Source organism: Nestor notabilis, unplaced genomic scaffold (genome assembly GCF_000696875.1).
Source record: "Nestor notabilis isolate BGI_N333 unplaced genomic scaffold, ASM69687v1 scaffold10590, whole genome shotgun sequence".
NCBI classification, from domain to species: Eukaryota; Metazoa; Chordata; class Aves; order Psittaciformes; family Psittacidae; genus Nestor; species Nestor notabilis.
In genome coordinates this window covers 9,378-76,890 of record NW_009912469.1, presented here as the reverse complement: position 1 = coordinate 76,890, position 67,513 = coordinate 9,378, and the positions used below count along the sequence as shown (strand labels likewise).

Here is a 67,513-nt window from a genome sequence, read left to right as displayed (position 1 = left end):
GTGTCCCCCTCAGGGAGGGCAGCTTGTCCGTGTCTCTGCCGGCCCCTTGCCCCGCGAAGGACCGGGCCGGGGTTGTGTCAGCCACCGGCGCCTCGGAGCACCTCAGCCGGCCTCCTGAGGCAGAACACCGGCACGCGGGCCTGGTGGCGGCTTTCCCCGTCGCCTCAGACGGGTCGTGTGCTGAAGCTTTTACGCTCTAAAAGCATCGTATAGAGATTACCCACGCCTTGATGACTGTTGCGTGTGGTGTCACGAGCGGGCCGAACACTGCTTAAATTACTAGTTTTAATCATATATTGTGTATCGGTAAAGCCTGCGGTTGCTATGAGGGCTGTACAGAAGCAGTATTATTGCTTAGGACTGACTGACAGCGATCATGCAGTTCCTGAGCACTGATTTACCTCCTCATGATTTCATAATGCCTTCAATATGTTTATGATACTTTTCGTTATAACCGTATTTTATTTGCAGAATATAACAATTGTTTTTATGATAAATCAGTCATAGTACAATTAGGTGTCGGAGTTGCTTGTCATTACTTTTTTCCTTTAAATTTACTTCTGTTTCTAGCTTCTGCGTCCTTTTACTTTTTATCTCTTGATCCCATTAAATGTATCACGTTAGAACTCTCTTCTTTCAGAATTTGAATCCAGCTCCATCATAGACCTTTTCCAGGTGCGTTTCTCTCACTTGTCTGGCTTCTTTGGCCAAAGGAGTCGTTGAGCATTATATCTTTTTGTTCTGGTTTGCTTTTTTTTGGTTTGGTTTTTTTTTTTTTTCTTTTGATGTTGGCTGCCTCTCACAGATTCGAGTACATGCTTAAAACCTGGCTTCATGGTAGCCTTTAGGCTGTCTTCTCCATTCTCCTTATTTTTGTATGCATTTTTTTCTTCATGAATCATCTTCACTGATTCATTTAAAGAGCACTTATCTCTGTTGTTGCTTCAAGGTGATCCTTTCCCTGGAAGACCCTCTCGTACCCTCTTCAATTTGCTCTTGAGTTAGATGATCCATAAATACAGTTCAAATTATCATCTTCACACTGCTCACAGTTCATAACCTGGTAGTTTACACTTGTTGTTGGGTTTTTTTTTATCTCAGCTAAAAAAAAAAAATAAATCTGTCTTTGCATCATTTCCTGTAGGTTACCTTGATTTTTCTATAACTTGAACACAAGTACAGTCAAAAGGATCTAGCTGGGGTTTTTTGTTTGTTTTTTTTTTTTTTTTTTCTCTTTAACCATTTCTCTGTAGTTAAGGAAAACTGTTCCACCATGTTTGTTCTGCAGGTCTGTCAGTGTGGATTTGTCTTTGACTGGGACTCTGTCTTGCGAAATATCACAGAGGAATTGGTTTTATAATTTCAGGAATCTGCCAAATGTCTTTTCATATTACCTTTCTGCTTGTACCATTTCTGTCTCAAAAACTTGTTGCCATCTACTGATGATGCTCTTGGTGACTGTTCTTAGAAGTGTTTTTCAACACACGTTTTTATTTGTGCTTTTGTCCACACTTGGTTTTAACTGGGGATTAAGAAAGACAATAAGTTAAAGCAGCTTTAGTATCACATGCTGAATTCTTTCTCAAAGCCTAGGTTTCCTTTTAGGTGACATTGCATTTTAAAATGGTAAACAGCTGATGTGTGGGTGATAACTGCTTATTAAGTTAGTCACAAATGTCATCACTGCTGTGTTGGTTTGTTGTTTTTTTTTTGTTTGTTTGTTTTTCTTGTTGCTTTTTTGTTGGTTTTTTTTGTCACGTTGTTATAAACTGTATGATTTCCCAGATTGTATGCTTGAGGCTGGGCTGTTTTGTTCTTGTATACATTCACAAAAATAAAAATCTCATTATATGCCAGTTTCTCTCAGCACAGCTTGTTTTAGCACTGCTGCTTAAATCTTGGCCCAGTGCTGTTGGTATCAATAAAACTGTGTATCTGTTTAAAATATGTATAAAATAAAAGGCTAACTTAGAATTAATTTGAAATTTGAAAAATTATATGGCATTTTTTTGCGCACTGAGATACACTGTTACTGCTGGGTAACAGCCATGGGTGTAGACCTTGCTTGTTTCGTCATGAAACCTACCTGATACTCTGTTTCATTTTGTCACTGGTGCTGAGTGTTACCGAAGCCTTTGTCTGTCTGCTTTCTGGTTTATATTGGAGGGCATGAGGGGATGGGGCTAGAAGGAGTGGCAAGAAGATGGGTTCTGTTCCTTCTGCCAGCAGTGATAACCATGATTCTGCTTTTGTGTGGGAGAAGTTGCTTAATCAGCTGAGCTTTTTACAGGTAGACCTAGGCTGATTTTACACAATGAATCCTAATACAGAGGGGGAGTTGGGAATCATCTGCCTCTTAAATTTTTTAGACTTCTGATACCAGATAGGAGTGTTATTGTCACGTTCCTTTTAAGAATTAAGTTAAAGCTTACATCACTGGATGTCTGTTGCTTATGGTGCTATAAAATAGGAATATCATCAGCTTCCCATGACTGCTTAATTTTCTTTAAAGTTTTTCTTCCCCCTTATACACATTAAGAGAAGCTTCAATCCTGACCTACTATGTTAAAGTTGAGACTGTAATGCAAGGGATGGTTCTCAGCTATGCTTTAATCAGCATCACTTTGATAACATTTCAGTGATGGTAATTTCTAAAGCTACTTTATGTGGCTGGATTGTGACTGATGTCTGTGCTAGTTTGCAAGAAACTCACTTGGTAGGTGTGGATTTCCATGAGATGCAGTGTTTGCATTATGAGTATGTGTACTTTGAACTGTATTTCTTAATTAGGATGTAATGTCACTGTGCTTGCATTCCCAGTACATCTTACTTGTTAGTTTTTGTTGTTGCTTTTGTGCTTTGATGACTAGAGGCAGCAAACAGCAGACTGTCGTAGAAAGTTGAAAGAATCTGAATCTTGGAGTTTCTGTCACCACTAATGCCAGGTTTTGTCCTAGCTGGTTACTTGTCTATTGGATCTTTCAGGTTGTCCTGGTTCACCTTTACAGTGTATCTCACTGATAGAGCAGGTTAGAGCAGATGAGCTTCTGAAACCTGTCCTACTTTAGGAAATGTGTCTGACCAAGGCTTAAAGCTGAAGTAGCTGCCTGAAGTATTACGTGTTAGTTACCTCACTGTTGTCTTCTGTACTGACAGCTGGAGCAATCAGTTCTTTGTTCCACCTGATGAGTTGATGTCTGGAAGGTGCATCTTGGGCCTCTACCTCAAAATTTCATGTTATTTTAGTCATCTTCCTTAGTAAGACTCCAGAGCTTTTCATTCTGATGAGTGTTCTCAATAAATATAATGTGGCTGGCTGGCTGGCTTGAAATGTACTGGTATTGGTTGAGATTAGCTTTACTTCTTTCATGACAAATTTCCAAAGATCATCTTTTTCTCCTCACCTGCATACCTTGAGTGCAAGTCCTGCATCTCACAAAAGTATATATCCATTTCTGTCCTGCATCTGGTGTTGTCTAAACATTGCTTAATCTGCTATGCATCTTTTTGTGCATTGTATTTTGTCATGACACAGAACTCAGTATGCTTTAAGTGTTATTTAACATAATCTGTTCTACAGCTATCACGAGTTTGTGTATGATACATTTTTTCATGAGCTCTTCAAGTAGTGGTGTAAACATGTTAATGGCTGTATTTTGCAATGCCTGGAGTGGCTCTACCACATCAGCTGTTAGCTTCCCAAACCCACTGAGTGTTTGTCTTTACAATTCCCTTGTATTTGAGTAGTCTACAACTTTCATAAATTAGTGATGATTCCAGCTTCAAGTTGATACTAAAAAATCTGAAGTGTTCTAGCTATTGGTCTTAAAAGCTTTGAAAATTTAAGTCTACTTCCTGGTTACCTGTTTTACCCAATTATTCCCTGTGATATCTCTGGAGTATTAGCTTTCTGGAGAGGAGTGAGAAATCATTCTCTACACCCGGAGAATTGCTTAGTAGCTAATTAAATTAGAATGGCAATTAGTTTGGCCAGTATGGCAGTGGTTTGTGATCTACAAAGGCTGTTTGGATTTGTTTTTTTATTTCATGTGCTCCCAGTACCTTTTTGCCTTTACTAATGTTTCAGGTGCAGTTCCTTGATTTCATGGAGGGCATTGAATAGTACTTGGGTCTATGTATTTTTTGCAGGTTTTCTGCTTTATGCAGAAGGCCAGAACATTCTGCAAAAAAATGCTTTCTTTATTGCCCACAGTGTGAATCTGTGGGGGGAAAAAGAAATAATTTGAAGCGCAGTTGAAACAAATTCTTTTCTATTGCAGAAGAAAATGGATTTACAGAAATGCTTAAAAATAATCAGGACTAGTTAGTAACTTTATGGAATTTATACAGCATTTACTAACTGAAAATTTTCTTTTTTCAAGAGAGAAAATAATCAGAAAATATTCCTTATTTATAGTTTACAGGTTTGTTAAAACTTAAAGAGGAAAAAAACCAGCTGAATTACAGCATATTTCTTAGAGAAGTGTTGTTTCTTAAGATCTTGCTGAGTGGAGGATGGAGGAAAGGCTGTTTCTGGTTTACAAGTTCATAGTGTGACATATTTGGAACTGCATTAGAAGTTTCACAAGATGTGGCTTTGGATGCTTTCAGATTGCTTACCTTTTTTTCATAACTGTGATCTAGTTCTGAGTTGCGTGCTGCTGGTACTTCATCAGTGACAATACTGAGGTTCGTTCTGCGCTTAAAGATGGAAAAATGGAATGCTGCTGTTCATGAGGAGCATTTCCATTTGTTTGTTTCTGTCCTTCTGTATCATCTATTGTTTCTAATGGCTTAAGCGTGTAGCTGCATAGCAAAGCAGATTGAGGAACTGATCTGAACAGATTGAGGAACTGTTCTACTTAAAACAATCTTTTCATTTGAAGTGTATATGAACCTATACCCTTCTGTTGAATCTGTCACTTTAGTTAAATGAAAGATGGGGAAAAGGCAGAAAGTGTGAGACAATTTAAGAAAGTGGCTTTAAATTGTCCTTTCAGCTGCAGTTCTTGTAAAAAAATAAAAAAAAAATTTTTTTACATATCTTTCCAGCGTGAAAGCTAAATTCAAATACTGATGTCTTAGAGTATTTCAATGAAATGAGTAAGAACTAGGTGCTGGCTGACAACCTGTTTCTGATGAGATGCCTGCTTTGGTCCATACACGAGAGGTGAGGTTCATCAGTGTTTCAGGTGGTTTTAAAAGAAAGAGAATGTGTGGAAACAAAGAGCTTGAAAAGGAACATGTGGTACTAAATGGGCCCATCGAGGTGGCATGCTTCAGCTGGAGTTGAAGCAGGACCCGCAGTGGTCAGTAGTTGGGAGTAACTGCAGAATGAATGGGAGCTGTGGTATTCCACTGGGAGACTGCTGGTCTTTGCTTTTTGTTCTAAACTGTGCTGTTGCCACAAGCAGTAAAACTCCTATGTATCTTTCTCAAGTGACTCAATGTAATGAATGCAATTTGTTTCAATACAGGATAAAAGGTGTTTCCATTTTTTGTATTGCTTGTGTAGGGAAATGGTTTGTCATATTGCGCTTAAGGTCTGAATGGCTGCTGCTGAGGTAACTTGCAACTGGATTTATAAACCGGGCTTCCTTCCATGTGTCTCCTTAATAACACTTTTTCTGTTCTGAAATAAGTTGTAGGATTTTCCTTGTTAAGCATCTAAACACACCTGATTAATGTGTGCAAATCCTATAACTTTCTACGTTTGTGTAGTATTGTCACCCATTGACTGTGCTTTGATAACCTGAATTTCCCAGTAATACACAGTGAAACTCTTATGGGGACATTTTTTCTTCCCCCCCCACCTCCGCCAGGAGCTGGGTATTTCCTGTAATTTTACATAAAATGTTTTTTCCTTTCCTGACTCTATATGGACATCTGACCATACAAATCTTCCAATCAAAGTGTGCTTAATTATAGAAACCATAACAGGAAAAAAACCCAACCCTGTGGAGGAGATTGTATACTTGGTATAAAATCAGTTCTCTGTGTTAGAACTGAACATGAAGGAAAAATTCACATGCAATTAACATTTTTAAGAAGCTTGTTCTCTACCATGCCCCGTAATAAAAATTTTGAAGTCTAAATTTAGCTAAGAGAATCTAAATTTGTCAGAAGAGCTTTTCTATTTTTCATCACTAGAAGGACATTTCATTTGAGAAGCTACCTGTTTTAGAGAAGTTTAAATTCCTTTGGAACTCATTTCCAAAAAGGACAAATTTTATTGAATGTAGTATAAGAGGTATAATAAAGGTGGAGTGGAGATACAATGTTTCTAAAATATTTAGCTTAAAATTGTAGAGAAACATAGCAGGCTTATGTGTAATCTGGTATTTTTTTTTCCAGATGCTGTACAATCATCAGCTGTTCACTTGTGGCTACTTTTCCGTTTTTGTAACCAGGTCATTTGGTTTTGTAACAAGGTCATTCTGAACTATACAACTCTCTTGACACAAGTGTCACTTATAGGTATGACTTGAATACCAGTCATTTAAAATTTGATTCTCTTTGTTGACAGTCATTTTAGAGTAAATGTTAGTGGGAGTTAAATGTAATAATGGATCCCAGTCAAGGAAGGGTAGGCTTGTAATGTCTATTTTTCTATTACTTTTTTGTGACTTTACTGCAAAAGTCAGTAAAACTGGACTGCATTGAGTGTTTCTAAGGATTGCTGTTGGTTCTATTTTGCAGTAAGGACTCAGATATCTTAACTGTTTGTTAATATTAATTCTGTTTTCCTCTTGGTCAGCCATTCAAATTGTAAAACTGTTGGTGTTTCTTCTACAGCTGAGATCTTTCTTTGAATTAACTTTACACGTTTGAAAGAAAATTATGATGTGTTTGTCTTGTGTTTTGTAACCAGTGACTTTTCTATTTGGACACAATGAAATTAATTGTGGCAAAATTGAGGTTGTCTGCCATCATTTATAGAACTGTATTTCTTAAAAAAATAATCTTTCAGTGCAGGTAGCGGCAAAATGTATGTATTATTGTCATGCTATTTAGAAGTTGTGGTTCAGTGTACCCTGTTTTCTATAATCTTTATTAAAAAACCCCAAAACTTAACAGCACTAAATTCTGCATGTCTAATTCTTCTCTTTTTCTGTGTGGCATTATTTAAAGGTAAACACTGCTCTTTTAATGTAGGTTGTGAGTGCTGCATGTGTGCTTTTCAGAGCAGTAGTGTGAGGAAGCTGGCAGTGGAATGGCAGGACGGCCTCATCCTTATGACAGTAACTCCAGTGATCCAGAGAATTGGGATCGGAAATTGCATAATAGACCTCGTAAACTTTGTAAACATTCAAGGTAGGTGCTGTGTACAAACTATTGCATCTCAAAAACTACAATAAAAGTCCATTCTAAAGGCTACTGTATCTGGTTGTGGCAAGTCCTGTCATAAATTTTGCAGTTCTTCTTAAAAGGAATGCTTCTTAATTCCTTTAAGAGATACTTTCTAACCTAAATGATGTGTCAGCTTCCGTATCTGTGCTTAGGCTTGTTTTGCTGTGAATGGGATTTTGGTCTTTAAAAAAACAAAACAAAACAAAACCAAAACCTTGTGTGCATATCAAGTCACCAGTTGAGTGACTACATATGTGATTTTTATTTACTTTTTTTGGGGGTGCTTACTAGGAGTTACTTTCTGTTCATCACTTAGTTGTCGGTGCTCTCTGTTTAGGTAGCATATTTAAAGTATGCGCAACTTGTTCAAAGTGATAACCAGTAGGTGCTTGCATGCAAGTATCACGCTCTGTAACACTTTTTTTGTAAAGCTGTGTGTCAGATCTTGCTTTTGCCTGCATCCCTCACTGTAAGAATCTTTAAATGCTGCTTGATTTGAAGACATTATGAAGCTAATTAGTGTTTTTCCAGCACACAGTGTTCTAAAATGAGCTAAGCAAAGCAGTTAGTCACCTGGCAAATGTATGCGAAGAAGCATGTTGCTGGAAATATATATATATGTGTGTGTGTGTGTGTATATATATATGCATCCAAATAAGTGTGTATCTTCCAAGTACTTTGCCCTTTTAGAAGTGCTAAATATAACTAAACCATCTCTGTCAGCAAGCTAAAATTGTTAGTGATTTAAGATTTCCTACTCACAAGATGATAGGAAAACTGCTAAGAAGCACATTCAGTAACAGCAACTTAATTTGCATTTTTATTGCATAGATTCAGATAAACTGGACTCAAGTGATGCCCAAAGTATTCTACTGACAAGTAATATTGTGGGTTATTTTCCTGTCATTAATTATTGGATAATTGTGAGGCATCCAAGAGGGCAGGAAAAAAGAATGCACCAATAATTAAAAGGTTTACAGGGAGGCCCACTTAATTATAGTCCTGTCTGATATGAGTAATGGAGCAGTTGACACAGAACTGAAGAGGATGGCTGGTGCTACTGGTCAGTATAGGCTTGTGAAATATAGCTTTGTACAGTTGATGTTTTTATCAAGGTGGTGGTGTCTGGTAAGTGGTTGATGTGTTCTTCTTACTTAGGATCCAAATCTGGCACAGTATCAGTAAATGAACAATATAGATAAAATAAGGCATTGTATGTGAGTTGAGGACTGTTCACACTGAGGTCTCAGTGTGATTGTAAATGGGTGATTCATTGCTGAGTCTAGTTCATGTAGTTCATCTCTGATCCTGTGTTACCTCCCATGACTGGTGGTCTGGAGTAAAACCTAAGACTGATATTGATGAGATGACCTATTATGAGGAGAGTTAATAAAATGGAATTTGTTAATAGCATGTGATCTCAGTAAACTGGGTGCAAATAACCATGCAGTCTTCATATGGCTAAGTGCAAAGTTAAAACATCTAGGAGCAAATGTTAAAACATCTAGTAGACCATTTCTTGTAGACTACTACAACTCTTGATCATTGGTAGTATTGACACTATAGAGGACACTGTCTCAATGGGTAGTCAGTTGAAATTAAGTCTCCACTAACATCGTACAGTCAAAGGGCTAATGCAGCTGTTGGATGTTTGGTGGAGCTATTGGAAATCTGGTATCAGCAGTTGAGGGAAAATTTTGATTAGAGGGGATTCTGAAGGCATAGAATCAGAGAATCAACTAAGTTGGAAAAGACCTTTAAGTTCATCACATCCAATCATTACCAGGACTGCTAAGTCCACCACTAAACCATATCACTAAGGTCCTTATCTACACAGTTTTGAATGCTTCCAGGGACCCACCAACACTTCCAGGATTCATAGAATCGTAGAATGGTTTGGGTTGGAAAGGACCTTAAGATCATCTAGTCCCAACCCCCTGCTGTGGGCAGGGACACCTCACCCTAGACTATGTTGCCCAAGGCTCTGTCCAGCCTGACCTTGAATACTGCCAGGGATGGAGCATTTATCACTTCTTTGGGCAACTTGTTCCAGTGCCTCACTACCCTCACAGTGAAGAACTTCTTCCTTATATCTAACCTGAACTTCCCCTGTTTAAGTTTAAACCCATTCCCCCTTGTCCTATTGCTACAGTCCCTGATGGAGAGTTCCTCTCCAATGTTCTTCTGGGCCCTCCTTAGATATTGGAAGGCTGCTGTGAAGTCTCCATGCTGAACAGCCCCAACTTTCTCAGTCTGTCTTTGTATGGGAGGTGCTCCAGCCCCTTTATCATCCTTGTGGCCCTTGGACTTGTTCCAACAGTTCCATATCCTCATGTTGAGGACACCAGAACTGCACATGGTACTCTAAGTGAGGTCTCATGAGAGCAGAGGGGCAGGTTCACTGCCTTTGCCCTGCTGGTTGATTCCACCACTTCCTGTTAGGCCTGTTCCAGTGTCTAACTAACCTTTTGGTGAAGAATTTTTTATCCAGTCTAAACCTCCCCTGGTGCAACTTGAGGCTGTTACCTCTTGTCCTACCACTTGTTACCCGGGAGAAGAGACCAGCCACCTTATCTATATGTCTTCCTTTCAGGTAGCTGTAGAGAGTGATGAGGTCCCCCCTGAGCCTTCTCTTCTCCAGACTAAACACCTCCAGTTCCCTCAGCCGTTCCTCATCAGACCTGTGCTCCAGACCCTTCACCTGCTTCGTTGCCCTTCTCTGGACCCGCTCCAGCACCTCAATGTCTCTCCTGTAGTGAGGGGCCCAGAACTGAACACGGGACTCGAGGTGCAGCCTCACCAGTGCCAGCACAGGGAGATGATCACTGCCCTGGCCCTGCTGGCCACACTATTGCTGATACAGGCCAGGATGCTGTTGGCCGCCTTGGCTGCCTGGGCACAAGCTGGCTCACGTTCAGCTCCGTCAATCAGCACCCCCAGGTCCTTTTCCATGAGCAGCTTTCCAGCCACTCTTCCCCAGGCCTGCGGCATTGCAAGGGGTTGTTGTGGACCAAGAGCAGGACCTGGCACTGAGACTTGTTGAACCTCATACCACTGGCCGCAGCCCACTGATCCAGCCTGTCCAGATCCTTCTATAGAGCCTTCCTACCTTCTAGCAGATCAACACTGCCGCCTAACTTGGTGTATTTAGAAGTCACTAAGTATGCTTTGAGACAGGAAAAACTCAAAGATTAAATAATGACATCTTGATTATCTAAAGAACATTGCAGAAACAGCATTATGATGATGAGCTTTAGTCAGTAGGGAAATTTGTAATAAAGTGTAGTAGTGGGAAGCTGAAGCTAAGTAAATCCAATGCAGAGAAACAGTGCACATGTCTTACCGTGTGTGGTCTGTTGTGGATTATCTGCTTGAGGGAAATGTTTATATAAAAAGCTATGCAGCTTTCTGAAAAGATTATTTGATGCAGATAGGAGTTAACTCTAAGTCTGTGGCCTATACCTTTCAGAAAGGCTACTGTTGATCATTTTGTAGGATTTGAAGTCCAGGTTTGCACATCAGAAGGTATGCAATCTGTGCCTCTAAAATACTTGCAGTTAAGTTGGATATCTTTCTGGCAAAATACAACTTGTGTTTCCAGTAAAATGCTGAACAGCCAGTGTTTTACTGGAAGCCTTTAATGGGCATGGTAGGTATACAGTATTCAAGCTTAATTCTGACTTTTTTTTCCAAATAATGTAGACCCATTTTTGGAAATCTTTGCAAATGAGACTCCAACTAGTAATTTGAGGTCATAATAGAATAAGGAATAAATTAAGGAGAAATATTTTGTTACTTTGTTCCTTTGAGATACGTGATTACTTCAGATAATCTAATTATTGGAAATTAGTATACTCTATTCAAAAACCTAAATAAAATAATTGGATTTTGGGTGGCTGAGTATAGACATATTACTACCATTTCTGACTTGACACTTTTTCTCCAGACAAATGAAAATCTGTGTGAAAAATTCAGTGTGAGGTAGAGAAAATGCTTTTGGAGACTCAAGTTTTCATGATACAACTTGAAGAGAAGTCTTCTGTTAAAAGGTTTGAGTGCTACAGTTTTATTAGTCTTGTACATTCAAAACATGCCTTGTTTTCATAAGGAAAAAAAATATTCAGGTTTGAGAAGTGTAATGGTGAAATAGGAGCTTTTGTTATAAATCTCAACAAGAGAGTAATATTTAAGATAGATGCTTAGCTTGTCACTCCTTGGTGCTTTGAAGTGTTTAATCCTCCAGCCTTAACATTCTTAAAATAGTTTAAATAATTTTCTAGACTCATGGAAAACATAATCTAGGACCGTGAGCCATCCTTCTGTGTTTAAGGCTTATGTGGCAGCAAGGAAAGCCACAGGACTCGGCTCCCTTCACTGTGCTGTCTGGTTGAGGCAAAGGACGTGTAGCAAAACTCTAAGGGGTGTATGTATTAAGCAGTTACACAGGTTAGCGTTTTATCTTTTTAGTTTGGCAAGTGTCCAATTTTGTTAAACCTCTGGCAAGTTGTGCCATTGTTTTCTCTCCTCATTTTTCTTATCTGTTCTGACATGGGCTGTGTAATGAAAAACTCAAAAAGGAGAGATTCAGGAAATAAGGATGAAAAATACAACACAAATGATCCCTCATATGAATTTAAAGAGCTTGACAGAATGGAATTTTATGGTGTTAAAGCTGACTGTAGATAACAATACAAAGGGTTTTGTTTGTCCAAGCTATTTCAAAAAATCTTTGAGATGCTTTGACTTACCCAAATAAGATGGAAGAAAACTTTTAGGAACCATATGTTGACTAAACAGTGACTAAGGTTCAAGTAAATGGTCTCTGAATTCGTATTTTCATTATTAGGTATTTCTGGTTTGTATTTTCTTTTTAATTTTTCATTGGTTATTATCTTCCCACATGTAATTTCTCTTTAGTGCTGTGGTTTTTGTCATTTTTGGGAGACTTTAATTCTAATTCTGCTGTACTAGTGCTTTCTCTGGAGTTGTGTTGAAAAATCTGTGGCTTAAATTTTAGTCTTCCTGAATATTTGTCCTGGATTTTATTTTCCAAATCTGCTTCTGTTTTAGTCCCATTTGATAGTTTCTTCTTTGTTCATTCTATTTAGGTAGTATTAGATTCAAAGCCCTGCCTGCCCTACTACGTAAATGAACAAAGCATGGCTGTACTATGATTCTGTTGTCATGACTCCTGAACCTCTTGAATCTTGGAAAATCTTCCTCTTTGAAAAATTTTCCATAGATGATAAGTTATTGTGGAGATGCTGAATGCTGAGATTTTTTTTTCCCCTAATATTTTAGCATGCTGGGAGGACACATTCATGCCAGGGGGCTAGGAACCAGGTGATCTTAAGGTCCTTTCCAACCCTAACTATTCTATGATTCATGGGTTGTGAATGGAAGTGCCACTTGCCTCAACATTTTGTATGTTCATGAAGCATCCCCAGAAGGGTCCTTTTCTCGTCTATGGAATGATATCAGACTGTATAATCTGTTCTCCACTTCAGGATGGGTATTATTTCTCTTCACATAACATGGATTTCTGCAGTTGAACATTTTATAGCATAGGGCAGGCCTACACAATGTACAATATGAAAACAATCAGGTCTACTTTCACCATGGGCTCAGGTCACAGTCTGTGAATTACTGTGCATTGTATGCTTTAACTGTAAACATGCCTGCTCTTAATTGCAATCTGGTGTTGGCAGATCAAGATCTTTTCATCTAGATTTTATTGACATCAGGATGTAAAGCCCTCGGAAGAAACTGAGATGGTCTGGGAAGTAGTGTTCTTGGAATCTAGAAAAATGGGCTGCGCTCAGTGATGTCTTTCAAAAGTATCAGTCTGCCAATCTCTTATGGGGTATCTGTGGTATAGTGAGTGATCTTAAACAGTTGTGGGTTTTGTGGTATAGTTTGTTTTGTTTCCCCCTTCCCCTCCCCCCCTTCCTTTTTGACATCCTTTATTTCTGAAATGGCAGCTCGCGAATGCTTCTGAGAAAGAAAACTTAGTGACTTTCTGTGCAAAAGCACACTAAATCCCCTTGAACTTCTCTAGCACATAAATGACCTTTTCCAAATATCACTGGATATTATTTGTGGTGGACTTGGGCATCATGCAAAACTTGATCAGACCCGACTTTAAGACACAAAGCACTTTAGAGGTGAAACAATTATGCTCAGAACTATTATGCCCTAGAATTTTTATGGACAACTTTCTTCTGAATTGCTGTCTGCTTGTTTCTGCTCTGGGAGTAGAAAGTCCGATGGCTAGATACAGGTTCAGTAAGCGTTTGGGCCCAATTCTTTTGAATTAGAACTTCTGAAGCTGGTTTTTAATAGATCGGAGGTATTTTCCAGTTTAAAGGAGGAGAATATGCTTCCAAGTTTCTTAAATTTTTACCTAACACCCTGTTTTGAAAATGGAATAGGAATTTGTATATAAAGAAAAGACAACCAGTATTCTTTTATGGAGGGACATGTATTTGGGTAGCTTCACAAAAGTCATAAGGTGTGAATGTATACCTACCTAGAAGTTAATTCCTTGCTGCTTGATCACTTTGGCAACTGAATGCTCATGGGCTTTTTGTTTTTTGTCATTATTGTTTCTTTCCTGAAATGGAACTGAATTACTTAGAAATATATTACTTGTGCTACAGAGTGCCCACTGAAGACCAGAATTGTGAATATTTAAGATTCTGGAGCAGGAAAATGTTCACAGAGTTGCTGTATTGACCTGAGGAAAGATCTGTAGCGCTCCCCAAATAAAGCAGAGAATTCTTTCTGAGGGCTTTCTTGCTGGAGATGGAGCCCAAGTTAAGCATGACTGCTGGACTGTGGTTCTACAAGATTTTGGTGGATGCATGTCCTGGCCTGAGGGTAGTTTTGTGAGAACTGGGAGCTAGTCCACCCATGGCATGTTATTTGTACCTGAAATAGGAGTAAAGGAGAACAAAACATTCTTATTCTGCTATGGAGAAAAGACCCCGTATAGGGAACCAGTGCTGAAAAAACCTAGGTACACTTCCACTTTTTCTTGTTGCTGGGGGATTGGTCTATTGGAGGCAAAAACAAAACAAAACAAAAAGCTGGAGAAAAATGGCTTTTCCAGATGCTTTCTGTATATAGCTTATCATAGCCATGTCTTCCGTAGCTTATTTTGAAGGGAAAAAAGGCTTTCAAGACTGCAAATGGTTATTCTGTCCCAGGGCATGGGGTGGGTGGCTGTGTGAACCCTCACAAGACCCTAAAAATAGGAGAAAATGCATTGGCTCAGGTAGTTGAAATTGTGTGAGCAGAAATTTTCTTTCCACATCTGAAGAGCTGACTTCAGTCTTAGAATGCCACTGTTCTCCTGCCTTTCTAATCACAAGTCTCTTATTGACTTCCTCTTTACAACAGCAGTCTTTTGCTGAACAATCGCCCTTATTCCTTCAGATTTCATCATATTTTAATTTCCACTCTACCACTTACGACATCTCGATTTTTATTTATTGTAAGAGTTGCTTCTAAGCTATTTCTCCAGTGTATAGTGGCTCCTTAAAACAGCCTACAGACATTCTAAAAAGAATAATTTTAAAAAAGCTGTAGCATAATGCTTACTTACCCTCCCCCAAAGAAAAAAACCTAAAGAAAAATTCATCCTGACACATGCGTTGTGCTCCGTGGGCTTTACTTGTCAAGCATTTGATGACCTATTGATGTGAACATGTGCTACATCAGGACTCGGTGAACTGATTTCTGGTGGTTTTTGTTACAAAGCATAGTAGATTTTTTCCTGGCTTAGACTTGCTGGAAAAGGGATGTCTGTAGTTAAAATAAATGGAGGCTGTGCTGCCTTGTTCTCAAAAGGCTATTGCTGTACCTGCTTATGAACTCAGTGCAAGGCGAATTAATTTCAAATAGTAACCCAGGCAGACTTTACAGGAACAAATTAACTGTCCCCTGAAACTTGCATGGATTTGTCTATCTTGAATGATCATGAATACAAACGAGATGTGACAAGAGAAAGTTGGCAATAACCTTTTCAGATGTGGTGTTTGTGTGCTGAAACCCAACAAGCTGGCAGGACTAGAAATAGCTTCGCAGATGGTACTTGGCACGGTAGCGAGCAGCTCTGCTCTCGCACACTCCCCACCCTGCCTGTCAATTGTGGTACCCAATGGCTGCTTAGAGATGGGGAAACGGCAAGTATGAATTCAGCTCACAGGAGGCTGCGAGGTCAGACGTCAGTATTGCACTACGCATGGCTGAGTCAGTGACTGTGAGGAATTGAATTGAATTAATATCTAGAGGGGGTTTGCGTCTTTGAACACTTAATGGACCATATAGCTACAATCTCTTATCCTTGAGGGGAAGATGATGGAGGAAAAAGTAAGGCTCGCTGATGGTGCAGTGAACTACTGAAGAAATGATGGGAATATCAAATATGCTGAACTTAAGTAATGCCAAAGGATGCTGATCTGGCTTTCAAAGCTGCCTTTTTGGAAGGAACAGAATTCCTTTGTGCTCTGATTTCAAAATTATTTCCATGCTTTTGTATTTCCTCCCTGATAGATACAAGAGGAAGGTGCGTATCTGTTAACAGGAATAATCTGTGGGCATTATTCAGGAGAAGAATGAGGAAAAGGAAAAGTGCTGTCCTTTGTGTGCACTGGTCAATTGAAATGTCTGCTGACAAAGAACAGACTTCAGGGGGAGGAAGAGGGGCATGAGCGTTGTCATTGTGTAAGTCCTAGCAATATGAGCAGAACAGATTTTTTTTTCTTCTAAAGCCTTATAGCATTGTATCTGTAACTTAGTGTATAGATAAAGCTCTATATCCCTATTCTACAAAGTGTTGATTATGTGAATCACCATAGGAAAGGATTTTGATGCAAGTTTATATTTTAAGAGGAGTTAGTTAATATAAGTTGTAGAAGATAAATGGAGAAAAAAATGAGTAAAATCTTGGTTAATATTCCACCGCTGCGTCCTTTTAATTTAGATCAGGCTTTAGGGTGGTTTTGGGAGGTAATTAGTATGTTGGTTTAGCACAATAATTCTGTGTAAACATGAGCTAGTTTTATAAAACCAGTATGCTTATTCAGTAGGATGCATGTGAAGTTTTTGTATTGGAATACATGCTAATTGTTTTGGCAGTAGAATAATTATTTTAATCATTAGTAATCTATTCAGAGCAATATGTTATGTATAAAGACAAACTGAAGCTCTCCTTCCACAGATGACTCCAAAGCGTCATTAAACTGAAGAACATTTACTTTTTCTTCTTTTTCTTCTATAATTTTTTTTTTTTTTGAAGGAACAGCTCTTCCATTATGGCAAAAATAGGAAGCATACCAGTATGACAAGTGTGCCATTTTGAATGGTAGTCTTTTTCCTCCTTTACATAGTATTGAATAGGTTTGCTGAAATAAAGCCTTGAGCGTACTTGGTTTCCTTTGTAGGCAGCTTCTTTTAAAGAAAATGCCTCTTCCCTTTACAAAGACAGAGCTTTCTTGATCCTGATGGGGGGGGGGGGAATAAATTCTGTCACTGACTTAAAGCTCTTGAATGGGTGCAGTGCTAGTGTCCTAATGTTCCTTTGCAGCCAGAAAAAACTGCATATTGAATTTATGAAGATAGTCTAACTATACCAGTATTCATAGGGTCTTATTTTGGTTTGTCTTTGTCTTTCCCTCCTGAAGGAAAGTGATTGATAAAGCAAGACTATTACCTTTCCTTTATAAACTTTTGGGTATTAGATGGTCTGCGTATGTGGGGTTTTTTCCAGCTTTAGTAAATGAGGAAATGAGGCTGTAGGTTTAAAATATTGGGTTTGTTTTTTCTTTCTTAGAGTTTTAAATTAAATGCAGTGTGTTATTAAGCATGCAGGAGAAAATGTTGCTTGTTGTGCCCCAGTCAGTGCCCATGACTTCCACAGCACAGTGTGCAGCTGGCAGTCATCAGCTGGGAAATTAATTGAAAGTTGACATTGCAGATACTTCTTTTCAGAGTGAGATAGAGATCTGAAACTATAATGACTTTCTTGGAGGCTTGTGGTAATGCACTGTGCAGAGCACCACTGACTGTTGTAGGCTGAAATTACAGATGAATATAGTGTGGGAGCCAGGTGCTGCAGGAGACGAGCGGCTTCCGGGCACTTTTCATTATCAGCAGTTCTCTGCTGTTTGAGAAGTACTGGCATTTTATCTGGTCTGTATAATGCTTCTGGGAACCACAGTATCCTCTAACAGTTTGCCTGTCTTTGCAAATGGGGCAGCTCTGCTTTTGTCAGTCACCTTTCCATCAGAGTAGGTAGGTAGATGCATCAACACAACTAGGGAACTCCCTAGTGAATGCCAGTTTGGCTTGTCTGCATCGCTGGGGACAGGTTTGTAATTCCACACATTGCGGTTACGGAGTGAAGGTTTTTGTATTTCCCTGCAGAAACAACAGTCTGTCCCCAGTGGCTTTGTTAGAGGGGAAAAAATACTATTAACAAGTTCTCAGGTAAAAAAGCAAAAATATTTAGTAGTTCTCATGGGATTTTTCGTGGTGTTTTGTTTGGTTTGTTTTTTTTTTTGTCATTTGCAACTTCTTCTAGAGCATCTGTATAGGAAAAAGTAAGCCACTAGTCATTTTTCATATGTATTGGCCACAGATACAGTTCTTTTTTCAGCCTAACTGGTAAGAGTAGCTCAGTGACAGAGTTCTACTAGTCAAGTATTGCAGGGTAAAAAGCCAGTGACTATCTTTTCTGACATGCTAGATTCTACCTCTTTATCTTCTCTTTGTTCAGATTTAAACTCGTTTTAGTTGTCTTGTTTATTACAGAGCAAAGCTGTATTTCAGTGGAGTTATTTGTCTGAGTACATGTGCTGCTGAACGAATGGAACTTTGGATTTTGTCAGGTATATATCCATATAATTGAAGAAACTTTTTTTTTTTTTTTTTTTTTTGGTACACTGTGACTCAAGAGTGATAAGATTTAAGATTGACATTTTAGATTACTGTTATTAAGATGAGTGAAGATTTATGATTCAGATGGTGCTGTCTCAAGCCAAACTGCTCGAATTGTCAGAAATCTTGCCATTTTGGCTTTCATCTTGCATCTTCTGGCTAAAAGATAATGTGCTAGTCTCACAGTTAGCATTAATCTGTACATCAAAGGGAGGAAAGTACAAAAAGCAAGCAAATGAGTGGTGTGACCAGCTGCAATCTGAACAGCTCCTTGAAATTATTTACCGATCTCTCTGCTTCAGAAACGATTGATTTAATATGTCAGGATCCGGTCCTCCTCCAGCTGGCATCCTCAGCCTTTCTTATAGCATGATGTGCTGAATTGATGGCTCTTGTGTCAGTGCTCTGAAGGACAGACATGGTTGGCAGTGAGAGGCACACTGCCCCTGTCCTCCCCGGCATGTTGACTGTGTGTACCAGGGCAGAAGTAGCCCCAGTTCTGATCCTGGGAAGGTATAGGTGAAAGAGTCGTGCCTGGCGTATTTAGTCCTTTATTCAGACACGATTAAAGAGGAAGTATGATGCCAGCCGAGTCAGTTTTACTTCCTGTAGCACCTGTTTTTCTCAACTCCTGTAAAGATATTGTTAACTAGTGTTTGCCCTACTTCAGTGTGAACTCTGAATCACTGTTTAAAGGGTAATGTGGCTTCTGATGTTTTTTTTGGATTAAGAATCACATTTTAATTGCCTTCTCTGATAAAATGTAATTCATGTCTGCTCCGCAAAATGCGTGATCAGCCTGCATATCCTTACAAAGGTTCACTTTCATTTTCTAGTGTGTTTCCCTTATTTAAAGCGAGTGCTTTAGCTATTGAGTAATAGTGAGTCATGCATTTCGATTCTACAAAATGTGGCACCTGCAGAACTCTGGTTTCTCACAGCATGGTTAGAAGTATTATCAGGGCTGGGATCACAGTGCTGCTTTAACAAAGGCCACATCACATGGGGCTTTATTAGGATTTGCTGAGATACATAGCAGTCCTGTGACAAAGTATGCGAGTACTCCACACACATCCACACACACTCACCCACCCACCTACCCTCTGTAGGATAGTTGGTTATACCATAATGCACAAATATAAATGCACGGATGAGATACAGAGGGGGTTTTATTTTGTTTTTTCTTTAAGTTTAACCATTTCTTGGGAAGTTTGGCTATAGCAGTAATGAATATCATAATATATAAACAGTGCCAGACTTTGGCTTCAAGTTAGATTTTAATTATAGGCTGTAATCCACATTTCCTCTTTACATTTCTGATAATTTGTGGGCATATTTTGTACCTATAAAAAAACGTTATGGTTTTTATGCATATATATGGAAGAAAAGGTGAAGAAGTTTTCCTACATGTTGATGTTCTTGAAAGGGAGGTTTGCAGGTCTTACTCTTGCTAACTTTTGCATATTTCACTTTGATAATATTGAAATTACCTTTTTTTTAATAGAGAAGTAAAACAAGTAAGGAGATGCGTGAGCTATGCTGAAATGCTGTATATCTCAACACATTCACAACTGCATTGCAAGGCCTGAGGAAAATTCTGTTTCCTTTTGCTGAAAGTGGTTGGATCATCTTTATTCTTGGACTCTGAGCATTTCCAGCCATTAGCAAGGCTTGCAGTTCTTATACTTTATTCCATAGAACTTTGGCTGACTTCACATCCTAAAGATGCATGTCTTATTGCAGTATATTTTAAGCTTGGCAGGAAACAGTATTGCAGTAGATTCTCTCTGCACCAAACTTCTGCTTTATAGGATACGCTATCCTTCCCTCATTCAAATGGGGTGGGGGGAAGCTTGTTCTCCTTAGCTAAGAGGTATATTTCTTATTCTTTGCATTGTGCTAATGCTTACTTTGTGCCAGTGTAAACTGCACAAGAGCTGTCATAGCCTTTTTGTTCTGATTTAAGCTCCTCTTCTCATCAGTTCCAGAAACCTGAAGCTGAAACCTATCATGTGTGCTTGGTGTTCACTTTTATGAATAGTCTCCATTTATTTTTTTGTTACTTCTAAGCAACTCAAAAAGAGGATATTCTGCTCAGCTTGCTTGTACAGGTTTTAAAAATTTCTTGTGCTTTTCTTAGGTCATTATTCTTACCTCTTTGCGTTCTCGAATCCTAAGGCATCCCTAGCAGTCGTATTTAAGGTCTCTTGGTATAAACTGTGGGATTTGCAAGCTGCAAGCAAGTAGGGCATTGAGGCTCCTGTGGGAAATTATGCCCTCTCTTTTGTCTGTCAGACCTTGTAGCTGTGCAGGCGTCTGTATCAGTATCTAGTACCTGAGGCTTTTGGAAAGTTCTTCGGCTAAACCCATAAATACGGAGTGTTGTCATGTCCACCCTTGAAAGGCAAATAGCAAAGGAACTGATTTAGCAATTCCAGTGGGGGTGCAAGGACACAGATATGCCTGTGCTGTCCTGAATCAAAATTTCCTTTTTTAAAGAGTAAAAATAAAAGGCGTAACTACTTATTTTTGGCAAAATTCAACAGTAGCTATTGCAAGTTGATATTTAATTTTTACATAGGTTGAGAGCACTGGATCTGCCTGGTTACATTGGTAGGTTTAATAATTAATTGCAAAATATAATCAGTAGCTTGATTTAAGCAATGTAACATAACACAGTCTAAAAAAAAAGCATCTGAAACTGTTACATTAAAATTTGCCAGTTCAGAACAAATGTCCTACTTGTTACTGAGTGCTGACTTTAGTATTATAGTTCATATGCTTGCTGTCTGGGTTGTGGTGCTTTACTGTTGTTCCTCTTAAGAGTGACTGAAAATGTAAAAGAGAATGTGCAGAAATAAACCCTTGGCTGTTGTGTCTTGATGTATCAACTAGTTCAAGGCTGACCACCTCTGTAAAGGGCAAGTTGCAAAATAAGGTGAGTCAGTACTAAAAGCCTGTCCTCCAAGAAGGGTTTTCCAAAAGGAGTTTCATTGGGAAAAAAAAGACCCCTAACTTTTAATTTCATGGTTTGATTAGAAACTCTAATTTAACAGAATCAAAATAAAATGCGCAGTGGTATTTGATTTGCCGGTTCTGGAAGCGATTCCTGTGGATACAGGTTCACAGGCAGGCTCGGCAGATCAGGCAGTGTCTCTGTAGATCACACAGTTATAAACTGGTAATTCTTGCTACTTAGTGTTCCAAATCATTGTTCATGTTTGTAAATATAAACAAAAGTACAGCAGAGAAAACAGGGGTGGATAATATTAGTCTTCAAAACATGTACATGGAGTGCGAATGTCTTTTGAAATTTTCAAATGCTGAACACTTCTCTTCTATGTTTTCAGCACCTCATCTCGTATTGCTAAAGGAATAGACTACACAAAAATGAGCCTCCATGGTGCAAGTGGTGGACATGAGAGATCAAGGGACAGACGCAGATCGAGTGACAGATCTCGTGACTCATCCCATGAAAGAGCAGAATCTCAGCTCACTCCATGCATCAGGAATGTTACTTCACCAACAAGACAATATCATTCTGGTGTGTTCAGATCTATAGCATTTCAGGATTCAAATTCTTAAACTTGACTGCTATTTTGTTAAAAGAGTAGCATGAAGAACATTATTTGTTGATGACACAACATAAATTGTTTTACATGTGCTCTGGGCTGGGACTATCCCTCTTTGATAGGTCGTAATTTTTTCTTCATCTGCAGTGTGTATTCCTACATGATGCTTTTGGTTCAAGTCACAGGAACAGACTCATTTTTCTAAGAAGATAATTGACTAAGCCTGCCCCTTGGTAGGGTTTAGGTGTTTGGAAATACAGGAAGCACTTTTTTTTTTGTGACAAAAGTTGGTTTGTTTCTTTGAATTAACACCAACTGCAATGCATAGCTTGTGTATAATGTTGAGTTGCTTTTTCAGTGCTAGAATGCTAATTTTTTCCCATAAAGGCTATGGGGAGGTGAGGTGGCTTTGTCTAAATGGTAGAAACTTCAGGTTCTCATATATGGACAGTTATCTTTGAAGGTTTCTTTAAGGAGAATAGATTTAACTGAAAGTACTTGCACTTACCAAGTTGCCACATTTTGAACCTGGAAAGTTATAATGTGTGTAAAGCTCATATAAACATATAAATCTATAATTTTATTTCTTTTTTTTTTTTTTCTCCCTTCCCTCTCTTCTTCTTCCACCCTCATTCACACTTAAGATCGAGAAAAGGATCACAGTTCATCTCAACCAAGCAGCCCTCGTCCTCAGAAGACTTCCCCTAACGGTTCTGTTGTTAGCATGGGGAACAGCAGCAGAAACAGCAGCCAGTCAAGTTCAGATGGGAGCTGCAAGACTGGTGGGGAAATGGTGTTTGTGTATGAAAATGGAAAAGAGGGAGCTCGGAATCTAAGAACTTCTGAACGAGTAACTCTCATAGTGGATAACACAAGATTTGTTGTAGATCCTTCTATCTTTACAGCACAACCTAACACAATGTTGGGCAGGTTTGTATCTTTTTTTTAACCTTTGATCTCTTAACTGTAGAAGAGAGCCATAAATGCTTTGTAGATAATAACACTGTCTAAATAGCTGTTGAAATCATTGCTACAGCTGATCTGCGAATGCCTAATGTTACCAGTTTGCAAAGGTCTTTAAGTAAAAATCAGATATTAGCTCTCTGTATTTGGCAGAGATACCAATAGATATCTATTACCGAGAGTCAAAAGAGTTCATAAGTAAATTAACGTTTCATGATGTACTCATTTCCTTCTGCCTCACTGGGCATTACTTCTGTATTCAGTCTGCCTTATTCCATCCCTTGTTTTTCAAGTTAGTTGTTTTATAAAACAAAGCAGTGAGTATAGATAGTCTGTTTCAAAATAGCGAGGAGAAAAACCTTGAAGGGATTTATTTTGCTTAATGGGCCTACCCTGACAACACTCAAGCTTAGCACATTTATCTTCTGATGTGTTTTATGGACAGGGAAATGTCATATAGTATAACAGACCAGAACCTCTCAGCAAAGAAACCTAATACTCAAAATGGTCGGTAGTTGAATGAAGGTCCACAATGTGTAGTATGTTCTGTGGGAACTATAATGAGCAGCATATTTAACATGTTTACTTGGTGGAAGAGATTCCTTAATTTACTTGCTCAAATACCGGCTGGTTTTACATGGTCCAAATGTAGAGAGCACTGCTTGCAAATTTGTGGTAAGAAAGCAATGAAGGTTTATGTCTGTGTCACTTTGGATTTGGCTTTTTCATTAAAGTGTGGCTGTTTCTCAGCCCATAACAATATAATAGTATTTCAAATACACATATATAAAGCTATTTGCCAAGGTACAGTTAACAAATATGATGAAATAATTTCTGCTTTGTTTAAATCACCACTGTGTGGGATAAATAGTACCTTGATTCCCTATTTTGTGAAAAGTCAAGGAAGAGTTACAGAGAAAGCAAAAAATGCTTCTCTGTGTGAACTGTAAAGGGAAATAAATAGAAATAGTAAGTAGAATTAAATCAGTGATGTGAGGTATTTGTATATGTATAATACACGGGTATATGAAAATGGCCAGGCTACCCTCACTAGGAATGTATCAGTGTGAAGTTCTGTAGCAAAGTAGTTTCCTTTTCCTCAGAGTAAATGGTGCTGCCTAATGCACTAGATTTTTTGTGTGTGTGCAATGCTGAGTTATTCTCCCTGTGGGACTGGTTCAAGGAACAAGCTTATTTTATCCTCTGCTAATCCAAAAGTAGGTTAATAAAGTTACGGAAATACAGTTCTAAGAGGCTAGTTATTTATAAACCCACTTTCCCCTAAAGTCAGTTCACAGGACACTAAACAGGAACAACTTAGCAGGTAAAAAGTAACTATAATAGGAATGTATTATTTGCCTTAAGCCTATATATAGACTGCTGGGCTCTATTTGTAAATAAAACATAGAATAGGTGGCAGTACTTTCTGTAAGCATATGGTGTAATTCTGAGTCAGAGGTGTGTTTTATAAGTTTGGGAAATTTTTGGGAAATACTTGTAGTTTTCCCCTTAGTGCAGCTTCACTTTTGTCCTAGTGGGGAGAAACACACTACCATTAAGTATGCGTATCTTCCTTCGGAATGTTATTTTAGCTTTTGAATTAACTAAGTCTTATAAATGAAATTGAAGTGAGTTGCATGGACCTGAACCTAAGTTCTGTTTCCTAAACTACCTCATATGTCTTTAAATAATGAGAATTCAACAACAAAACCCTTTTTCCTGCTACATTACCCCACAGATGCCAAAGAAGACTTGTTTTGGGTTTTCCCCACCTTTGTTACTGGCAAGAAATGACCTGGTCTGACTTTTGTTTTGATCAAAGGATATTAGCTGGTTAAGATTGAAGAATAAAACTAGTTTCTTGAGTTACACTATCCTGCTTCCTATTATCTAGTAGTCTTGCTAAACATAAAGCAAACTGAGCAGGGTACATACATACGAGCTACAACAGACTGGGTTTTCCTTGTCATTTCAGTACAATTTTTCAGACTTTACTTTCCAGATTAAAATAAAATAAAATAAAAAAAAAATTAGTAAGGAAATCTAAGCAAACTGCTTTTATTCTTGAGCAGGATGTTTGGATCAGGCAGAGAACATAACTTTACACGTCCTAACGAAAAAGGAGAGTATGAAGTTGCTGAAGGAATTGGTTCCACTGTGTTTCGTGCTATTCTGGTGAGTTTTCAGTACTGTTTAGGACAAGCACTAGGAGTATTAGGAGGTATAACTTCTTGATTTAGCAGTACTTGCATATCTGGACTTTGTGGATGGAATAAATATGTTCTTCTGTATTATCTAGAGGAGAAATGATGTTTGATACGAGAACACCCCTAGGCTTTCTGGACATGTGCATGAGAAAGCATGTGTGAAATGAACCAAAAAACTACTGCCTGCCATAAATTTATCCTCTCTTATGCATCTAGTTCAGATATTTTTGGCCCTTTTGGTGCTGAGATTAGATGAAACAAGTACTGGAAGTTGATTTAGCAGGTAACAGGAAAAAGGCAAACTTCAGTGTTAAAAGAAAATGGCCCCTTATATACTTCATGTCTATACAAAGAAGTAGAGCTGCCATGGTGCTTTGTCAGCAGTATCAGAATAGCAACAGCCGAGTGAATTATAGCTAAAAGACAGTGTACAGGCACCAAACCAATTGGTATTAATAGCTGTCACTTGAATAACAATTTTAACCAGAGCTCATTGCTCTGAAAGCAGCTCAAAAAATTGATCCATGTGAGGACAGTATAATTCACAAAGTTTAGCATGTGTTGCTCCTTTACGTGGTATGGGGTTTGCTTGTGGAGAAAGCATCATAAATGAAATGACAAAACGTTTGTCAGTGAGTTTTGAAGTGTGTTTTGTTTGCTTGATTACTGTAGGATTACTACAAGACTGGAGTGATACGCTGTCCTGATGGGATATCTATTCCCGAATTGAGAGAAGCATGTGACTATCTCTGTATTTCTTTTGAATATAGTACTATTAAATGCAGAGATCTCAGTAAGTACAGAATTTATTAAAATAATTTGTATTTTATCGACTAACTTAAGCAAATATGCAGGGCTGGGGGTGTTAATTCCAAATTGTATCCTTTATTGAGGTAAGGAACGTGGCTGACACTACTTGAGCAAAATCCATCCTTTTTTCTTTCTTATGCAGTAAAGCTCCAGAGACAGTGGGTGTACACCTTTAGGAAAATAATGTTTCTGGTATTTCAGGATCTGATATTCAGATATTTTTCTGCTGTGGTCAGCTCTGTGGGATACTTAAACTCTGCTGATGCATTTTTAGTACAGATACAGAAACATTAAGTGGTATCATGGTGTATGATGTCTCTTCAGCTAGTTCCTGCCCCGAGTGCAGCTGAAGCTTTGGCCAGTGTTTAAATGACCCGGCCTGTGTCTGGTTGGTGTGATCTCATGTTTGTGCAGTGCAGAGCTGAGGGCCAAGCTGTGACATTGCAGCCGTGAGATCTGTGCCTTCGCTGCAGTGCCGCAGCCTTGCAGCGTGCCGCCTGCGGAGTCATGCGCTCCATGCGCTTTGTCCTGAGCAGAAGGATTGAGCAGCTCATGCTGTGAGGGTTTTGAGAGGCTTATTTTTTAAGCTACTGCTTATGAAAAGTGGGTTGCATGCTCTACTGTATCAGCAGCTGGCTTAAGTTGTGTTTCTTCAGGGAAGCCTGAGAGAAGTCTTACACAATCAACAAATGTTTAGCAGTAGTAAAACGTGAAGAAGGTCTCCTCAAAGTCTGTCTGCCCAACATCATGTTACTATCTGCAGGACAGTCCTAATTAGTTTGAACTTCTGGTAAACATTTGAAAGAAGTTCTGATCTTATACAGACTAATAGTCTAAGTGTCTTTACAGCAGTCTGCAGTGAACTTTACAAAATGAACAGAACTGCTTTCTTACTCTTGCCTTCAGTTTTTTACCAAGCTTTCAAATGTGCCTATGCTTAAAATGTCATTCCAGGTGCTCTCATGCATGAATTGTCAAATGATGGTGCTCGCAAACAGTTTGAGTTTTATCTAGAAGAAATGATTCTCCCATTAATGGTAGCCAGTGCCCAAAGTGGTGAGAGGGAGTGCCACATTGTTGTGCTGACGGATGATGATGTTGTTGACTGGGATGAAGAGTATCCCCCACAGATGGGAGAGGAGTATTCACAAAGTAAGTTTATTTTTCTTGTTTCCGCCAAGCCACGCTATGGCAGAGGTAGCAGTAAATGTGGTTATTTAACTTTTTTGTACATAAGTGCTGTTAGCAAAGTCTTTACAACATTCTAATGACTCTCACACACACAAAAATCCCTTTAGTTTAGGTAGTTCTGCTTAACATTCTGCTTCAGAAGCATATGTGTGTGTTAATGTCCAAATCTTAATTAAAAGAGAAGCCAATATTTATTAATAAGGTTTTGTCAGTCAGTGAGGGAGAAGGAGTTATATTTTTAGACAGAACTTTATGAGAAAAATGGATAAGAGCCATGTTGACCATTGAAGAGCATCTAGTGTTTTGAGGGGGATGTGGGAAGGGAAGGTGTCTGTTAACTGTTAATATTTTGGAAGTACAACATTTTCATACATAGATTAGTTAAAGCACCTGTTAATGGAGTGCCCTGTCCTGCATCAGCACCGTCCTTGTAGCTGAAAATGTACCTTCAGTGTGAAAACTTGAATTTCAGGGTTTTGTGGGGGCATGTGGGAGCTTGAGATATTCTTTGTACTCCAGGCATACAAAATCTTGGAAGTCTCTTCAAAATATTATGGTTTTGTTTGTTGGGTGGGTTTGGGGTTTTTTTGGTGGTGTGTTTTGTGTTGTATTGTGTTCTGTGTTTTGTGTGTGTGCATGGGTTTGGCTTTTGGATTTGTTTTTTAAACACCACCAAAAAAACACCAGCCCTTACATTTTTGGAGGATACAAACCTGCAGCCCTGTCTAAAGAAAGGAAGATCAATGAGAGTATCGATCACATGTGGCTTTCTAATGTAGTAACACAATCAGCTCAGTTTTGTAGACCTTTCTGTCTCAAAGATGGCAGTTAAAAAACCCTCCTACCCATAGTAATTATTTATGCACCTCTTACATTTATACTTTTCAGTCCCTTCTTTTAAGGTGCTGTAATTTAAATGTTAAAGGTGTCCCTCTTGTTCTGCTTCACAAGTCTGGGTTTTCTGAAAGTGGTTTGCAGATCTCTTAAGTAATGGCAAGCAGAATGGAAAGGTTTTGGTTTTGTTTTGTTTTAATGTCTGCAGGAATTCAGCAAAAAAAGGGAAGAAAAAATGAAACAAAGATGTCTTTTCTTGTGGAGGTGGGGTTGGGAATACTCCCACCGTGATCTGCTCTGTGAATTGCCCTATTGCATTCCTGAATCTAACATCAAAACCCACCCTTCAAAAAAACAAAAACTCAACAAAAAACCCCAACTCAAACCTAAGTCTATAAACCAGGCTAAATTGATAGAGGGGAAAAGACTTGTGCAGCTGACCCATTTCACAGTGTCCTCAACCATTTTTCTTTCCCCTTATTCTGAAATAGAAATGAGAGTAAAGCAAAATAGTGAAAAAGATAAACCTTTGTGTTTTAAAAATACAAGTTTAATCTTTGAATACATTTTTTTTTCCCCTCTTTAAAATGTATCTTTAGTTATTTACAGCACAAAGTTGTATAGATTCTTCAAATATATTGAAAATAGAGATGTGGCCAAATCAGTTCTGAAGGAAAGGGGGCTCAAGAAGATCCGTCTGGGCATTGAAGGTAAGAGAGGCATCGCTTGCACACAGTTCTTTGGGGGAAGAAGGTCTGCAGCACTTCTCCAGTTTGATTGTCTCTGCAGCTGAAAAAAATTAGAGCTGGTGTTGTCCTCAATATTGCACTTAGGTGGTAAAATGTCCAGAGGGGAGTGGTACCAGTAACAACTGGTCCAGCTATAGAAAACCTGATTACAGGCTTGTGGCTAGTCTGCAAGACGTACCTAGCTGCTAGGCTTTTTGCAGAGACTTAACTGCTTTCTGCTGACTTACAGCTTGCAGCTTTTGCCATTTGCCCTTTAGTTTTCACGCAAAATCTCCTCTATTTGAAGTAATGATGCATTTTTACAGCTCTGTATATTCTGTTCTTAGTCTAGTGTCCTTTTTGGGGCTGGAAATGTGTGTGAAGTAAATATTTTCTTGCAGGAAATGTGAAACTATCGAATGGATCATTGAAATGCAAAGAAATTCTAATCTGAAATAAACATCTTGTAAATTAGGAGGCTGATCTGTAAAATCTCAGCTCTGGCTTTGTAAAAGACAACTACATTAAGTAGTCTTAGATTTATTTTTTTAACAACTGTGTTTCTTTGCATTTCATTTTACTTCTGAGTGTTGACCCAAATATTTAAAAATCCAGTCTTTACCATTTGCAAGGTTTCTTACCATTCACTCGCCAAGTTGTCATAGTTACATTTGTGATCTGACAACCAAAAGCAAATGCTTTTAACCACGTGTGATTTCTAAAATAAGTAAGTTTGTTCAAACAGACGGACATGGTGTTCAGCTGAGAAAGAGCTGGTGGTATGTGTAGTGCTGGCTAATAGCAGATTATTTCTGCTGGCATTCCTTTTTTTAGACAAAGAACAAGCGTTTGACTACTTTAACTTTAGTGCTAGTGCCCCATAATAATGTGTAACTTTCTAGTAATGAAAATTATTGCTGAGGCAGAGGAGGGCAATGACTTGATCACAGACAGCATAACCAGAACCAATGGCTGCTCCAAAACAATGCATTTCCATCATTTGAGAGGAATGTGCTGGGAGGAATGTGCTAGGATTGTGCTAGGGAACTTAAAGTAGTTGGAGTAATGCTGTCTCTGCTTCTGAGATCTCATTTCCTGCTTTCCTGGTCATAGTGTTTTAGAAACAGCCTGCTGCTTTTGGCTCCATGAAGGAGCAAGTAGCTTTGCCTGTGAAGTTTGGAAGAGTCGCCTGATGACAGTGTATTCATTGTTGATAGCACTGTAGCCTCCTTCCTTACAATTTGGTAGTTGAAGTGCCGACTGTGTGTTCTCCTTGCACAGATAAGAACACAAAGCATCTGTTTCCATTCAGGGTGGTGATGGTGACAACTGCTCATCTTCACTGTGCCTCCACACACTGTCTTCTTGTAAAAGAAGCCCCTGAGCTGCACAGTGCAGGAGATGTTAATGCCTGCTGTGCTCGGCTCCTTAGGTTACCCTACGTACAAAGAGAAGGTGAAGAAGCGACCAGGCGGAAGGCCAGAGGTGATTTACAACTATGTCCAAAGACCCTTCATTCGGATGTCATGGGAGAAGGAGGAAGGGAAGAGTCGGCACGTTGACTTCCAGTGCGTGAAGAGCAAATCTATTACAAATCTAGCGGCAGCGGCTGCAGATATACCCCAGGACCAGCTTGTGGTAATGCACCCTACCCCCCAAGTAGATGAGCTGGATATTCTGCCTATTCATCCTCCACCTAGTAACAGTGAGATGGATCCTGAGGGACAAAACCCACTGCTCTGATCTAGACTCTTAATAAAACAAAAGCATGCGACTTTAAAGCAACTCTGTACTTGACTCACACTACACTGCAATTCCAGGTTTTTTCCATTGTGTAACAGTGTTTAGGATATTGCAGTGCAGACCTTTGAAAAGACCAAAGGGAGAGCCCACTTGTTTTTGGAAAGAGTACAGATCGAGCATCCTGGGCTTACAGTTACATACATGTACGTGTTTACCAGTAGGCTTGTGACATTGGTGATTTGTATGCTGGACTGTCCTCACTCTGAAGCCCATCAGAAGCAATGGGATGCCAGTGGCTGTTGTTACACAGGGTTAGAATGCGCAATTGGAATGGATAGTAGCACTTTATAAATGGTTGATAAATGGAATTTGAAGCCATTTTTTATAAATGTATTGCACAATACTAACAAAGTGCTTCTATCAAAAGTATTAACTGTAAATAGTTTTGCTCTGAATAGGTTGACCCTTTTAAAGTTATTGTAAATGGTTGAGCACAAAACTACTTACTATTGGGTTTTTGGATTGAGGACATGATTCAATTACCCATGTAACACCTTGTTAAACTCAAAGTTCTTCAGTGAATTTTTTCACTTGTTTGCAGCGTGAGCCATGTTCAGAACTTGTGAACAATGGATAGGGGCTTTATCTTAAATTTTGCCTTACCTTAATCTGTTCACAAATATTTATTTAATACATTTTTCATAAGTGTCATGAAATAGGAAAATGCAGATGGTTCATTCTTCATTTATTAATGATTGTAAACAAGTTTTTCATGCAAATAAAGTTTCCATTATTTTAATGGGTTTGAATTACCTGTGATTGAGATGAAGTATACAGATGAATTCTGAAAGTAGCTGCTTTTCCTTCCTTGGGGAAGGGTGGTCAGTATTAAGCTAAATACTTGTTTTTTCAGGAGAAATCTGGTCATGTCAGGCTATCTTAACCTACCTTACTGTTGTGTTTTCCTGAGTACAAACTTGAACCTAGGAGTAAGGAACAATAGCTTCTCTGGAAACTTACTGTTGTGGCAAAGTGGTGTCAGTGTATGTAAGGCATCGGTTGTCTTCTTTCTTCCCCCAAGGCTAAAGAAATCATAAATAGCAACTGCTTCTAGCATGCACCTTCAGCAGGGTTTTATCAAATTTATTTATCAAAGTAAATGCTCCATCTTAGAACAAGGGAAACATTTATTTTAAAAATATTTAACTGTCTAATACATTACACTTTAACAATATTTATAGTAAAGGATTCTTACAAGAAAGAATAAACAGCTTTATGGTACAATTAGTATAAGAAATATCCACATGGGGACTGTTTTGCAGTGTAAAAACACACCATACATCTGAAATGGTCATTTGCATATAAAAGCTACCACTGATGCCAGTGAGTTGCACAGTGATTTAAAAAAAATTTCAAACAACAGAATCCAAAATATACAAGTATTGCAAGCTATACACAGCTAACCAGATCAACACAGAACACTGGAGCAGGTTATTCCACTTTGTCTGAAGTTACACATGGTAGGATGAGTTGCATTCCGATACAGCTTTTATGAAATTCATACATAAAAGCTTCTCAGTCCAACGAGTTTCACAGACTGTAGAACTCCACCAGTAAATGCACTTTGATATTTGGATTTCGGAGCCAGGTGCGTCATTTACAAGGGCCACGGCAAGTCGCTGAAGTCCACAGGGCCACCGAGGCCTGCGTCTGCTTCAAGAAGGCTCATGATTACTGCCATTGCTGCTTCGTCATTGCTGGGGCTGCTCGATCCTTGATCATTGTCAATCATATCAATGCCTATATGAGAGTTCTCCCCTGGAAGCATAAATACAGTAAGTAAGTTACCACAAGGTCAGGATTATTCACTTTGCTCGCTGCAGGCACTTGCCATATGACTTGAGGTAAGAGTATCAGAACAGGCTCAGCTATATGGGGAGTATTAATCTGTTTGATATCCAGGTTGCCACAGTTTTAGGGATACCACTGATACCTGGGTGCCAGAGGACAGAGGTTAGGTCCCTCCTCAGAAATGACCAGTACGCCTAACAGATGACCTCGTGAGCTATACCTCAAAATCCAGTCTAGACCAGCCTCCAGGACTCAGCCTAGCCTTTCTTCTTGCCTTCAGTTGTTTACAAGCAGTCCCAAAAAGCAGGGAAGGAGTTCAGTTAGTTCACACCGATTCAGCAAGAGAAGAGAGGCTTGTAAGTACTGTCTAAACCAGATTACAATGTAAAGTAAGCAGCAAAATAGCCTGCCAGGCAAACAGTGGCATGTCAGGGGCTTTGTGCCTCAGCTATAGCGTGCAGATAGCAAAAGCAAGTTATTGCTAAAAACCACCATGGTTTTATGTGTTTCACGGGTATTGAGGCAACTTAGTGTGTGCCTTTCACTTACCAAGAATAGAGGAGTTGTCAGAATATGGGTAACCAGAATTATCTTGGATTTGCCCAGACAGTAACCCAGCTGAAGAAATGTCTGGAGTGCCACCGTTCAAGATCTTGAAAGGAAAAACAGAAGCCACAAACCAGCATGAAATGTTGCATTAAGTCTAAAATTGCACTATATTGGATTTTTTATATAGGGAAGATGGGCTTTCTGCCACACCACCTACAGCCTAGCTAATCAGACTAGTTGTAAACCAGGAGCTATCAAGCAGACATCAGATGGACAGTGTATCACCACCAGAAAGGATGAAATCAAGTTGGTACTACATGCTAAACTTCTGAAAAGGCCACAGAAAATGCCCTCTGGGATTTCTGTGCGTAATCTTTGTAAGTAAGTGTTGCATCTGCAAGTGACAGTAATTACAGCTAACTACAGAAACACTTCTGAATTTACAAATACGGTGTATGTGTGAACTACTGTTAACCAAGGTCCTTAATTTTAGGAGTAAAATCCTCCCAGAAAGACTGTTTGAGCTGAGCATTGCTCCTGGCTGGCAAGTCTAACCATGTTTTGGTATGCAGCAGCTTGGCTCCAGAGCACCAGAGTTCACCAGAAACAGAAGAACCTTCTCCGGGATTCTTAAATAATAAGGGAATAGCTGAACCTGAGCCATAGTTCTGGGCTGCTCAGAGGTGTGTGCACTGGAAGGTAAGTACTTGGGAGCTCCCAAGGGCAGCGTCAGACGGAACTTGTGTTGTTTCTAGCAAATACTGTCTTCTAACTACGGAGAAATATTGGGGGGGTGGGTGTCCTCTTGGAAATACCCAGCTCTCCACAGGCATTTGCCTTGATTGCATTACAGTAGCCCCTGCTATATGCAGGTATTGTATTCCTGTAGAGTGGAAGGAGAAGAATAACTGTTCCTAGAATTGTAACTCAGTTTGTTCCAACTGCAAGTTTTATTTCAAAGAGCAGAGAGAGCCAGGAATAGACAGAAATAGGTGCTACTGGTTTATGCTCTGGTACAAGCAATTCCTATGTATAGTCATAATTTCTGGGGGGAAAAAGTAAGTCTGTGGCAATGTTTGAATGTACAGAATAAGCATCTGAACAAGTGTTCTACTTGCCTTGAATGTAACTACCATAAACAGCAATTTGTGAGACGGAAATGCAGCCAGGACAAGTGTTCAGGTTGTTAAGTATCAGTAACAGTACGTGAGCGTTACTCAGGCAGCCCTAGAATAAGGCATGGTACGTGGTATTGACTTAAAAATAAACTGTCAGTGCGCAGTAAAGCATCTCATTGTCGTATTCTGTGCTACAGCTGCACAGTAAAACTGCTGTGATTGATTTGAGCAGTGCTCAACCGACAGCACTTCCCGTGTTCGCCAGTACGTGGTGGTAGAGACTTTTTGGAGGAGGAGGAGAGCTGTTGCAGCTCAGTTAAAAAATAACAGAAACATCTAGAGAGCAGGTGGGTTCCAAAGCTGCCGGTGGTTAAGAACAAGCAGTCTCTGTGCTTCAGGGACTGCTATACAACGGTTTCTACCACCAGGATACTCTGACTTGCTGCTAGGCTTTTTCAGCCAAGCAGCCAGGAGGAGTTCAACGTCATGTGTAATTTTACATGCATGATCTCGTGTTGCTTTCCACCACTGGTTGTAAAGCTTGTTCTTACCTTCTTGCCTCCTGGGGAGGATGTGTCGGGTGGTGGTGTGCTGGTAATGTTCAATGGACTTGAACCGCAGCTAGAAGGTGATGATCCTCTTATCCTAAAATATGGATAATACAGGGAATGAATTTACCAGCAACTTTGAGACTTGGGCACTAGAGACCTGGAGTTTCGAATGCTGACTTTAGTGTCAGGAGGCATAAGGTGTTAAAAGCATTGCCTTCATTTTTGTGACTTCCTCCCTTTTTCAGTGTCACTCAGATCAGCAGTAGCAATGGTTTTATCTGCAGTTTGATGAAAAGCTGTGTGTAAATTGCCCAGCCTGCTCCTTGCTCTGCAAGCTTCACCTCTTCCCCCCCTTTGCTTGCTCCTGTACAGCCTTCACAGGGAGTCAGAAGGAAAAGGTCCTGGGTACTGAGGAAAGCCCCATCTTCTGTATTTGACTTCAATTTAGATCAGCTAAGGATTGGAGCTGCCTCCTAACCCGGGCTCCTTAAGTGAGCTACTGCTGCAGAAATACACTGGATGTTTGATTGATAGAGTTAATATTAAACTGGCCAAAGCAGTATTTTTCACTTCAATTTTCCATAGCTTGATCAAATATAATGTTGTTATTAATGAATAATGTATTAACTGTAGAACCAACAGTGAGGAGGAGCAGTTCTGGAGAAAAGCAATGGAAATGGGAATCTTACCCTTGGCAGAGCTCCCCTGGGAAAGCTGAACAGAAGGCAGCTTTGGAAAATAGTAACAGCTGCTGAAAAAGGACTGGAACTAACCCAGGGTCTTGAAATGAAATGAAAACATGGGCGGTGAGCGATACTACTGCACTCACTTGAGGCTAAGTGTGTTACAGCTACTGAAAGGGGTGGTTAAGTTTCAAAGTCTTGGTTTGGCCTTGGTGCATCTGTTGGGTTTTTTCTTCCTGTTCTAATGTTCCCTTAAACAATGATGTAAGTAGTCTCTGGTCTGCAGGAGAAACAAAACTGTGGGAAATGGAGTGAATGTTTTCCCAAACTGCAGCTCAGGATGGCTGAATTACTGCCCCTAAACATCTGCTGGATAAGACCACTTTTACAAGGAAAAGAACAATTCCAAAGAGGAAGTTCATGAAGAACAGAGACTGTTAGCCAGTAGGAATGAAGTGATATCCACTGAAAGTACCTCTCACCTGTGAGGTGGCTGTTCTGAGAAGCAGCTCTGTGTTACTACAGTCTCTTACTGAAGAGTGCTACAAGACTTGTTTAACCCAGAGATGTACATCTTGACTCTTAGACAGAGCACCCCTGGGAAGGCAGAGCCAGCTTAATCCTTGTGTCCTTGCTCAAAGGGCTGTGGCAGGAGGGCACAAGCTGAACTTACATATCCACCAATGCTAAAAGCATGTGAGCAAAGTGAAAACAAACTATGTGCTTTTCTGGCACAGGGTCAATAGCTTTGGCAGTTGGAGGTTGTGCCGCTCACACCCTTAAGTCATTGGAAAAAGAACAGCCTGGAAAGGAAGTTGTTTCTATTTAGCTGTTCTTTTTAACTGCTGTTTCTGGTAAAGAGGTAATTGTCACCATTGCTACAAAAGTTCCACTATTAGTCTCTTACAGTAGAAAGCTGGAAGGCTGCAACCTTTTCATTCTTTCACCGTAGGCTTTTTGACTGCCCCAGGTGTTCCGAACAGGCACCTGTAGCTGTCTACTCATAGAATACAATTGGATCATTCTGTACTCAGCTTCAAGAAAGACTTCCTTAATTTCCTCCTGAACAACAACACTCATTTTCCTCTAACTTCATACCACGTTCTCTCACCTGTGAATCTCCATGATTTCTTCAGCAATCATCCTCCCTATTTTACCTGCCCCGGCTCTCGTTCCACCTGGAATTCCAGGCACAGTAGGATGGGTCCTTTTTGGGCCCCCTGCAATACGTAGAAATCTTCAGGTCAGGTAAAACCTTACAAACCTTTTCCAAAAAGCATTTGCATTTAGATATGCTTTGACAAGCTGCAGGACCTTCTGAACCCTATTTATTTGCAATTCCACCCACTGGTGAGTACTTTCAAATGTATGGAAAGCTCTGACTCATGCCAAGCTACGCTATGTCCCTCAAACATCCCTCTGCACCTGCAGGGATGTACCATGCAATAAATCCCGGCTCTTATTGGAATCTGGGCATTTCAAGCATCTGGTAGTACCTCTTATCCAGAGGTAGTACAGAATAACCTGTCAGGCTGGCTTTGTTCTGTGCCTGAACAGGCTCACCTCCAAACATGTCTGTTCCTTGTTTGTGTAAAAAGCTTGCCAGCAATATTCCATCCATTCAACAAGGGGTAAGCCCAAGCAACCCCAAGAACGTAAATAAGCCCCCTGAAAGTAACTGCAAGTGTCTAATAATGGAGGAAAAAAATGAGGTCTGAACAGTTAGAAGCTCACTGCTACTTTAGTGTGATTTCATACTTGCATAGCACTTCAGAGGTAGGGAGGAAGGAGCCTGATATACTCAAAAGCACAGCAAGGAAAGGATCATGTACTGAAAGGAGAAAAAAGCCCCTAGCACTGCTTATCCATAATGGGTACTTGTTGCCTTTCAAAATCGATATATAACAACAGCAACCCTCAGTATCTATGGCTCAGACCCCTCAGAAGGTGAAAAGGTTCACCTAAAAGGTCATCAAATCCTTGGCAGAGCCAGAGCCACTTGCAATTAAATAGTCCTCAGTTAACTTTCCTAGGACAAGAACTGTCAGTATGACAATATTCTGCGTCTGTTTTCAAAGGCCATGTTGTAAGGAAAAGCTTATCCTATTATAAGCAGTTCTCTATTTTTTCCCATTCTCAAAGGGCCCAGACATCATGTTATTGCTGTTACTCTACCTTCCATTACGAACCATCATGCCTACCAGCAGCTTCCCTTCCTGCCCCTCTTGCTGTCCCATGCTTTGCCACCTTTACTCCTCCACAGTTCCACTTTCTGAATCTCATCTTTCACAACAAATGTAACTGAAAAGCTCAGCTTTGCTGACGTCTTGCACTCTTCTAAGAGTATCGCATACAACTTAAAATGTAATTCCAGACACGTGTAACATCCTTGCTCTACAGCTACAAAGGCATACAAAGCTGATAAAAGTATTATCATCTCCCAAATAGGTCTCTAAAAGCAATGGGCCCCAAGCCTTTGGCAAGAATCTCAGCATTATCACCACTTTTCATCCATCACATCTTTCTATTCTACCTCACTGTCGCCCAGCTCCAGTAACGCTGCGTTATTAAATCAAGATGTGCTCTGCATTATGCTGCACATCACCTGTTATACAAGATTGTTCAGTGACCTGCAGCATCCATAGCCAGCACATGGTGATTACCAGAGGTCAGTCTTCATGTCCGGACAAAAAGCCAAATCCAGGGCAGGTGAGGGGTGATAAGCCAAGTGACCAACCCGTATTTACGATACATTCGCCCTCAGAGTAGTCACCTGCACTGACCATGGAACCTCAAGTCACTCTTGGGCGACATACAAATAGCACCAGCCATGATGCAAACACTTCTCCTCTATGTCACTCCTCCGACTCTGTTTATATTTGTTTCTCCTAACCAGCTCATTCGCCTCTCCCTGACCAGCTTACACCCAATGCTGGTATTTAAGTTCAACAGGACAAGAACCACATTTGCTGCACTTTTCTGCCCCAAACCTTTTTCCTCTTCTTTTTTTTAGGATATTAACAAATTCTCAGTGCAAAAGTGCAGCAGATTTGTGCACGCAGGATTAGCTGCTAACAAGGCATGACTGCCAGTGATTTCCTCACTGTACACTGGTTACCTTCTCCAGCCTGGAGCACGCTGTCCATGCTGTGTGGAGAAGCCGCAAGCTGGGGAAAGGCTGCATCTCCACTATCAAGTACGTTGGCCCTGTAGGGATCAAGAATTAGAAGAGTCAGTGACAGAAAACTCTCTGCCAGCGTGTCAGAATGGAATGCTGCAGGGTTTAAGCAGTTTGTGAGTCACTATCACCTCTGTGAAAACAACGCTGTGACTGACACCAAGGCTGGATAAACAACCAAAATAAACCACCATGTTATGACTCAAAGTGTGCAATGCAGAACTCAAACTGCTTTTCTCCTAAGAGAGTTCCTCTACACCAGCTATTCTACTCACCTGTACAGAAACCTCAAGGAAAAAGAAAAGGCGAGGGGAAGCCCGTACAAAAGTGAGGACCTCCTGTAAGTCCCCACAAAGACTGGAACCCCAGGGCTTCCCAAAGAAAGAAAGTGAGTGTATTTCTGCAGGCTTTCAAACAAACACATATGAAACAACTGTGATTATTAAACTAATTGCCTTCTCCCCAGGGATGCAGTTCTGGGTGGTTTCTGGACAAGATCCCTAATAGTTACACAGAAGATGTGCACACATTTAGGTCAAAGCTCATCTGAACACGGGGTAAAGCAGTCAGCATCTACCTGCAGCTGCTAAGAGAAGAATACTTACGAAACGACTGTGTTTGTTGAGACAATGTATTCTACTTCTTTGGTCCAAGGGTTCATGAAACTGAACCAGCGACTCCGCAATGTAATAAAAGAGCCATCTTTTATTTTGAACTTGTAGCAGTTAGTTGTTATTTTTTCTCTTGTCTGCAAAACTGAAGAGAAGCAGAAAGTCAGTAACCTTGTGTCAGACAGGCGCCACGAATACAAGATCGGAGCCCTCATCGGGGAAAACTCCCTCCTTTCACCCCTGAACTAAAACGCTATTTCTGTGGTCACCCCCCCCCACCCAACCAAAACCTTAAATATTCACTAAAAATCTATGGAAGTTGAAGATAGACCTATTGTTTGGCACAGGCCGCACAATGTTCTTAACTAAAGCATTTGCAAACAGAGAGATATCCACACTTTTCAGGTCTGGTTTTCTTAAGTACACGCTTGTTCCTGGTAGGCTTTAGAACGTCTCTTTACTGAACTATTAATAACTGTACCTTGCCTATGACATTCCGCAAGATGTCCTATATCATCTTGATGAAAATATTCATAACACGAAGTACCTAGAAGTTCCTGGGGTAAGTATGCCAGAATGGCTGTTGCCCTTGGGGAAAGGAGGGAGAGGAAAAGAAAATCAGAGGAAGTAAGTGATTTCAAGCTGACAGCATCGTTCCTGACAGGTTACTAACCCTCACACCGACACTCAGTGAGACTCGAGTAATGCAAAAAGGCATTTTCAGCTTAGAAGGTAAAACAAAGTACATCATTTATGTTCGTTTTAATTCTCAGGTAATTAGAACAGTACGTTAAACCAACAGCCCTCAGGTATTACATTTGACCTACCCCCACTGGAAGGGGTGCGAGACTTTCCTAATAGCTTTGGAGGTATATTGTAATGTTGAGAGTTTAAATCTGAAGAGGAAAAGGCAAAGCAGCGCTGTGGGTAAGTGATAACGAGCTATATACAGCAGCCCAACATGAAGTGAAAGGGTCATTCTTGAGGAATGTAAGCAACAGCTGGAAAAGAACTAAATACGAGTGCACGTGTTAAAACCCAACGTTTTGGGTCTTACTGTTTTAGAAATTCTTCAGAACTATCCACCTGCAGAATACATCTGATCTTTTGAAAAAGTGAGACTCGCTCATGAGCTGCCTCCCGCGGCGTGACAGAACCGCACGCTCTGAGCGACAGAAAGGCTAAGAACGCTCCCACGGTGAGCACCCGCTCCAAGCACGGCTGCTGAAGAGCTGGTATGTTAAAAAGCTTTCCTTCAATTTAAAAACAACCCCCCCCCAAACAACCCAATCAAAACCTGCAACCCCCCGAACCCAACCACCCAGATAGGCAGCATTCAGCAAGATCCTCCTTACTGCCAAGACTATCTATCATCTACTCTGTTTCCTCCCAAAGTCCACCAAATGAGCTGACACACCCCTGAAACAAACCCCAGCAGGCAGATCTTGTCAGTGTTTGGAGCGTGGGCTTTTCTACACTGTAAGCAACTAAACTTAAGCCACAGTCAATCTGAATCAGCCTCATCTGAGCAGTCTCAATCCATCTTGACAAGGCAGGGAAGTAAACAAGCCCTCCCCAACCAGCCCTACATAACCCCTCCATTAGCATCCTTCATCCACCTTTTGACAATGCCAGCTATTTTGAAGGAAGACCCATGTCATGTTTCTCTGCTATTCAAGAAAATTCAAGCAATTCTTTTGAGAAACATAAGAATTAGTCTTTTAAATAATATATAAAACTTATGTTTGAAAGAAAGTACTACTCAGGTACAAGTTCTCAAGCCTTTTCCACAAAGTAAAGCTTACAAAAAGCTTGCTTGCTTAGAAATACAAAGGATCACATACAGAAGTATTAATTCAGCAAAATGTGTCCAAGTATATAGTTAAATAAATGTATATGCTACCAAAGCCTAATGCAGCCTGTATAGCTTAACTATGTAGTGTTTGCCAAAGTTTTCAAAGCACGTAGTAATGACTGAGTCCTGTTTCAAGACAGGATAGCAGATTCTTCTGAGGATTATATTTACACATTCCCTTAACAAACAGGTGAAATGATCCCTGGATTATTCTAATAAACCACATTTGGGGAGGTTTTGTCATTTTAATTTAATCAGTAATACTGGATAAATACACAGCAATAGCTTTGAACTGGGTCTCAAAAACCAAAATAACCTGCAGTGAGGATTTAGGAAAAAGCTGCAAACAAGAGTTATTTCTTTTTCCAACAGTATTTACAGTGCTTTAAGTAAAGCAGTGAGTAAAGCAGTGTTGGGCAATGACTTATTGTTGAAGATTTTACAAGTATTCTTACCTCTGATCTACAAAAACAAATTTCCCATCTATTGCGTGTCGAGAAACATACTCTGTGGGTTTCACCCTGATCTCACCGTTGACTGGCTGGGGTACTACATGAGGATGCAGCCGTCCAATTGCAACAAGACAGCTTAAATTACAGCCCTCGTTATCTGGTTCATTATCTTCATCCAGTCCCATTTTTGTTGGAGGCCAGCTTTTTAAATATCCTGTACTATGAATAGTGCAAAAGCTTTTGCGGTCTGCTGCAAAAAGAAAACAGAAAAAACCAAAACAACAAAACCCAAAAAGAGCAGTTAGGTCACGGATATTGCTTTGGAGAACTTCCTCTCAGTTCTGCTGATAATGCACCTCCTCTCTTAACACAGGAAATTTGGGATACTGCTCACTAGAGGATTTCTCAGCACTCCTGCTTCAACGCAGCTCATCTGAGATAATGTGATAAACAATTTATCTATCTCTGCAAAACCATGGTTGGTACTGAAACACCACACAGTTCGGACCAGGATTGCTTTTGATAAGCTTTAAGTAGAAATTGCATCACATTTTATTATTTCAGCAAAGGATGTAAATCTCAAGGATTGATTGAAGAAATTAATACACTAAATAGATAAATAGGATGCCTCTTTCAACTTAACACGAGGCTCCTACAAAAAACAAGAACAATATATTTGCCAGAATAGACACTGTTTGGGGTATACAGGGGATAGCTCTGCACATTGGGATGAGGATGAAGATGCACAATGACAAGCAATACGAAAGGAGAACCCATATTCCTTAGCACTGAGCAGGCCTTAAAACTGCTAGAAGAAGACTTTCCTAGAGAGGCAGAGTAAAAGGCATATGCCTAACTGCACAAAGTGTCTTCCTTGGGGACAAACGCATGATCCAAGATTGAATCTGTGTCTGAAACCAGCAGGAAGTACTTGGGGCAGCTGTCACATCCAGATACAAAACACTCTAGTTAACTTCTGTTCTCTAAGTTGACACTTTCCACCTTAACACCAAATGTATTATCCAAGGTACTCAAAGAAGAAACTTTCAAATTTGGTCTAAACATATATTCCAACATGTCCAGAATAATATCCTGCAAAGCAAGAAAATATTACCAACTTTGATAATGTTATGACCAAATAATTCTGGTGTAGATATGCTACGTTTCCAGTACTCAGAATGTACCAAACCCGCTGATACACTCAGAATAAACTAATTTTTTAAGTTGGATATCCATCTAAGTATCCCTTGTCAAAGACGGAGCAGAGAAACAGAAAAACAGCTCCCCTCTGCTGCAGACATTTGCTAGAAGGTCAAGACTCAATATGATATGATCAATGTCTGAAGAAGATGCAATAACCACACCAGAACTGTCAGCACAAAGTGCTTGCAAAAATGTCAAGACAGCAGAGAGAAGAATTTGGCTTTACATGCTAACACAGTGCGTAAGAGCTACTGGGAGGTGGGTTGGGTATGAGGAAGTAACAGACCTAGGCATAGTTCAATATATTGATAAGAAACGTTGACTGTATTCAGTAATTGTAAAACTTTTAAGCACTGCAAATGAGCAATTGTATAAAAACCAGCCTGACAGCCATTACCTTTGGCAATAAAATGCGTAATTGTTACCTTTCTTCTTTGAACAGGTCGAAGGAAAATCCTTGTCTTCTACTTTCACCGAAGGTCTGTTGCACTTCATCCTACAAAAGAAGGACCGTCTTGCTCCAGAACACAGTCGTGATGGCCCAGGCGTTATATCTGTTTTAACTGGGAGTCCAGCTGTAGCAAAGAGAGGAAGTGAGGAAGCCTTCTTCATCAGGTGCAACGTTAACCATACAAAGTATTACATCATACTGCTCAACTGTACAGTGTTTCGACTTTGGTGGGACTTGCACAGAAGTCCTTTTACATCCTTCTTCAGAAAGAGAAGTCCTATCTTGGAGATTTTCCTGGAAGTGAGGATGTGCAGGATTCAGCTGACCACATCAACATTAGAAGTTGCAATTACACTTTCTAGTGTGACAACAGTGACACAAGCTGGAGAACACGGGGTTCTAAATGCAAAGATTAGCAAAAGATTGTACAAATTCACGTAAGTTTTGCAATAAATTGTGATTTCTTTGCACACCAATCAACTGATCAAAATAGAGATTATTTACCCCTAACCAGAGCCGTACTTCATACAGAGCCACTCAATAGGCCCTTTACCTTTCAGACTGAAGGCTTTTCTATCACAACACCCATTCAGAGAGCACGTATGCATTTACAGAGTGGAAAGAGTACAGTGCCATTCCAGGTCCATTTCCCGGGAGTGTTTTTAGACATCAGTTTTCATCCTTCTTACGGCAGGATGAAAAAAGGCAGCAGTGACCTACACAGGTGTTGCAGATCCCCAAGATGTGTCTGAAGTCTCACTAGGCTCAAAGCAATAAATGCATATGACCATGCCCTGACAGTAAGTCCTGACCTTTATCATATTCTTGCAGGAGAGTCTGAGATTCTCTTCTGTTCTGTGGGAAGTAACTGGAGAAACAAAGTACCAAAACACACATCAGCTCTGGGAGCCAACAGCAGAATGCTGGTACAAGCAGAGCTCCAGGAAAATGCCTGGCATGCATCAGGAACACAGGTATCAGCAACGCCAGTGTTGAAGCTGGACCTCCAGGGGACAGTGCTCCAAGAGCTGACGGAGGATTTAAACCACAGAGCAACTTTTTCACAGCTTGCTATCCACTTCAACCATTTCTGCATGGGGATATGTATAAACAAACAGCTATAAACATGTACAAAAACTTCTAGGGCCCTGCAGGCTTTGATGTCAGGAGGAGAACAACGATGCCAAAGTATGAAGTGTGCCTCCTTTAAAATTAGAATTGAGTGAGGTCACCGCAAGGAGGTCAGACTGTCCTGCACCACATGCACTCTAAACTGCTGTTCGGTAGTGAGAGTACAAGCTGTGCCTGAGTCACTCATGCCAACATAAAAATAAATGCATCCATACATCCATACTAGTACTCTTTAAGAATATGGGTTCTTGAGATTCTACCAATCAGTCTACCATAGCAGATGGGAAGGCTGTAATTCACAGTAGTTATTTTTGCCGTAAGTTTGTCAGAGGCACACAGGAAAAAGGAGCCAGCACTGGATACACATGCTTGACAACCAGACAAAACCAGGAGCCAGAAAAACTTCAGCTGATCCAGCTGGAGCCTCTAGGCTCTCTGCCCTGGAATGATCTCTCTTGGCTTCAGTTTCTGAAGTTGAGCTGGTGGCTTCTTGGAGATGACGTCCTAGAGGTTTGTGCTCCTGACAAGCGTGAGACTTAATGACCTGGAAATCTGGAGTTGTAAAATATCACCTTCTACTCAAGCAATGCAGGCTTCTGTTAAGAAAGTGCATTAAACACCCACTCACCTCAAAAGCAGCAGAGATACAGAGCAACTTTAAAATATCAGAGTGGAATAGAGCTAAGAGACAGAGCAGGAAATGATTCCAAGGACCAGGCTAAAAACCTTTTAAGAGAAAGGTTAGCTCATTGATGGAAGTGGCAATAGAAAATAAACAAACCAAAAGAATCCTCTATCTTGAAAATACCCAAAATAATACTGAAGTGTATTCTGACCATTGAGAATGATGGGTTAGAACAAATGCTTTGTAAGTTTTAATGGGAAAAATGAAACCTTTGATGCCTGGAAAAAGAGAGGATACCTCACAGGTGAAGCCAGTTAAACTAATGCACCTACTCTGCAGCGCACACCGTACCTACTAGTGTCAAACAGCACAGCACACACGCACTTTTGACATTAGGCAAATATTCAGCAGCAGTGAATCTGGACACACACCACTTTTTCAAAAGGTGGCAATACTTACTTTTTGCATCTATAAGCCTTTCTCGGGGTGCAGTGTCAGAAGAAGAGAGCTGCTCCTTCACTTTGGCAATATCTTTAGGATGAAGGTAATCGAATAAACTTTGACCAATCAGATCATTCTGTAGAGATTGAATATTTAGTAAAAAAAGTAATTGTTCAGTATATTTTCTCAGCTTCAGCACCTATTGCAAGCAATCCTTTTACATATAGGTCTAACCAAGGAATGTTAAACATCTGAGAGTCAGGATTTAATGGAAGGTATGTTTATGTTTTCTCTGTATATTTAAGTTATGACTACATTAGATAGTAATTTATTTCGCTATTTTTAGTAAGAGCTTTGCAGAAATAGCACACTCAATCCACCACCACCAAATATTCTAGTGTCTCTTCCATCTTTCTTCATGTGCCACATGTTTGAAGGGAAAAAAAAAATCATAATTGCAAATGTTCTCTTTCAGTATCAGCCTGGTGAACAGGTATTTAGTACACGCCTAACTAAAGGCTTCCTGAGGAAAACTTTCAAAGCTAATACAGTTTTTAAACTCGGCAACAAGAGCAGATGACAGAAAGAATCAAGAATCTTATTTATACAATACATGGTGCAAGTTAAGCTTCACGTTAAGCATGTATTAAAAACTTGGCTTTGGTATAATTGCTTCCTAGTTTCCAGCAGTAAGTATTCTAGCAAAACCAGAACAGACAAAAAGAAAACCAGGTAAAAAAATTCATGTGAAGCAGTCAGAAGAACCTCAGAGTGATTTTTCAATATTTGCTTATGCTCCCAATTAGATAATGCTTTTGCAAGCCTAAGGGTAAATGCCTGATCAGAATGCATCAGTCAGTGAGGTAAATTTAGTCCCTTTTCACCTCCTTGGCTTGAATGGAAACCAGAAACAATCTTCTCTAATGACATTGCACAGAAAAACCTCTTTATTTGCAACAAATCTCAGCTTTCAAGACAGACTATTTACATAAATACCCTTCCATATAAACACATAATCATAAAAAAAAAGCTTTTCAATCTTTTAAGGCCTAACATTACTTAAAATATAAAAGAATACCTGACTGTAGTTGAGGATCTTGAAGACAGACTCTGAAACAAACAGTATTTTCCCTCTGTCACAGCCCACAACAAAAAGAAATCCATCCGCTGCCTAATTGGGAGTGTGGGGGGAAGAAAGTTAATAAGTTATACATCTTCAGTGCATCATTATAACCTTTAAAACCACTTTGAATAAAGTAAAATTTCTACACTAAGAGAGCTGTCTTAACATTTTGAGATAACTGAGTCAACAGGCAAGATACAAAATTACAACAAAGTTTTTTTAGCATCTACAAACGTTTTCTGCATAATTCTGGGCATCATGCCCAGAATGTAAAATCACTTTTATGGGAAGAAAGAATCCATGTTTTGTCCAATAATATTATGATCATGTTTAATAATTCCTTCAAATTAAAATATTATTTTAATTGCATTTATTCTATAGTTTCTCTTTTAGAAACCAAATGTAACCTGGGTATGTACTTCTGTGCCTGTAGGCAAGCAATTCCCATTTCAACAGTAATCTTTCAGTCACATACAAGCATGTGGGATTAGGCCCTAATTTCATTGCTTTGGAGTCACAATATTGCAGAAATTATGTTCTGCATATGCTGCATCTGGACACTGAAGTGCACAAGTGCACGAACTAAACAGGCTACCAGAAATGCTTAACTATTGACAAATGATAGACACTCTTCACACTGTAAATCACGCTACATCAGCGACCTCAAAAAAGGTGTTTGTTACATCACTGTACACTGAAAACCATGTCAGGATAGCCAATGACAGAAAGTCTGCAAGAAAACATTTTATGTAATTTTGGTTCAGTCCCTGAAACAACTTCAGATTCTGATGGTTACCATCAAAATACCAGAGTTTCCTCAGATCTTCCTCTTAAATTTTTCTGCTTAAATTAAGAGACACTAGTCATTGTTAAAACCCATTGACTTTATGCAGTAGTCTTGAAGATTTCTTCATTATCCTTTATAATCAGAACATTCTTAAGATGAGATAAAAGCAGAAAAACACTGGTGTTTTGCTTTGGGAGAGTTATATTCACAGCCATTAATATCTCTTTATTAAAACTTTAAACATACCCTGAGAATAAGGTGCTTTAACTCATCGTCTGATAGAAAAGCAGGCTTATAGTTTGCTTCTGTATAAGGGTTTGTAGCACCTAAAGAAAACAAACAAACAATCCCCATATCACAAACTTAACAACACACACTTAAATGAGCAATTTTCCTTTGGCTCCTTCTTATACTGTTATTCATTACAGATGTTCTTTAAAATGGAAGTTGCTTTTTGGTTTTGATTTACTATCAACATGAGCTCTGTTGGTATTAACTTAAAAAAGGATGAAGCTTTTTTTGCTGAACAACAGACACTGCATTATGTAGTAATGCAAATTAAATGTCTTCTGAGATACAAAAGTATTCCTTGACATACTTTTTAACCCAAATGCTGTACTATGAAGTACTAATCTAATCACATGACAGTGGCAGAAGTTAAACCTTCCAAAACGCGAGGATAAATATGCCTGGAAGACACCAGGTCTCCTAGAGACTCCAACAGTGACTCTTCCTTTAAATTAGCTGCATCGTTGTTTTCTCAGGGCTGTATTTCTTGACAGCTCTTTCAAGATCATCACTGACTTCTTAAATGCAGCGTTTGGACATACAGAAATTTGCAACAACCCCAACTCCTCCAAACCTGTGTGTTTCCCTTCAGGTGCTTGCAACAGAAACTGGTTAAAAAGAATAAAATTGAATATTCAAAGTACTCTACATTCTTTCACACACAGCTAAAGGTATGAACACAAAATCTCAGAAGTCCTGAAAGAATATTCCTTACACCTAAAATCTAACTTCTTTATCCAACAAGCTATGCACACTACCTGCTTAACAGCACTGCGTAGTGCTACACAGTGCACTGCCACTTAAGCCCTCTGTTCCTTCCCCCAGCCCGCCTCAGCTGCCTTCCTTCTGGTGATCAATCAGGTCAAATGACAGAAAATGATTCTTTTTCTCATCCACAAATTCCCCAGTTGGATCAGGATATTGGACCATGTACCAGTGAGCTACAAATGAACACACAGCATCAAACGCTAAGAAAAGGGAGAGGCTGTCCCAGAACATATTATCTTACTCCTTTTGGCAAAAGGGCAAGAAGGGGAGAGAAAAAAGTATGGCTTTGGGGAAATCCCATTTTGCCATCCTCCCCTAGCCCTGTCCATGCACCCGTTTTACCCCGATCAACTTACCACGTAATGTTTTCATATGCTGGACTGCCATTCTCAATACAGTGAGTTTATCTAGCTTCCGAGACATAGCGTTGCACGTTGGTACCAAAGATGCCAGTTCATCTATAAAACTGTTCATTTTATCTCTACGCCTTTTCTCAATTTGACTGTGAGCCTCCCTAAACAGGTACGGTGGTGAGGAAAAACAGAAAAGCATGAGAAAATGCATCATATTAAAAAAAACAGTACAATAAAACCAACCTCCTCCTGATAATTAAGTCACGCTCTTATCCTCATGAAAAGGACATCTACATACCAGACATTTTATGTTCGTTATTTTGTGAGTAACAGTTACAAGCAATAGGTAAGGCTGCAGCACATGGTTCTAGTTCACCAGAAAACACTAATAATGTTGGCCATACAGTACACTGAAGCCTCTGTGCTGAAGCAACCCCCTAAACAGTACAAAATTACGTGGAGATTTCTACTGCTGTACACCATTTCTGTTCTTAGCACATACACTGAAGCATAACTGGAATCATAAAGGTCACAGATAAACAAATTTATAAATATCTAAATATTTATAAATATGTAATAAAGCATTCAGTAATCAGTGTACTACCATAATGTACTAGGTATTTAAAACTACCTTTTGCTGTGGCAATATAAGTCTTTTACCCATCCTATAGCTTTCCACTTCAAGTACTTGAGATACCTCTGAACTAAACTCTTCCTGATCAGGAAAAATTATGATAAGCACTAAGTAAGTTAATTTTTATTTTATGTTTTCCCATAGTAAGGAGTCGCTGTTAACACATTCACAAACCACTACTGAGTTTGAAAGACACAAGATGGCAGAATGTGACATTATCAGAAACACGCAGACTTCAAATTTCAATGTTAATGAAACCAAATTACCTACCAAATTAGTATATGCAGTTTACACATGAAAAATGTTAACAGTGCAAAGATAGGGAAAAAATAAGAGAAGGTCAAAGCTAGAAAAAAAATATTTTCAGGATAAGAAATGTGCAAATATTTCACATATAGGAAAAGGCAAGAGAATTCTTTTGTATATAATTGCTCAAAGTATTACCTTGCATTTTTTATTCTGCCTTGTTGGTCTGTATACTCCAATCTGTTGAGAAATGGTACCACAAAGATAGTATTGAAAACACCAAAACCAATTCTTTTAATGCATCTTATATACCTACTGATCCTCATTAACATCCGTTTTAAAAACTTCAAATATTTATTTAACCTTTCTTCTGAAAAGATCATTATTTACAATATTGTGGCTCAAAGTGTTGGGGGGGGTTGTCTGTTTTAATTTGTTCAGTGATCTTAAGCCTTTGTGCCAGCAAAGAAACATCTGAGACCTATGACCACAGTGACACCCAAAACAGGTATCTGTACAGAGGATCCTATGTCAGTACCATGGAACTACCATTCTAGTGACTGTATCAATAGTACCTTCCGTGTTGCTCATCTTTATCTGTATCCATACCTTCCCTGCAGAAACAGAATAAAGCAATATATCACAAATTAAGCAGGATTAGCAAAACTGTTATCAAAGTATCATAAAATTAGAATAAAGTATTCCCGTCCTCTTTAAATCACAAATACGAAAATAAGAATATAAAAGTGAGAACTTGGAAGGACTAAGGAAGTTGTGTGGTTTTTATAACATTAAAACACTTTCTCAAATTAGTTGTGTCTCCTTTTGAGTGAACAAAATGGCACAGCTTGATGTGTTTGACAGTAAAACATGCTGCAGTTCAAAGATATCATCTGTTATAAAAATGTTTTTCAGCTAACTAGAGAGGAAAAAAGGACAAACCAAAGCAGATATTTTTCATGCCTTCATCAGAAACAGGGCTACTAACTTGCATTTACTAGAGTTAAAAGTTTGACCGGAGGCAGTTATCAAAGTGCCTAGCATAAAATTCACAAATTGCCCTTAATTACTTTGTGCAGATGCTTGTGTGTTCTACACATTAGTTTGCCTTATGGTAGTACATTTTGGGATAGGAGATGGCAATAATCTAGACCAATGAACCACTGGAGATGGCCAAATGCACGACAGAATGAGGGACTGCATGAAACTAACCAGGAACATTGAAAATTAGTTCATCTTTCAGAGTAGATACATGGCTTACTTTTGTCTCAACGTGAAGAAAACAAAACAAGGAGGCATGCAGAATAAAAAGGATTCCCCCTTATTACATTTCAATATTAAAACCATATGTACAGAAATAATGAGAGGAAAGCGTAAGTTTTCACAGCCATATCTGGTAAAAAAAATTGAATGCCTAAGATTATAGCACTGTTAGAAAAAAGAATTAGGAAAAGACTGTTTGGATATACTTAAATCTGTACAACTGTGCTTAAATGGACACTCTGAGGCCTGGCTTATGCTGGTTTCATTTTTTACCTGCAAATTTTAAGTAAATGGGAGGAAAAGGCAAGAAAAAACACCAAGTGTCTCTGTTTCAAGTGAAACCAATTATTAAAATATTTATACTTACTCAAAAGGAAAGCCATCAAGTCTGAAAAGAAAGAAAAATAAAGTACACCATATATAGGAAATAAGAATTATGTCTTACATTTTCTGTTGAAATTCTCAAGCTAATTTATATTCTACTTGAAATGAAAAGTACAATGAAACAAGACAATAGCAGTGAATGTATTAAGGCAATAAGCTAGTTCAAATCAATCTCCTTCCTGAAAGGATAATTCTGCTTTTTAAGAAAAGATAGCATAGTTCATTATACTTAACATGAAAAACTAGTACAACAACTAACCTAAATTATGTTATGCAAATCACTGAGGTATCGTTTCATGTTCAGAAAGGAAAGATCTGTGCTTTATGCATGTTTCCCTTGTGGTTACATAAATGGGATTTATTTCAGAGGACTCCAAGGCCAGAAATTAAAAGCCATTTTTAAGAAAAACACCCCAAGTTTCTCAGGTTGTGATTCTGCCCAGCAGGACAGATAAACACTTTCTTTTAGTCAGTACTAAAGTCCCAGTGCTGAACTTTGTATTATACAGACTTTATCAGATCATAAGGAAATTAAACAGAATTTCTACATGAAAGCTAACTGCTGGCGTCACTTCAAGATTGTAAAATGATCTAAAATACCACTGAACTTTAACATGTTAAGAGGCTATGTTTTATAAATGCCTTAGGAAAAATCTCGTACTAGCCACTAACATACTAGTTATGCCTGCTCAACACTGGACATTAACCTTCTTAAAAATAAACATGGTAGTCTTTCATATATTCTTCACTGCGCTTTTAGGTGAATTATCTTCATGATTAGTTTTTAGAAGAAGTTCAAATAATGCTAAAGGTTTTCTTCATCTCTCAATTTGCACATGCGAGTTACAGGCTTAGTCAATGGCTCAAAGCACTTCCGAGGCTCGCAAAGAACTAGCATGCAGGTCTAGACTAGGACTTAGAAACAGAAACAGGGCATCAGTTTTGCACTTGTGATGCCACCCTTAGCTACAGGATGCTTGTTGTTCAGAAAAAACCCACAGAAAGTAAAATCTCAAAGAGGCACAAGGTAAGCTACAAATGTTTCTGGATAGTTTTCTTATGCATTCTTCCAACTGAAAACACTACTCCCAAGAAAAGAAATTAACTGTTTATAGGCATGAAATCTTGGATTCCAGCACTTGACTATAACAGACCGTAGCGGAGAACAGCCAGCCTTTGCTGAAGTGACAGCAATTGGTTATCCAGGAATTTTCCTGGAGGAATGGCAGGAGTGAAAACTGAAAAGAAGCTGGTGTGGCGAGCTGAAAGTGCAGCTGATCAATATGTGTGCTTGTACTCGAGAGGCGAACAAAGAACCACACTAAACCAGTCAGATTCTGACTTTGTTATTACCTGGCTTCACTGGTAAATGAAGCATAAAACCGAACACTTGTTAACGGGCAGCAAAAGCTGAACAGGAGCATTCCTGAACCTTTACCAACACATACGTATAGAAGGAGGGATCACAGAAGTCTACCTGAAGTTCTATTTTAAAATAGAAATGTTTACTAGTCACCATTTCCTCTGCAACACAACACAAACCATGCTATGACTACAGCTGCTGTAAACGTCTTTTACTTGGGATTCAAGGAAACCGAGTTTTCACATTTTTTCTTTTTTTAAAAAAGGCATACACAACCTAAAGGGTGGAATTATAACTGACAAGAGCAAGCTGCTTCTAGAAAAAAAGGCTTGAGCGATGCTTCCTACCCAGAAGAATAAAGATGGCGAAATCTTTTCTACAGAAGAGGAAGTTGGCAAGATTGAGGCTGTTCACTGAATTTTCTAGTAGTCAGTTCAACTAGAGGGAGCAATGAACTTTTTAGGAAGACTAAATGCATGTTAGGGAAGGTACATATGCAGTATGTTTGTGGTCTTTCAATAGTGCTTAAAGTTTCATGCATAAGTTCTCCTAAAAGGGAGTCCTAAGCACAGGGATCCTAATTCTTAATTGTCGTACTCAGCATGGTTTAAAATCCTACCCCTCCCTGTAAAAAAGAACTGCCAGCAATCCAAAGGCCCACAAGGATAAAATCTGTGATAAGCTACATAAAAATGAGTAGGTAGCTGTATTAATAATGGATGGGACCCATTAACAAGATACCCCGCAGCTAGACTTTGCAAAGTTACAATACACGTGAGGTTCACACAGTGATTTAAAAGTAGGCTGGTCTTGGTGTACCTAGTGCAGAAGACATTACACCTTCGAAAATCTGGCAAACTTTACTACAACCTTTACTATTCTGAAGCAGAGCCAGTGTGAGTTCTTTCTATTTCAAATACCTGCCCCAAGATTGAAGCTATGGCTTGGACAGTGCTTCCAAGCGCTGTTATTAGCAAGAGAAGTAGCTTTCTTGAAACAAAACCATATTCTACTACCGATTTAGAAGAAACCAGGTTTTTGTTTTGTCAGGAATAATAGCATACAGTTGACCAATACAAGATTACGTCAGTTCATTACACGAAAGGTAGATCTACTGCCTGAAACCAGGGACTATTCAGATTCATATTCAACTAGGAGACCAAAATAGGCAAAGGTTGGCAGCCCACTGATATGAAAGAACCAGAAAGGCGAAAAAATAGGTGAAGAAAATGAACTATTCCCAGTTCTGCTTTTTAATGAATTTATTAGCTTCCTTCCCATTGCTCTGACATTCTGTTTTCTATGTAAATGGTCAATATAATCAAACTTCACACTCAACATTTCATTGGTATTAGGGTTTTTTTCCCACTCATCAGCCAAAAGTTTCTCTCCTCAGCCTTAACCCATCTGATAGCCCTCAATTCTAGCTGCATCGACATGAAGACTTTATTTTTATTATTAAATAATGGACTTTGCTCTTAGTGCACAGTAGCTTTTTTCTTTATAAAACCTATACAACAGGTTGTCATGGTATTTAAAATGGTATTTAAAAATGGCTGTAAATACTACTATCACCTCCCCCACTGTATTGTTGTGCTACCACCTCTTTTTAGCAGTGTTAAATCAAGAGAAATATAACTTACTGATAATCAGTAGAGCTTCCCTTTCTTTTCCTATTACAATCCATTCCTGAAGTGCTAAGGGAACTGGAGATCAAGTCAGCGGGGTCTGGTGACATAAAGTCACTAATTGTAGAAGATATGTCCATCCTTTGGTCTGCCATTGGATTGTCTAACAACAGGAAAACAAACAAACGAGTAAATGAAAACCAGCAACCAAACCAGCACTGCATTAGGAGAAGCAGAAACTTGCGTATTTTTAACAAAAAACCAAACCAAACCCAAAAACAACCCCAGATCTCAAAATCAGAATTCTTTAAAACTGCAAAAATCACAGTTCTATTATTTCCTTGTGTAATTTTTCCTTTTCCAGTTACTGGTGTATGGAGTATAGCACACAAACCACTCTCAAAACACATTACTAAATTATTTTCAAAGAATTGTCAATGTGACCTTTAACTAAACCAGGTTTACTCTTACCTTAACGGGCCAGCCAACTGCTTCTGCATTACATACGTAAAGGGTAAATTCTGTCTGTCTGTTGCTGACTGGAACACTAACTTTAGTGTCTCTTTCCATTTGGAGATCATATTATCAAAGTTAATAAGCTTTGAGAGTTCTAATTCCACTGAATTTCATGGAAAAGAATTCATATTTCCATTAAAAAGAGAGGTTAAATAAACACCTCCACCACAGATAAAAAACTAAATAACCCAATGTTGGTTTAAGATTACTAGTTAAACGTACATATGAATCTAATTAGCTTTTTCATCCTAAACAGACACATTTTAATCCTCTAGACGGCAAATAACTATATAGTTGGAAGAAACCCTGTGAGTTCATTCATTACTAAATGGGAACGAATGTCAAACAGAAGAGTTTTTACCTGAAAGCTTGTCTTGGAAGCGTAGATCCTCCTGGGGAAAGATGATGTTCAGCCTGAAGCAGCTGATCACCTTAAAACTCTTCCATGCCTCATATTCTGTTAGTCAAGTACTTCCAAAAACCTGAACAGGAAGAAAACCAGCAAGCTTAAAAAACCCCTTTCAAAACAAGTTTGTTTAGAACAATTGTTTTAGACACAGTTTACAACAGCAAATACATGTTTCCTACTCAAAGATTGAATTTAAGTTTCTTTACAAGGTGTAGAAGCTTTATCCATCATCAAAAGGGTTAGATGTTGGGATGTGCATCTCAAGTAGACTAAACTTTGGACCAGAAGGAATCTCTTCAGCATCACTTCCTTTTGGGCAGTGCTTATCCTTCTTTGGTCTTTGCATAAAAGCCCTCGTCTCACAAACAGTGGTTAGATCTGCACACATTTATTGTCAGATGCTACCAGAAGGAGTCAAACTGCTGTTTACACTGCAAAACACAGACTTGCCCTTCACTCCTAGCTGCCTTTTAAGGTGGACATAGCTGTAAGACAGTTTGGGCTTGGCTTACTATTTTATTTTCCCTTGTAAGCACAGTTGGTGTTTTCAAAGGGAAATAGTCTGCAGGCTTCAAGTTTTAAGAAAAATCCACAGGCTATACCATAACTATACCATAACTTAACTGTGTCTCCCAGCTACACTGTAAACTTAGTGGCAGGTCTGAATGTGGATGTCCTTCTCTTCCAGATTTCCATCACAAAACAAGTTTTCCAGCAAAACTTATCATGCAAGACTTAAAAATTGTTCTGAATGTGCCTCCTGCAAAAATCTTTGGAAGTCTCTTGGATACACTGGTTAAAGCATCTGTGAACATCCTGACTCCTTCCAGCCTGTGATGACAGCAGCATTTCCCAACTACAGAGATCAGCAAGCTCCCATGACACCCTCAGAAGTTTGTAAGTCAAACAACCAATCTTCTGTCAACATGACATTAGAACCAATTCTACTGAATCACATATACAGACACATTAAGAGTTATAAGCCAACAGAAACCTCACGAAATCCAAAGTCAATGGTGTAATTTTCTTCAGTTCTGCCAGAATAGCAAAGTCAGAATTTATTTCAGAAGTTTAAATTACCTTAATCACTGGTCCTGTTACAGTAATAACAGTCAGGATCACAGCTCTTAAATCTATGGTCAGGCAAGTCACTGCCTTAACACTACCAACTTTTCAACAGAGGATCATCATTGTTCCAGAAACAGAGCTTCCAATCTGCTACTGACAGCTCACTCCCCATCTCACCCCACACCATCCCTGTGGTCCTTTGTCAAAAATGAAAGAGCCGTCAGGTTATTTGCAAATGTGTGGAAATACTGGTAAGTGTGAGTGAAGCAGCCAGCCGACACCAAAAGATCACTGACAAAAGCTAAATCATTACAAGTTTAAGTTAAATTGTAAATTGTAAATCTATAACCACAGTTTATTTTACAAGGCTTTGATTCACACAAACACAGTTACTTGTAGATCAGGACTTACTTACTTTCTTCCTATATTAGCCTTTTCCTAGTTGCCTAAACACAGTTACTTGTAGATCAGGACTTACTTTCTTCCTGTATTAGCCTTTTCCTAGTTGCCCCCTTTGTCTCTCTCACGCAAAGTAGTCCAACAACAATAAACTCGATTATCTTACTGTGGTTTATGAGATTACTGCAGCTTAATTTATAAGCCACCAGTTAAACCACAGTTCCTGGCCATTTCTCTTTGCTTGATACAGATACAAAAACATTATCTTCAACCTCATCTGATGTGCAAAAGTCAGTTATAGCTAAATTTAGTGTGGCCTGTGGCTAAGGCCTATGCATCCAGTGATAAGTCTGTTGCATCAAACTACCTACGATACCTCTTTTTTTTATGCCAGTTACTGTGCATCCACGATTCAGCCTTGGAACCCAAGCACACCATAATGCACATACTAGAAACAAGCAGTTTCTAGAATTTCTGTCCCAGCTGCCCACAACTAACTTTCAAAAGTTCCTGCATGTCTCTACATGTAAGTGAAGTACTTGTTGAACTCACATTTTACTGCTTAGTTTAATTTCATGGACCACTTACGATGACCTCAGACAGAAGATTGTGATGAGGTGGAATTAAAATAAAAAATGGGGGAAAAAAGGGTTTAATGCAGCCCCTTCTCTTTAAGAATACCTGCACAGTCAGCACCTTAGCTCAATAATCAGAATACTGCACAAGTCACTGGTTTGCCTTAATGGGAAAATAAAATAAAAACTGCTCTGTTGTTCATCTCAAAATAAAAATTTCAAAGTTATTTTATAGAAAAAAACATATCTTGAAATCAAGTTTCCATTCAACTGCGCTGCTGTTTTAAATTCTAACCAAGTGTCTATATTTGATAGCTACAAAGCATCTATTTTAAGTGTTTTGACCATTTAAGCAGAACAAAATCACCTAAATCACAGAATTCTCATTTTCTTTTCTTTCTCTACCATGACCCAAATGCTCATCTCAGTTCTAACAACCACAGCCCTACATTTTAGCGTGCCTCTTGAAATGAGGTTTGAAGTCAAGAAAATGTCAACCCAACGATAAGAGCAAATATCAGCATGCCCTACTGTAATAAACAGTGAACGGTTCAGAGAAATGTTCTGTTGCAAGGCTCCACAGTTCAGAAAAGCCAAGGATTTCACTACCTTTTCAGCCTCCATCACCTGCGAGAAGGAACACAAAAGTTACCCACATTATCAGCAAAGTTCAAATCTTCCCTTTATGATGCCCAGCCTGTTGCCAAAGTACTCCAAGGACCTACTTGTCATGTAGCCCCCTCTCTGATTAAGTTCTCCTATACATGAGAATCAAATGATACTGTCATTGTATCGCATGACACTGTCTCCACAGCCTGTTTGGGACTACTTCCTTCAGGACTCCCCTCCCTTGCATTCAGTCTTTCTCCAGGCCCCTATTACAAGGCCAATGAGAGAGTAAAACCAAATCTTACTGCTCATCCCTTTAAAAAAAATTTAAAAAATTAAATAAATAAAAGAAGTTAGATGCCACGTGACTGGCTTAATCATGCAGCAAAGCTGATCACAAGTACATAAACACCTCTGAGCAAATCAAGGTCAGAGCTAAAGTAGGTCAACTATGTCTGCCAAGCACTCATCCAGGAGTCAAGACCTCTTTACACAAGCACCACCAGTTCCAGTTACCCTTAGGCAGGAGTCAACTATCTCCAACACACATACATACTTATTCTAGAAGAAACACAGTTTATAGCTTTATGAATCAGAAGTGCCTCATATCTTGAAAGCACTATTTCACAATGACAGAGGAAAACTGTTGTGGTTTCCTTAAGAAGTAATTGAAAAGATACTCGTCACTATGCGTAATAACTGAACCAAAAACAGCTACAGAAAGGAAATCATCTGCTTCCCTTCACAGCAATATTCCATCTCCGAAGTTAACTGTTACAGTACAAACGAGTAAGAAACAGAATAGGATTATTTATCTTCACTACGTATTTCCTCAAGGGGCATTGCAGATGTATGTATACTCCAGATGTGCATGCACTCAGTAATGGTGGGGAATTTCTGCTCAGCAAAGGACTGCAAGCATCCCCGTGACGATTTCAATACACATACTGGCACACTTGGGCACGGCTGCTGCAAGTAACAAGCAGTTCATACATCAGAGTCTTTATCACAAAATACACTGTAGGAGTTGAAGGAAGATCTTTAAAACAAAGCAGCTGTCAGAATACTTCATCTTTGCCTAATACATTGGTACTGTTCTGTTTCAATGGCACATTTGTGCTCCTTGAACTCCCTAATACTATTTGCAAGAATACTCTGCACTCCCAGAAGGTAAAAAGCCCTGTGGCTTCCTCTCACATCCAGGTGCATCTCGCTGCACCCTCTGGAGCAAAGAAGTGATTTTGCCCTAGTTTGCTTGTTTTGGTCATCCTTGTACCACTCATTCATCAGCACGTTCGCCAACTCCTGACCGCCTATGATCCACATCTGAGCTTTGGAACTCTTCCAGACCTAAGCTGTTAATGACACCAGTAGCTCATGTTTCGACCCAATCCTTAACCACACACACAGAGCAACGGCGATCCTCCTGCACCTCTTGTGTTAGCAGTTGCTGCTACCCAGCCCCTCACAAAAGGTCACAAGTATGCCCTGCTCTGTGGAAGGCAGAGGCACTTCAACTGCTCAAGAGACTTACTGTTCCGTAGCTGCTCCTCATCTTTCCTAAGGAAAAGGTAGCTGGAGGGAAGCAGCCTATGAATCTAAACCAGTCACAAAGCTACAAGACGAATCATTTTGACGTATGGAGAAAAAGAAATCTCCAATAAACAGAAGAAAAACTCCACATGCACAAAGAACATCTTTCAGCTCTAGGAAGTTAACATAAAGGCAGTTTCTCAACAGATCAATATCCTGTTCACATGCATTCCCCTACCAAAACCAACTCTGTTCATCACTAGCATCTCTGAGAAAAGATAGAACGAGTCATATCATGGCATGACCCCACAGGAGTTTTCCAGGCTGTCATAGTGGTAATGGAGCCACAGGACAATATTCTGAATTCTACTTTGTTCACACAACACTTAGACTTCTAGTTCAAGAGGGGCCTCAGATCCCATCTCTCCTTGCTTAAAAGGGGAAGTACTTAAAACTTTAACTTCCAGCTATTTTAACAAAGGACTTCTCTGTTGCTCCAAAACCAAATCTAACTAAAATCACTTTCTCTTGCATGGAAGAGCTCAGAACTAGACCCAAGAACACAGAAGTGTCTCACCAGTGCTCAGTAAACAGGAAGGATCACTTCCCTCAGCCTGCTGGCAACACTATTCCTAGCACAATCCAGGAGGCTGCCGGCCTTTGCTGCAAGGGCACCACTGCTGGCTCACAGACCCTCTGCCAAGCTCCTTTCCAGCTGGTCAGCCCCTTGTCTGTACTGGGGCACAGGGTTTTTCCTCTCCACGTGCAGGACTTGGCATTTCTCTTAGCTGAACTTCAAAAGGTACTTTACAAGGTTCTTGTCAACCCTTTTTACGGGCCTGTGGAGATCCATCTGCTCTGTAGCACACCTATGCAACATACCAGCCACTCCTCCCTATTTTGTATTGTCTGCATCTCTAAAGTATGAAGCTTCGAACAGCATGGAAAGACAGGAAAAAAGGCTGGCTCTCGAAAGAGAACCAAACAGATTTAACAAGCCTCAAAATCCTAGCCCATGTTCTTCTCTCAGTGAAGCAGATAAATGTTTGCTTCAAGGCTAGTGCAGTCCCATGAGAAGGCCTTACGTATGGAGACATGGACAACAAAAACTGGAATAAAACCAAAACCAACCCATGCCACTTCCAGGAATCAAACCTGTTTAGACCGAAAGGGATCTGTCTCTGCTATGGATGAAGTTATTTCCCTCCCTAGCAGGGGACTTGTACGTACCTCTAGTGATACAGCTGAAAGTCTAACATACAATTCTACAGAATAGCCACTGGGTCTGGAGACTGTACCATCACCAGAAGAGCATCCTGAGTAACCAGCTGACCCTCAGACACAGTAAATTTCATTTCCTCTTATGTCTTAAGACCATTTACATCTCATCCTCTTCAGTGAAAGTTAGCTAAGAGAGTGTTTCAATAAAGCTTGCTAGTTTGCAATCATTATTGAAAGCTTCATCTAGCATAAGCTTCTCGTCGAACAAGATTAGACTCTTTGAGCTCATCTTCTTTGAGGTAAGCTTATGTTGGCTTTTTTGGATGTTTCATTTTGGGCAGCCATCAAAAGGAAGCAAAGGAATTAATCAAGCCCTTGTGAAAAGGTGATGATGCACACTCCTGAAATCAGTACTAACATGCTGCTGTTACGAACGGAACTTGGTCTGCTTCAATAATCAATCCTTTAGTACACATACACCCCAGGATTCCAGAAACCATCTCCGTAGGGAAAACAAAACAGACATGTCTTTCTTGGAAGACCAGGTTTCAAGGGGCTTCTGCAGCACACCTACCAAACACAGCTATTACCTGCTCATGAAGCAAACTATATCCTTTCCACAGCCTTCTGGAAGCAATAACTACCGGTCCTCATAGTGCTAGATACTGAGTAGAAATATCAGTACTAAAGTCATTCCTAAGCTCAGACACAGTGGCCAGAATGAGACTGACCAGTTCAGATGTCTCTACTCATAGCAGGAACCAGTGAATTCCATCTCAGAGCTGTGCAAACATTTTACTGGATGCCTTGTGACATTTTACAGACACACCAATATACATAGACACACCAGGTATATAAATCATATTTTCAGATTTCATCTTGAATGTTAAGAAGATGGATATTTCAAGGAGGCTTTTACAAAAAAGTATAGTGTTCATACAAAATATGCGGGATAACAGCCAATCTCCTACAGAGTAAGAAAAATTACGCTAAAAATTACACATCTTGTGTTATTATAACTATCAACACAAGATCCACTCTCAGTTAGCAGGCTCCTTCATGACTTTGGATGCCTTATGACAACAGGTCCTGCTGATCAAAAACATACAGTTTGTTTTCACTGGAAATGGATACAACCAAAATGGAATAAAAATCAGTTATTCTGAGAACAGCTGCTTGTAGGAAAAGGACTAAGCTCAATATCATGTTTAACTATTAAAAACCAACCCAAACAAATCAACAAACTTACTGTAAGACAATGCCACAGACATTTCTGTGGAATAAGTTACAGAACAAAATCATTTATGTTTTAAAAAAGGGTCCACCAGTGTTAAATGCTGGTGAAGTTCACAAAATCTGTGTTAAACCAGAGTACTTAATATTCATTTATTCCAGTCCTTCAGAAGATTGTGCATGTGTGGGAAGGAACAAAGTATTACATTTTCAGCATGAGGGAGGGTGGGAAGTCTTAAAATTAACAGACAACAGAAACTAAGTCCTATCTAATTCTACTCATTTAACACCAAAATCAATCATTCTTTCAGTAACGACAGACTCATACACAGTTAAAGTAAACAACAATCTACTCTCTCAACTACTAAAACATAAACTTAGTTGAAGTTCTTTAACTGAGTTTCCAAGCCAGGTCCAGCCTCCAATGTGTGAAGGATGTACTGTTTCACAATCACCAAATGCAATCTTGGTTCATCAGCCCTAAGCCATCCACACGATTTGGAGGGGGAAATGGGCAATGAAGGGGGTGAGTGAAAGGCAGAGGGAAATCCATCCTACCATGTGGGCAAATCAATTACCCAGCATTAATATGCTTCAAATAAAAACCTACTCAAAGTTAATGCTGACTTTAGCATATGTCAGCATATATTTCCAGCATGCTTTGATCAGAAACTTTAAAAAACCTCCAAACAAACCAACCAACAAACTATACACACACACCAAAAAATCCCAACCAACAACAAAACCCCAAACCTACCAAAAAATCCCAAACCACCAAAAACTCTCTCAGTTGCGCTAGCGGCACTGTGAAGTCTCCCAAGCTGTACACATTGCTTCCAATCTGTCAACAAAATAAATTGTCTTGTCATGTGCCACACTGCAGAGTCAACTTCAAAGCAAAAACTTTTAGAAAATTAGGAATTTCTCCTTAAAAGGACTGTACACAACGTTTCCAGAGCAGGAGAAACATACAAGATAAGAAGTAGGTAAGCTACTTAACTCCCTGCTCATGCTTATGTAGACAGTGGGAATTTACAAATCAGTGCATCTCTAACTCACAACTGGGAATGCCTATTTCTTGCACTTGCAGTACAAAAGATAACAGCTTTCTGTTTCAAGATTTCATATGACTCCTAAATATGAACACTAGTTTGTAGCAGACAGATGCTTTAGATACAAGTTTTAAGAATATCTTAGTCAATTATTCAAACTGAACAAGCTAAGTTTCATGCAGTTAAATATACATCTAATTTAGAGCTTACAAATTGATGTCCCAAAGTCCAACTGTTCATTCTAAGTATCATTATCACTGTGATATGCTCTGGGCAAGCTTAATTTCCTTACTGCAGCTAAGTGAAGCTCCTATATCATCACAATTTGGCAGAGATTCCTCCTGTAGCTCATAAACTCCAAAACTGCCTTCCAATGGCAGGAAGGCAAAATCATCTCACAGGAAGTTCTAAAAGAAACATGTTTTCTAATAGGTATCCATATGAAATACCAATCTAGCAAAACACTTCCTCATTTACTTTAAAGGTAGGAGCTGTATGTCAGATCCTGCACTAATACTTACCCAGTCCAAGCAGTCATTTGACACACCATGCAACTCATTCTAGGATTTCTTCTCCAAGCTTTTAACTACAGTTTGTGCTTTAATGTAACTTGCAATAGGATGTCTTGATTTAAAGACTTAAAGTGAGAACAAGTTTTAACTCAAGCCACTCTCCCTACTGGCAAAGCACTGTTTTAGTACTCCACTACTTATTCCAGCTTCCAGTCACCAAATCCTTCTGTGCTTTTGTCAAGTTTTCATTTTCTTCTACCCTCCTCATACTGGAGCCTTCTAGGCATCAAAACTAGACAATACATTCAGGCTCTGGGATGACTAATACTACCCAAGTAATATTTCCTCACTTGACTGTTAAAGTTTACCCATTCAGGGTTGTTAGCCATTTTTTCACTTAAATAGTTTGAACCGCAACTCACTACTTTTAGTCTCCGAAGTACATTTATTAAGGTCACAAACTTAGTTTCCTGCCTTTTCCTTTGGGTTGAATCACCTGGTCCAAATATTGTTAGACATAGTCAGACTAACTGTTAGACTACAGCTGATTCTGTTTTCCAGTCATATTATTACTACAACAAACCCAAATGCATTTGGCATTTTTGAGACCTTTTGTTTGGAGATTTACTGCCAAACAAACTACAACTAAAGACTTTATATCTTCTGTGAAAAAAAGCATAGAAACAAAAGGGCAAAATACCACAAAAAGGAGTGCAGACACAGGTGGTTCCACTTACACCTTATCCTTGGATTTCCAGTTTTTGCACACTCCCTCTGGTCCTGTTACATTCCATCTCTGGCTGGAAGAAGCCGTCCCTGCTCTCAGCACTCTGCCAGCATGACAAAGAAAAGTCAACAGCCTGTCAGTTTCACTTCGATCCTAAAATAAGCTTTGGGAAAAGGAAGATATTCTCCGCCTGTCTGGATCCAAGCTGGGGTATTCCCCACTCGGCTGCCTCTCTACTGTTTCCTCTAGCACACGTATCCCTGACAGGTTCATTTTTCCCCACTGGTTTCTTAAAAGCTTTTTTGGACTTAACTTTACACAAAATTAGATGCCAAATGCATATGTACGACACCCACATGAACATTAATATTTCTTCCTTCAGACTATTTCAGTACTATATCAGAGGCCCTGCTTAAGTTCCGTTCTCCCACTACACCACAGTTTTTTTGGATAGGAAGGCATCACAGCTTTTTGTTAAGTATATGAGTAGGTAGTCTGCTAGGAAAGAAAAAAAAAGGCTGCAGAAGAGCATACAATGATGGCATAGCTACTCTGTGCGTTAAGTTCGCAAAGTTTATGTGTGGGAATGGAGAAATTTATAACTTAGAATTATTTACAAATGTCCAGTTTCAAGAAAATAACCCCTCCACACACACACTCATGCAAATAATCTCAGCTACCTGTCTCTGCACCCAGAATCCTTTTGGTGTATGTGGAGCAACAAGAAACACTAACATAAATAAGCTCAGCAGTTTGGTTTCCTGAAGTCACACATTATTTGACAGTTAAACCCAAATCAAACTTAGTGAAAACTGAGACACTGCAACAATTTAGCTCCTGCATGTTTTCTGTAAAACACGCAGAGACACAAACATCAAAAGAAGATACACATGCCATTTTCAGTCTTGTTCAATGCTTCAGATATTATAGCTTCCCCCATTCCTGAAATCCTAGGTTTTTTAAATCAGCGATCTGCTACTAACACTGAGAAGGCAGCATTTCAGAGCTCTGACAGCTCATACTGGGGCATTACCCGATGCTCTGCTCCTCAGAGAGGTTCATATGAAGTAGTTAGGAACCACAGCAACAGCAAACACAGAGAAGTAGGGCAAGTTCCCAACACCCCGCTATGGCCAGCACTAATACTGATAAAGTGCTTTTTGAGCAGAATGCTACAGCTGAAGACTACCCTTTCAGCACCCAACCAAGAGCATGACTTAAAGTCGTCTTTTAACAGGACATTAGAAGTAAAGTTGGATGTGTCATCATAGCATACACTGAATGCATGATATCCTCTTGGCTGCTTCTGCCACAGCACTAGCTACTTTTTCTGTTTCCTTCTTTCTTACTTGGATAAAGTGGAATTTCTGTGCAATGGGACACATCTCCAAGGTGAGTCCAAATACCCTACAATGTGCACTTCGCTAAAGCCAGCATCTAGGAAACTTTTGCATCTGAGGCTTTATAAATCACAGCATTCAAAGACAGACTTGGTGGAGCAAGTCAAGTGATAATTTAGGGAAGAAAACCATGCAGAATATTTCCTGTCTTTCACATTCATGTCCAGAGTGGTAAGTACCTCAGTAGCAGCTTTATGGGCTGGAAAAAGTTGCATTTGTCTAGCTTAGGGTAAGCATGAGATGTTGTTGAAAATCTCACAGCGAAGTGCCACAGAACAGCTGATAAAGTATCTTAGTGACATCAAAGGGGTGGCTTCACGCCCTTTTTTCTTCTCTTCCTTGTCACCCTTCCCTCAGATTTCACTTCCAGTACTCCAGCACACTTTACGCAGTCCTGTCTGTACAGCGAGTCAAATTCATCAGGCCGTCATTTTGTGAATGACAAGTAATGAATATACAGGCACAGTAGAGGAGAATTCCTATGCACTCTGTATTCATTGCTTCAGGGGGAATATATGCCTTATTTTCTTGAGAAAGGCTTACAGCAATAGGAAAGCCCTTTCCAGAAATGGCTGATGAAAGATATTAATTTTTTATGTGTCTATACATTAATGCTGATGTTGAGAACCACCAGATTTCCAAACCCGTGACATTCAGCTGCCAGAGATACATCTGGATGCAAGCCTCAGACTTGATATTTTCAGACAGGCATTTAAACCTATGATTTCTAATTTAAATCAACAGTCAAGTTTGAATGTGTACTTTTACATTACAACTGAAACTGAAAAAGTGTTTTAAAATTGCTGTTGTGTTCAGAACAAAGACTCACATTACCAAATCATGACAGCCCTTAATAAAGGTAGAGAAATGATAAGGAAACGCCAGCAATTCTACACTATGCAGGCACCTTGGCTGTGACAAAACCAAAATACAACTAGTGGGGAAGAACAGTGTCATCCACACACACCAATAAAACCCGAAACACACAGATAAAAAAATCCTGCCAAGACCAAACATGGGCAAAAGAGAAAACTTGTTCGGAAACACAAAATCCCAAATGACACCATAAAACACAGCCACACACACCACAAAAGGACTATTGGTAAAACCGGAGGCTGGTTTTTTTAATTTTTAATTATTGCTTTTGCTTGGATCACAGTTCCACCCATGCAACAACCCCCTCCCCCTCCAAAGGGAGAGTAGACACAGTACGGAGCACAGGGACGTCTGACTAACAGTTGCAAGCAGAAGTTCTTCCAACCCATTGTTTTATTCCAAAAGAGAACATTCCGCAACCTACGCAGTCTGATCCCAAAGGACCTAGGAAGGATCACTAGACAGTTCACATTCCTCCACAGAAAAGTTTATGTAGGTTTAGATGATCTTATTTCCGCAAGTAGCAGACTTGTGCCAAATAATAACAACCCAGTCCCTTAGTTACCACTTACAAACCCTCGTAATTATTTACAGCTCCTGAACAGTACAGAGGACAACCTGGATATCATCCAACGCATCCACAGCAATAAAATTTATCAGAAAATGGAAAACTTTCTAGTTTTACTCAGTAGAACAAGACAGGCAATGAGTTCTGCATAAGGAGTAATGAAATAAACTAGTTCTTTTCAGCTTAGAAAATTGAGAGGACCAAGGTTTAGAAAATCAACAAATGTCACAGGGACATCAAACAAAGCTTGCCTGAAAGGTTGAAAACAACACAGCTCTTCACACATGGGGCGGCAGGCTGTGGAAACTCTCTGCCAAATATTGGGCAGGCTAGAGGTTCATGTGGTTTCCAAAGAGATGCAGGACCAGTTCATGAGAAGGAATTCCATTAATTGGCCCTGAGGGTTACCAACCACATCTGGCTTGTGAAGTCCCTGAGCTGAAAATAGCTGCAGGCCAGTATCAGAAGACACATGGTTGCCCTAATCTTCCTCTTCACTAGGCAGCCACTCACAGCCACTGCTCAAGACAGGACTCTACAAGAACTGGGTCTTCATTATGGCATACAACAGTCACTCTTGCCTTCTTTAAGTACTCGTAAAACAACATTATCTCTCAGTATTCAGAGAAAACTTCTACTTCCAAGTATGACAGACATGGAATACCCACAGTGACAGTGTGCAATATACAACATCCTCAAAAAAACCCTCTAGGTTACCTCTGGTTTAAGTCAACGAACCTGCAGTTATCACCATAACATCACTGAACATAACACCAGGTGAAGGATTTAAATTCAGTCAGTACATATTGTACTGAATTTAGCAAAGCAAACGTAAAAGCTTATCTTATCAGAAAAAATCTTCTAATAAAGGAAACAAGATTTACGTGCTCAGTACCTGCTTCCATAAGTGGAATTTCAAACCCATTTTAAGTAACTAAAT

The 67,513-nt window shown here is 39.5% G+C and overlaps 2 protein-coding genes across 5 annotated transcripts; one reads left to right on the top strand and one right to left on the bottom strand.

Annotated features, from left to right (window-relative positions):
* The first annotated feature begins 7,155 nt into the window (after nucleotides 1-7,155).
* BTBD10 (BTB (POZ) domain containing 10) lies at nucleotides 7,156-31,155 on the top strand. 2 transcript variants are annotated; one of them, XM_010019649.1, is made up of 8 exons: nucleotides 7,156-7,314; nucleotides 21,642-21,835; nucleotides 22,508-22,793; nucleotides 24,899-25,001; nucleotides 25,706-25,826; nucleotides 26,798-26,995; nucleotides 28,468-28,578; nucleotides 30,029-31,155. In XM_010019649.1, the coding sequence occupies exons 1-8, from the start codon at nucleotides 7,214-7,216 to the stop codon at nucleotides 30,337-30,339; spliced, it is 1,425 nt and encodes a 474-aa protein (XP_010017951.1). In that variant the 5' UTR covers nucleotides 7,156-7,213; the 3' UTR covers nucleotides 30,340-31,155. The 2 variants fall into 2 exon arrangements, with proteins under 2 accessions (XP_010017951.1, XP_010017942.1); XM_010019640.1 differs by lacking the exon at nucleotides 7,156-7,314 and adding an exon at nucleotides 15,617-15,919.
* A 292-nt stretch (nucleotides 31,156-31,447) lies between these two features.
* ARNTL (aryl hydrocarbon receptor nuclear translocator-like) lies at nucleotides 31,448-54,873 on the bottom strand. 3 transcript variants are annotated; one of them, XM_010019613.1, is made up of 18 exons: nucleotides 54,753-54,873; nucleotides 53,891-54,038; nucleotides 50,868-50,888; nucleotides 49,813-49,851; nucleotides 49,436-49,477; nucleotides 48,361-48,518; nucleotides 47,195-47,274; nucleotides 46,117-46,209; nucleotides 45,057-45,174; nucleotides 42,816-42,965; nucleotides 41,191-41,437; nucleotides 39,362-39,468; nucleotides 38,875-39,025; nucleotides 38,210-38,298; nucleotides 36,203-36,311; nucleotides 34,409-34,502; nucleotides 32,740-32,842; nucleotides 31,448-32,157 (listed from the first exon to the last, which is right to left on the bottom strand). In XM_010019613.1, exons 2-18 carry the CDS (start codon nucleotides 54,028-54,030, stop codon nucleotides 31,997-31,999), a joined length of 1,902 nt encoding a protein of 633 aa, XP_010017915.1. In that variant the 5' UTR covers nucleotides 54,031-54,038; nucleotides 54,753-54,873; the 3' UTR covers nucleotides 31,448-31,996. The 3 variants fall into 3 exon arrangements, with proteins under 3 accessions (XP_010017915.1, XP_010017923.1, XP_010017932.1); XM_010019621.1 differs by lacking the exons at nucleotides 50,868-50,888; nucleotides 54,753-54,873 and having other exon boundaries at nucleotides 53,891-54,030; XM_010019630.1 differs by lacking the exons at nucleotides 50,868-50,888; nucleotides 54,753-54,873 and having other exon boundaries at nucleotides 41,191-41,434; nucleotides 53,891-54,030.
* Between the last annotated feature and the right edge of the window lie 12,640 nt (nucleotides 54,874-67,513).

Excerpts from the sequence above, each read along its gene's own strand:
- BTBD10 (XM_010019640.1), top strand. The coding sequence starts at position 15,795 with ATGCCAAAGGATGCTGATCTGGCTTTCAAAGCTGCCTTTTTGGAAGGA. Across the intron at positions 22,794-24,898 it reads CCTAACACAATGTTGGGCAG|GATGTTTGGATCAGGCAGAG; the intron begins GTTTGTATCTTT and ends ATTCTTGAGCAG. Across the intron at positions 28,579-30,028 it reads GATCCGTCTGGGCATTGAAG|GTTACCCTACGTACAAAGAG; the intron begins GTAAGAGAGGCA and ends TCGGCTCCTTAG.
- ARNTL (XM_010019613.1), bottom strand. The coding sequence starts at position 54,030 with ATGGCAGACCAAAGGATGGACATATCTTCTACAATTAGTGACTTTATG. Across the intron at positions 49,478-49,812 it reads AAAGATGAGCAACACGGAAG|ATTGGAGTATACAGACCAAC; the intron begins GTACTATTGATA and ends ATTTCTCAACAG. Across the intron at positions 32,843-34,408 it reads CCTCCCCAGGAGGCAAGAAG|ATCTTGAACGGTGGCACTCC; the intron begins GTAAGAACAAGC and ends TTTCCTTTCAAG.